Raw genomic sequence first — 70,880 nt, forward strand, 5'->3', positions numbered from 1 at the left:
AAATTAATCAGATCAGTTTTTCCTTCAGCTAATAATTCAGTACATTCAACCTTATTGCAGTTCTAGCAATGTCCTCACTTGAAAGTTAGGACCTTTATGTTCTCCCCCTGCTTCCATGCAGCACTGTTTTTAGCATTCATTAACAATCTTTTAATTCCCAAAGAACAGTACAACATGCAGATGGCATTGGCCAGAGTGCAGAATCAGGGAGAATCAGACCCTTTCTTTAGGGAAAGGTCCTGCAAGATCCAGCCTTTTCAGTAGAATACTAACCAATTCCTGTAACACGTCCATATCCAGGCCTGAGCTGTGCTTTGGATGCCTGCAAGCTTCCAGGAACACAAACACCTCCTAAAGACTGGCAACAGGGGCTGGGGCAGCTGCTGTTTGTGGCCAGTTGTGCTGTGCTCGGGTCAGTCCTGCAAGTGCCATGTCAGCAATGAGCTCTCCAGTCACTCTGTGCCTCACCCTGGGCAAGCATTCATCTGGGACTGAGTGACAACAAGGAGCTGGACTTTCTCCCTCAGGTAGTCTGATTTCTGTTTTAATCAGTGTTTCTTTCATCTCAGACATGCCTGTTTTATGGCAATGAAAACATTAGTGTTTAGCACAACGTTGGATATTTTATATTAGTCCAGATACGTCCTTCATGGTGATGTTGTAAGGCCCCAGAATAAGTGATCTCTTAACTTGTGTAGTCTCTGCTCCAGGAAAATATTTTCTTCAAAGGAAAGCATTGGGATGACTGGAGAAAGGATCCCAGGTGCAGCAATAGTGACCAAGGCAGAGTATTAATTATTTAACCTCTCTAAACCAGCTGAGCTCATAATTTCCCCCAGGCCTTGCTTTAATGTCATTTCTATAACCCACAAAACAAAGGTTATAAATAAAACAGCCTCGGAGCACAAGCTAATATTCCACATTTGGACCAGGTAAATTACATTCAGCAATGTACTGGCCTGCACATTTTGTGTTAGTGCCTCTCAGCAATGGCACTGATACAAACATGCAAAGCAGCATGGCAGGTACAAACATCTGTGGAACCATTTTCCTAGGAAAGGGGTGAGAGAGGGAGTGGAAGATGACTACTTAGATATACTTTATACCACTTTTCTACCTGAGCCAGCAGGCAATATCACAATCCACACAGAAAAATCTTTACTGTATTTGAAACTGAAATTCAAATTATTTCAGCTAATAGTGTATGCTTTTAGCTGCATCTGTGCCCATCTGGCTGTAGTCACAGCACCCTTCTGCCATACAGGGGCAGCTTGTTTTAGTCACAGTGGTGGATATGAGCTCAGAAACTGCTGCTGTGGGCAGGCTCCAAGGCAGGATGAATTACTCTTTCCCTCGGTAGCAGCAACAGAAGCTCTCACAGTGGCTCCCCTCTGTATGCAGAGGGAAGAGAAGGTCCTATTAAGCACAGCAAGTTTTATGCCTGTGGATTTCAGTGTTGTAATTCTTGACTTTATCACTCCAAGCAACTCCCTCGCTCAATGCACAGGGCTGGAGCCAATGGTGCCCCTGGAGCATCGCCATGGCCCATTCCTGCCCCCTCAGCCAGAGGGACCCACAGGTGACATGGAAGGAGGGAGGGAAGGAGGGAGGGAGGGAGGGAGGGAGGGGCAGGAAGTGGCACGTCTGTCACTGCTTCTCCAGATGACAGCATGCATCCCTTTCCTCTTCAGACACTGCCAGAGCCTGGCTTGGAGTCACGGTGCTGAACAAATGGCACGCGCTGGTTTTGCCAGCTCCCAGCAGGACTCCTTCCCCCTCATGCACAGATATCTGTAAGGAAAAGCAACCTCATTTGTCACTACTGCAGGCCTCTTTTTCAAGGAATCCCAGATTTCCTTATCTTTGCTCTCCTGTGTTTAGAGGACGCATAGCAGGCACCCTGGGCCTCTCTCACTTCTTCCCATGGTGAGTTCCATCTCAGCCTGGGCTGTGGTGACACAGGATGGACGCGTGGCTCCATGAGGGACTTGGCTGGCACAGCACATGGGACTTGTCCTACTGCACCCACCAGAGGCAGTGGGGCACAGCCAGAGGTGGTGAGCAGCCCTATCCATTGGTGACGAGGCAGGAATCCCACTGGCCTGCCAGGACCCAGCAAAGGCATGGCCTCAGGGCACTCATGGCTGTGTGGGGCTGAGGGCAGGACCTCAGGGCACTCATGGCTGTGTGGGTCTGAGGGCAGGGCCTCAGGGCACTCATGGCTGTGTGGGGCTGAGGGCAGGGCCTCAGACAGCTCATGGCTGTGTGGGGCTGAGGGCAGGACCTCAGGGCACTCATGGCTGTGCAGGGCTGAGGGCAGGACCTCAGGGCACTCATGGCTGTGCAGGGCTGAGGGCATGGCCTCAGAGCACTCATGGCTGTGTGGGGCTGAGGGCAGGACCTCAGGGCACTCATGGCTGTGCAGGGCTGAGGGCAGGGCCTCAGGGCACTCATGGCTGTGCAGGGCTGAGGGCAGGGCCTCAGGGCACTCATGGCTGTGTGGGGCTGAGGGCAGGACCTCAGGGCACTCATGGCTGTGCAGGGCTGAGGGCAGGGCCTAGGGCAGCTGCAGGCCAGCCCTGCTACAGCAGCGCCAGCACAGGCGGCCACAATCCAGAGGGGCTGACAGAAACAGTGCCAGGAGAGGTGGCCACAATCCTGAGGGGCTGACAGGGACAGTGCCAGGAGAGGTGGCCACAATCCTGAGGGGCTGACAGGGACAGTGCCAGGACAGATACAAACAGTCCTGGGCCATGGGCATCGGTACAGGTGGCCCAAGGTGCCTGGCAGGGACAGGCAGGGCTGGTGATAACCCTGAGGCCCCATCACTGGCCCATCAAGGCCTTAAAATGGCAGAAAAATGCATCAGTGTATTCATTATGCATCTTAAGACTTTCTTACATCATGCAGGTCTAATTAAAAGTCCCACTAGTGGCATAGCAAGACACAGATAGGCGTGTATGTGACAATACCACCAAAAATAGGAGAGATGGGACTTGTCCTGGTAGACAGGAGAGAGTAAACCTGGGGTTGTGGGAAAAAGTAGCAGCAAAAGTTCTGGCAAAGTCATCCCTTCATTTACAAGCCCACATCAGGAAGAAATGCTAGTCACCTATTTTGGACCAATCTGTGATTTTCAAATGCATCTTTATTGATAAGTTGATTAAGCTCTAGTCTGAACTTTATTTTACAAGAACCTGCAGCTAACCAACACAAAAAAATTACCATCATTACCTTGTACAATACTAGCACAAAAACAGAAATGCCACAATTCAGTTGAAAGAACTGTAAAATAAGTAAATTAAATCGTAAACTCTACACTAAACAAACAGTTGTGATTAGTCCCACATGTCATTTAAACCCAGCAGCATGAGGGGAGGACTGAACACAAAACCAAGCACCCCAAATGCCAACTCTTTCTCCCCTGAGTGTGCTTAACCACGTGCTTGGCATGAACAAGTGGGACAGCAGCAGAGAGATGCACACCATCTGCCTGTGTCTTCTCTTTTATCCCACAAAGCCTCCTGGGTCTGTCCTCTGCTTCAGAATATTCAGAGCTTCCTAAAACAAGAGATTGATGCAGATTTGCACCCAAAGGATGTGAAGAAAGCCTGGTAGTTGAAGGAGAGTGAGTCTAAAAGAGAGGACTGAGCAGTGCAGGCAGTGCAGTTATCCAAGTTGGCAGTAGGTACAACTCGTCCAAACACATTTATTCCAGATGAACACAGGACGGAACAGCAAACCTGAAGTTCAGGATGTAATACTGGGGATATTATGCCAACCACTTCATCATCTGCACCCTCATTTTCTGTCTGCATCCTCTGTGGTTCCTCCCTTCTCTCCCATTCTTCTGGTACTTCCCACCACACAGGCAGTAACCCTCCCACCCCACCACACTGCCTTCCCTGACCTTCACATGGTTCTGCCAGTAACCCCCACCTGACACTCCCATCAGCTCTCCTGCCTCATGCACCTCCATGAAACAACAGTCAGAGAAGGCTGAAACCTGATTTCCTGTTCCCCACACTCAGAGGAGCATCCATCTTGATTTCTCATTCCTGGGGAACACAGGGAATGGTGATCTAACTTTACAAGTAAGTAAATTGAGCAAACACCTTCAACTTAATTTGGAATTCACCTGTATTCTCCATCCTGCTTCTCCCTTTCTCCCTCTTGGTCCCTCTTTTAAATGTAGGAATGTTTACAGTAATTCAGGCCTACCTCTCTGATTTTTAGTTAAGACCCCAGAATTTTCCTGAAAGTCAGCTCACTCTCCAAGACCTATTCCTTCATCATAGTTATGGCAGTAATGGGAAAATCTGCTGTTCCTGCCACTGAGAAGAAACTGCTTTGGCATGACAGCATAAGGCTTGCACAGCATCTGACACCCTCCTAAGAACAGCACTAGCTTAAAACAAAATAAGAAAAAAAATCTACAGATAATCTACTCCCTTTTCCCTTCAAGTCTAAAAGAACCTCTCTTGTGGCACAGAGAGGCACTGTTACCCAATCACAAAAAGCCAGCAGAACACACGTGGCAGTGACTGATTTCCTACGCTTGTGCACGTGGTGCAAGGGCTGTACAGGGAGGAGACATGGAAGGGAAGGTGAAACCCACAGGAACTCTGCCATCTTCAAATCTGCAGAAGACTGGTACAAGGACAACACTGATAGATAATTTTCTGTGTTCACCAAAAATGAGACCACTAGTAGTTAGTTGCCTTAATGCACAGCAAGGGTGACTAAAGTTAGGTATCAGGAAAAGCAATCTCACTTGTAGGCTAGCTAGGAACTGAACAGACAATCTCAGCAGCCTCCAGGATCTTCCTCAGTGAAGTTCAGTAAGAACAAGTTTGATGAGCAGCCATGGTGGGCATGTTTGGGATACTCAGTCCTGTCTCAGAGCTGGTATGGGCTCTTGAGGTCCTTTCTAGCCCTGTGCTTACGAGTTTATCAGTTGACTACACTGAAAAGAACAAAAGGGTCATTTTTCTGTCCAGCAGTTGCAATTAAAGCAACAAAGGAAAAAAAAAATTGCAGAATTTTTCCTTCCTTCCTTTCCCCAACCTTCATGTCACACAGCTGAGGAGTTCCCAGCCCTCAGAGTAAGCCCTTCTAATACTGATGGACAGAGCTACCAGCCCTTCTAATACTGATGGAAATGATGGGAAACACAATACCCTTGGAACAATTCACAGTCAGTAGCTGGAGGGAGGACTGTCAGCACAGGACAGCCTTGTGTGGGCAGAGTGAAATATTTCACAGCTCACTGAATGGGGGCCGTGGACAAGACAGGACAAGGTCAGTGACAATACATGGCATGCCTTCTTCATCCAATGAAAGGGTTACATGAAAATGGCCATCCTGCCCAGTCACTCTCCTGGAGGTTCACTACACTGGCTTGTCTAGCAGCCTCCAGCACTAACTACTTCCAGCTGTGGCAAGAGAAGAATTGTGAACAGTGGAGTTTCCCCACCCCCCAGTGTGGAACCTCTCCTTAGTCTTCAAGTTCACCCTGCCCCCCTACCCTGACTCCCCTCAATTTAAAAAATAATGGTGATAATTAATGCGTGGAAGCTGATGACATTGTGCATGTGGTTCACTTCCAGTTCTCTTTTTCTCTTCTCATGCATCCTCCTCCTGCCTCTCCAGCAACCCCCTCCCCGCCAATCCATTCCATCAGTCCATCCAGCCTGCATGCCTGGGGGGCTGCTGCTCACTTGCCATAGACGCTCTCGTCGCTGTAGGCCACATAGAGAAAATAGTCCTCCTCGTGGTTATCCTGCCAGGGGACAAAGGGACAAAGTGAGGAGCCAAAGCTGGGAACTCACTGCATGTGAGAAAGCTCAACCCAGAGATCATCATAACACGAGCAGGTAACTTCTCTTTCACTGCTCCTCTCCATTTACATCGAAGGCTTCGCTTCCCAAGACCAAAGAGAACTCTGGCCACAGCTCTGCTTCTACACACAGGCAGGACACATTTCTGTACACAGGGAATTTATTTGAAGAGCCACAGCCAGGCTGTGTTGCAAGCATGCAACAGAAACAGCTCTGACTGTTCACCAGTATCTCAGCAGTGGTGTGGTCTTAAGATTGAGAGAGAGACTTGGAAGGATTTAACAAGTCAAAAATCACCTCTAGATGGTATTTTTAGTTTTTCAGAACACTCTGACAAGTGGCTGTATTTCTAAGTCCTGTTTTACATATGAGCAATAGAGCTGATATGTTAAGTGATTACACTGACACAAAAATTCTGTGGAATGCCAGCAACAGAGATCTGACCTCAGCTCTGGACAGTCAGACACTTTCCTTCGACGTGGTCAGATTTGGAAAGCACCCTGCCTTGTGTTATCTTTTATTATCTCCATCAGTACACAGACTGATGAAGTATCCAGTTACTGTCAAAAAGTGACAGGCCAAACAAGGCTCACAGCACCATGCCAGAGCTCGTTTATTAAAACACCCAGCAGAAGGAGAAATCAATCCAGGCTGCAAGCCACCCATGATATAATGGCTATAGAGCTGAGAAATATGGGCTGTATATCCTGTATGTCTCTAAGATTGATCAAATAACACTGCTGAGTAGAAATAGCAGGCAGCAATGTTTGCAGCATCCTATGTAATCCTCACTTACACAGTACGAGCGAGGAAAATGTAATTCTAGGCAAAGAAGAAGTGTTCCCCAAGAAAGTATTTGTAGACAAATGGATGTCCAGCGATACTGCCCCTTTTACTGGCTTTTTACTTACTTTTACTGGCCAAAAGGAAATCTCTTTCGTATACACAGCAAAACCTATGTTCGCCACCCTCCCCAGCCCCAATCTGCGAAAAGGAAGTGGTTTATTTCAATACTCTGGTAAAGTAGTAGGAGCAATAGATCATTGCTGGGGCAAGTATTTGTCACAACCCTTTCAACAGCAAACAACCAGCTGAATTGATAAGGCTCCCCAGACTCCTAAGTGGGGAATGGAACTCCCCTGACCAGGTGATGGGATACAGCTCAGGGCAAGAGGGATGTTCAGGCATCTGTGACCAAGCTGAAACCACTGACACTTCTGGACACTGCTCCCGCCAAGGAAAGGCAAGAGGAGAGGGCCAGGCTTACCTCATACAGCTGGCCCATGGTAGCACTGGTGGGAGGGATGGTGTTATTGACAAAGAAGAACAAAGCATCTTCCGGCCTCAGGTGGATCCGCTTTCGGATTAAGAAGTAGAATTGACCAACTGAAGAGGAACAAAGAATGCCTTTAGATGCAGAAGGAATGTTGTAGGGGTTTTTTTGTTGTTGTTGCTGTTTATTTCTGTATTGTAACTCTAACCACGACTGTTTTCTTTTGGTGGTGGAAGTCACATACTGTATATAAAAATTAGGGGAACATGAACAATGCAGGAAAAAAGCAAGAGAAGAAAGCAGTAACTTCATGACTGTAACCACATGAGCAGCCAATCCACTCAGAGCTGGCAGTTTCTCAGGTGCACACCCCATGCCATGTCCCCTCTAAATCCACACTCCACCTACTATGGTATGAAATTCTCTACTGAGGGGAATTGGTGAGAAGACCTTTAACTAGCTTAACCTTTAAATCCTACAGATCAAAGACACCTTAGAGAATTTAGCCTTGTTGTAAATGGTTATATCATTCCTGAAAACAAAATTCCTTACAATTTACTTGAACTATGTTGCACAAGAAAGTTTTTCACAGTCCATTAAATACTGCAAGAAGAAGAAATGCTGTTCCTTTAACTCATGTTCTTGTTCTTCTTCATGTTCTTAAATAAAAAGAGATGTAATCACACTCAAGATCATCATGACCATTCAGAAAAAAGAATTCTGTAGCTATGACTACAACTATAGGGGTGGAAAAAGGATGGGACTATTGCAAGAACTTGTCTCTTCCTGCAACAAGAGTACAGCCTCTGGCAACTCTGCAGCTAGGTCATCATTGACTGGCCATGACACTGCCCATGATACACAATTTAGTCAGTCATTGTTGTCATGGCTAGAACTCAGCTGTGACACACTGGCTGAGCCAGTGAGATACCTCAAAAGATCTCAGAGAATTCTGCATGTTGTAACCCAGGCTATAAGGTATAAATATAACAAGGACAGCAGATAAATGAGATGTTGAGCCTGTCTGGATATTTTCTTTGCACTGATCAGAGAGTAAAAAACACTTCTTTTCCTTCCTTTCCCCAACCTTCATGTCTCACAGCTGAGGAGTTCCCAGCCCTCAGAGTAAGCCCTTCTAATACTGATGGAAATGATGGGAAACACAATACCCTCAGAACAAGGGTACTGTGTACCCTCTCACTGAAAATCAGGAAGAAAGCAGGTAGGCATTGTTACCTGTGAGGTCAGAAGGCACGAGATACTTTCTTTTGTCTAAGTCAGGTACTCTGGCTTTGGGTGCTTTTTCCACGATTACCTGGAAAGAGAGAGAGAGAAAACAAGAAACAGATGATGAGTATCATAAACCAAAATGGTCCAAAAAGAGTCAGTGGATAAGGATATTACCATCTCATACCAGGCCTTTAGGTATATAATCTGTAATGAATACACAACATTAAAGAACACACAGGTGAGATGACTTAAAGAAGAAGAACAGGAGACAACCTAAAATCACTCCCAATAGCTGTGCTGGGAGCCCAGGCCTGCAGCAGTAAGCATGGTGAGTGAAAAAAAGAGTCCAGAACAGACATAAAAATAAACCATAATGGCTGAGGAAAAAAAATAATTAGGACACCTTGATGTTCCCAATTCAGGTTAATTTTGTGTGAAGAAGCTGTCAGGAGGCTAATACACGAACACAAGTAAGTTAAACTGTTTCCAGGTTACAGTTCCAAACTGCCTTGCACAAAATCAGCCCTACTCCCAGTAGTCCCACATCCCAATTTCTATTTTCACCAACACCAAGTGCTCTAGAATGAAGCAAAGAATTAAAGAGAAACTACAGCTCATTGGGGAATTTTTTAAAAAATCTCCAGTTCTTCAGGAGTTATCATGTACTCTGAAATTCATATCCTTTATTATCCATATTTCACATATCTATGGAAATTTCCTAAGTCAAGTAAAGATACAATAATTAAAACCAGCCTACCATCTGGGCAACTCGACCCATTGAGATCTCTTGACAAAAATACCAGTTTCCTTATATTCTAACACAGAAAAATACAAAGCACAGCAGCTTTGAGATCAAACTGACCAAGAGGTCTTTTGCTACAAGATAACTTTTGTTAGCAGAGCTAGGCAAAATATTTACCTCAGAAACAGGAATTATTCCAGTGACCTGATCTCCTTTTCCATTGAAACCTTTGGAACTACTGTGTTTGTGCAGAAAAAAAAATGCAGGTTTTTTTTGTGAGATGTACTTTTGAATGGGTAAAAGGCCCATCACATTTCAATTTATGTGGCTTGCTGTTCTGCAGAAGCCATTCTGACCACCCAAACTAAATCTAAAGCTGGATTTTCTGAACTTTTTATCTTTTTAATTCCCTTAGGCTCTATACTAGTAAATACTCCACCTGAAACATTGTGGGACTAATTTCTAAGGGTTCCATGCTCCCATTGTTCTTTGGCAACCCAAGTTAGCAAATAGAACTGTTGTGTAAGAGAAAAGGTTGAATTGCTGTGGACTAAGCCTTCTTTGGAAGCAAAACGATGTTGCCCCACCAGTGAGACACCACACCAGAACAAAATGTTATCCTGAGCTTGGTGTATTTTAGCCTGGACATGGTGCTGTGCTAACCTGAATCCTTCTAGAACCAAGTGAGTGTCTGCAAAATACCTCACACCAGAGAGGTACCAATTAGGACACATTTTCCCTGTGCTCCATTTCCATGTGGCCAGCACAGCCAAACCCCCTGAAATTTCCAGGTTTGATTTTAAAATAGAAACATGGTTGCCTCAGCTACTTCAAGATTTTCAAGTACCTAAGTTAGCATAAGGCACTCAGGCTCCTTCAGGCAGTCTGAGGTAGGACATGCATTTCTGTACAAGATGCAGCTGGTAAATGCTGTGAGGGAAGGACAGTACCACAATCTCACTGAACAGCAACAGCACTTCTCACACCTTTTACCAGCACAGCCAAACAAAGCAATATTTAACACAGTAAACTGCAGTAGGGAGAAACCTTTAGTTCTTGCCTCCAATTAAAAAGACCTACTGACAAGCCAAACTGCTTGCTGTGACTACCCTAACTGAAGGTGGGGAGGTGGCGGGGAAGGAGGGGGCTTGTAGATTGATCATTAGATAATAAAGGAAAAGAAGTCATGCCTATGAGAACAAGGTGAGTGTTGGGGCTTATAATCCCCTAGGAAAGATTTAAATCAGATGACCACTGATTTAAGAGATGTTAGGAAACATCTCCCTCTTGCAAAGATGCACAGAAGGAATGGAGGTGCTCTGCTAATCTGACTGGCAACTGCAGTCAGTTTCCTGGATAATGCAGGTTGTCTCTTCTGAAGCACTAAACCCTTCACATACCTAAAAAACCTACAAGGAAAATCCTAAGGGCAGAATACAGAGTATCTATGTTTGAGCTGCTGCTGAGTGGTGACTGTGACAAGGCAGGGCAGTGAAATCTCATCAAAATGCTGAGATGTACCACGGCACTGCAGCGTAGGCAGCCAAAAGGATGACATCTTCAAGGATCCTACTGTCAGGAAGGGCAGACACAGAAGTGATGTGAAGAACAGAGTGCTGCCTTCATTTCTTTGTATGCAGCTCTATCCTCTAAGAGGCTATCCCTCATAATTCATGTCTGGGCCTTGCCATGCATCATTCCAATGGTCCTTAACTCCAGCACACCCTGTTATTCTGGTCCTAGTTTTCTTCACCAAGTTCTGCTGATGCCCCCCCTGTCTTGACCTCCTTTATCTCCCGCCAGACTGGGCCTCGTCCTGGGCTCCCCACAGGATTCTTCCTGACACATTTGTCATGGCCTGCTGTGCAATCTGCCACGTTAATCCTCAATTTACACCGGCCGACCTACAGAGCCCTCATCATAAATGCCCAACCCCACACACTTCAAGCTGCATGCTCAACCTATGTTATGCCAGGCCTCCCAAAACCAGAGAGAACAAAGCCACCCAAATACTGACTTCCAAACATTTTTTCAAGTCTATTTGAGGGTCCCTCCCAAGATAAAACATGCTGTTAGCCTGCAGGGAAAACATGGAGTGTAACTGTTCCCCCTCTGACATTAGTTTTACATGGTGATCCCAGTTTTTTTGAATGCAGTACACCTGTGCAGTAAATCTAGGGCAGACCTCTCCAGTGGGGATAGAAAAAAAAGAATACTTGCAAAATGTTTATTAAAAAGGAAAAAACACTCCACACTTAATTAGATTTGTCATTTCTTTTTTTTTTTTCATCCCAATAATTATTCGGAATTACGAAGCCAGAAGTTTCCCACAGGCACTCCAAAGGGGCCTAAGAATGAGGAAGCAAAATTTAGCTAGATGACCTTGCATTCCAAGTGACATTTTTTTCCACAGAATGATTAAACAGGAGAGCAAAAGGGCTGAGAAGCATCATGTTTTTGCTCATGCAAAGGAAAAGAGCGAGGCTATATCGAAAAGACATGCCAAACTGAAGTAAAAATAAAAATAACAGGGACGTATGAGATGACCCGGATGCAGACCATGTTTAGTATGAAGAGCACCCGGTTAGCCCACTCACTGATCTCCATTTTCACAGAAACAAGGGTGAGCTCCTTCCCCACTCACTCCCACGCATGCCAGAAAAAGATCAGCAGCGTTCCCACTGGAGTTACTGCGGCTCCCAGGGGAAAAGGTGTATTCCACCCCCCACCCACACCGCAGCCCTCCGCGCATCATAAATAGCCCCAGCTTCGCACTAAGGAGAAAAGCAGCCGGGGATTTGAATCAGAGCAGCGAGATCACCATCATCTGCACTAAACTCATTTCTTTCGCCTTCAAAAGAAGGCGAGCAGCAGCCGACGGCCGGCACGGAAAACAAAGGCGGCCGAGCCCGGGCTCGCAGCCATGGCCGCCCTGGCAGCGCGCACTCACGGGGACTCTGTCGGGGTATTTCTTCCGGATCTTCTCCCCTTCTTTTTTCCTGTACTCGAACGGGTGGTCTTCCTTGTACTGGAACTTCATGGCGCCGGGCTGTCCCTCCGCTCGCGGCTGCGGCTGCTGCGCTGCCTCCGCCCCGGCTGCGCTGCGCACAGAGCTCCGCCCGGCCCCGCCGCCCGCCGCGCTCCGGCCGCTCCCGCCCCGCGCGGAGCCGCCCGACACAGCGCCGCTCTGGCGTCACGGACAGGCACCGCCCCGGCCCACCGCGGGGTGACGTCACGCGGAGGGGCCCCAGCCGCCGAGCCGAACCGTGACGTCACGAGGAGGCGCCCCCCGAGCCGTGACGTCACGGGGAGGCGCCCCCCCAACCGAGCCGCGCTCTGACGTCACGAGGAGGCGCCGCGGTGCCCGGGATGGGGAGAGGTGAGGGCACAGGGAAGGGCGCGTCCCGTTCGTGCACAGATTTATTGCCCGGCAATGCGTAAACAAACAAACAAACAAACTAATAAATATTTTAAAGCTATATTTATTTTTTTTTTAGCTTAAAGGCAGCAGAGCGCCGCCCGCCCTCCGCAGCGTGACTCAGGGTTATGAACACGGCCCCAGCCGTAGCGGGGCACCGCAGCCGCCCCGGGGGGACGCGGCTCGGGGCTCCCCGGCGAGGCCCGAATGCCTCCGCTGGTCCGCGTGAATGTCACCTGCGCTCTCCGCGGCTGCCAGGTGTGACACGCACACACAAACATGATTGCTTGTTCTCGGAGCGTGCCCGTGGCTGCTGGCTCGGGGCTGTTGCCTTGCTCGTGGCATGTCGGTGGCAGAAAGCGTGGCATGTGATGTGTCGCACCAGATGCGTGCTGCAAACAGCAGACACCTTTAGTGTCAGCAGACCTTTAGGTCTGCAGACAAGCCAAAACAACGAGCCAGTTTCGGCCCAGTTACTCAGCTGGCACATACTGTTTTTATGTGTAAAATATCTGGGTTTTTTTCCCCTAGGAGTAGATCACTCACAATTATTCACTGATCAGCAGAAGAGCAGGTATTAACGAATGGCTCAGCATGCTCAAATCAGGATAAAAATCAATTGCTGCTACTCTAGGGACAATGAGTTGGATTGTGTTTAATTATTTCTTCTTTGCATACTTTACCTACAGGAAGCCAAATTTTGCCAAGGCTGATTTTCTATCTGTGCAGGTGTTTTAGCTGTAGCAGAGTATGAGTGGAACAGCCAGATGCATAAGGTGATTCTCCATGGCCCCACCAAAGGCAGAGGTAAAAGACACACATTTCCTACCCCGTGTCTTGCCTGAGGATGAACAGGGGCAGGAAAAGGTGTATTGGGGTGTGATTTTTCTCACCTGAATCATGACACCTACTTTTGGGTGGCTGAAGTGTGTCTGCAATAAACTCTGGCCGGTCCTTTACTTTCTGAGCTTTTATTTCTGGTACCTTTTTTATACCAAATACTTTTATTTAGTATGGGGCAGTGTGACCTCCTGCTAATGGTCAGTTCCAGCAGGTGCATACCCAAATCTCCTAAGGATCAAGCAGCTCTCAGTGGGAATGCCACCAGCCAGTGTGTCCCAGCCCTCACTATTTGTGTGCCTCAGGTTTGTACAGGAAGCACCATCAACACGTTTCTGTCTGTCCTAGGACATGTAAACATTCTCCCGTGGTTGCCAGGTCAGAGGAGATCAAGGGGTGAGTCAGAAGGAAGGAATTATTTTTTGCACTCCCATAGCAAATAGCTTGGATTGAAGGACCTCCAGGGTTTTGACCCAAGGAAAATTCTGGTTTCATGGCATTAAACTTTTATATAAGGCCTGTGGTTGGCTCCTTGCTTCCTAACTGCCTGCAGCACAGCAGCTGCTGTGGTGTGCTGAAGGTCTGTAGTATGCAGCTTCCTCAAGCACAAAAGAGAGGAAGGTTTCTAGCCTGTTTCACCTAAGCCACCAACATATTCTGGCAATTAAAACAGACTGATCTCAAGCTCCTCTTTTCCTGTGAATTGAATTAAAAATTATTATTTTTATCCCCAGGACTGCTCCCAAGGCAGCTAAGGTAACACCTGGTTTTAGTTTCTCATGACAAATCAGAGAGGGTTTTTATCCAGGTTTTTTTCCTGTTCTGATGCAAAGACCTGGCCCTGTGAGCAGATTGCTTCAGTGAATTCCCCTCACTGAAGTCTCTCCCTGCCCTGATGTGCAGCCCCAAGACTCGCTCCTCCTGCTTCCCCACTTTGTGCGGCACTGAATTCCCAGCTCTCTCCTTCAACCTCAATAATAACAATAACGTCACTGGCAAAGCAGGCAGGAAGATGATACATGCAGAAGCAGTGACAAACACCTAAACATCTGACTTAGGGTTGTTAAAATGTCAGCCCATGGGCATGTGACAAACCCCGCGTTCTGCTTTCGTTTGCCAGAGGGAGGAACTGGAAATGGTGTTGGCTAATTTTCCTCCCCTGGACTGCCAGCACAAAGTGCTCCTTCAATATATTGTCAAAACAATATATTTTTTTCTTAACCTAGAGTATCAGCACAGCTCTGAGCACGTACTGTGCTGCTGTCTGCAGGTCATGTGGGTACATTCTACAAGGGATTTCCCAAGCGTTGCCAATGCTGCTGCCATAGGAGCAGGAGACAAAAATATTTGCACAGAGCCTGGGGGCAGGGTTTGCAGCCTGTGCCGTACAGTCCTCCTGCTCATAACTCTGGACTCCCTTGCATATTTATTTCATTATTACCTCCCCCTGGGGAATTTATACCTCTACAGACTGATTTTTTTAAATTTTTTTTTTTTAACTTTAAGTGTGGACTCTGCATATCGAAGTCTCTTTGGTCAGAAAATTTGTGCTTTGTGGTCTGATTGGTGATTAAACCACAGATGGCATACCTGAGGGCACTCATGCTTCTGATCTGCTTGCTGCCACCCATGGCACAGTCCCTGCCTGGTGTCTCTGCTGTATCCCTCGTGACTGGTCACCAGTTTCTCTTGGCACTGGATCTGTAGCACCGTCAGAGCCAGTATGGGCACATTGGTCTTGGATGAGGGCACAGGGCTAGTCACTCCCAGTAAACAATGTCTAATTGTGCAAATGTTTTCCTTTCCTCTAGGAAAGCACTCTGTATTGTGCATGCTGGGCTGCTGTCTTGCTGCTCTATTTTCTACAATTTCTTATTTTTTTTTTTTTATAAAAAAAGCTGCTCTTTCTTACCACGATTCTTGTATGGCCCAGCTTCAGCTAAAGTTGCTTAAAGGCATACAAATGATGTTCTGAGGAGATTAAGGGACACAATCACAGTTGGTGCATGATCAAATGCAGCAGCAAAGGTCAACAGCCCAGACTCACAATGCAGAGTTTGAGATCCATTTGTTCCAGCCAGTGACGGGGAGTGGCCTCTTGGGGAGGGGCATCATTGTTCCTGTGAAAACAAAGGAGTGACAGCAACAGTGGGGCCAGTGGGATGTTTCTGAAAACCGGTTTTCTCAAGTACTCCGTGTTTTAGGGGAACCTAAGGGTGGCACTGTTACCAAACAAGTTCATATTTCTTTTAAAAGGAGCCTGTGCAGCAGTGTGGGGAGGGAATTGCTTTAAGGAGATTTAATCCATGAATTGGGTAACAGACAGAGAGAGCTATGGGTGATGCTCATGTGTTAGAAAAACAAATTACAAATTTAGGGACTGATGTGCTTCAGTGCTCTTCGACCAGAGAGAGAAATTTGTTGTTGAGACCTGGACACAAGGAACGCAGAATTTATAATCAAAGACACATACAGAAACTGGAGATGAAGGAGAAAGTAACAAAGACAATTACTGAGATTCTCTTTATCTGGGAAAAAGAAATAAATAATAAAAAGACTAAAAATGTGGATTAATTTGCATTAGAAGCAATAAATAAATAACAATAGGTGATAGAATACTATTTAATGAAGATAACTCTGTAGCTTGTAGGCCAATGAACACTGATTTCTTTGTTTGCTCAAATGTATAAATCGTTATAGGTTTGATAGCTGGCATGTTCTATGGAGCTCTCCCCATGTACCCTAACACTGAATAAAGTTATGTTGACTTTCTACCCTAACAAACAGGTTAAAGAGTTTATTTCCCAGCTTTTGGTGCCAGTTTCTGGTACCCCAGATGGGACAAAGAGGTGCCAACTCAGTGAACCAGAGGAATCATCAGCACTCCAGTGCACACCAAAATATTTTCAGGGAGATCTTCCTGTTTCCTGGTCTGGTGAGTAGATCACTCTGCCCTTTCTGGGAAAAAGAATACAACATTACTTAAGGTACTTTATTTGAAGGTATTTTTCCTGCCCATAAGTTGCACTAATAGAAAGTTCACAGTGTGAGGCTCAGAGGTTTTTGGGAAAGGTTCTAAAAAGTTGTGAAAGATTGTAAGAAGTTATAGAAAACTTGTAAAAGCTTTTAAAGGTGCTAAAAGGTTTTTCCTAAGATGGTAAGTATGGGAGTGGGGCTATCTTCACAGCTCCCACAAGAAGGGATCCCGAAGGGTTCCCCTTTGGGCTGTGTCCTAAGGAACTGGAAAAGGTTGAGGGTTTGGGAGGGATGAACCTCTGACATGAAAACAACTTGTTGAATATTGTAATCATTGGTGGCCAATACATAAACGTAATGGTTGTGAAAAGTGACCAGTTAATGGTTGTTAAAAGTGACTGCAAATTACAAACACCATTTTGCAAAGAATGGTGTTTTGTAAAAGGAAGGCAATGGACCACCTGCCCTATGCTGGTTTGGGGGTTTTTTGGTTTTTTTTTTTTTTTTTTTTTTTTTGGTGTGGTTTTTTTTTGTTGTTTTTCTTTTTAGGTTTTTTTTTTTTTTTTTTTTTTTTTTTAATTGAGTTGTGGAATAATCCTGATTACTGGAAGGAATGTATGCATGTGCCTAGAGATCTGATGGTGTGAGCATTAGAAGAGAAGGGATGGGAAGCCACTCAAAGGTGCTGCTCTGGCTGCAGTCCAGGCTGCATCCCCAGTGTCAAGCGTGTGGCTGCAGGCTCCTGTGGCACAATGAGCTCGATGAGTTTGTCCTGCAGCTGAGGCACTGGTGCAGCTCAGCACTGGGGCTGCTCAGGGAGCATCATGTGGAAAGGCTTCACCTCAGACCTGGACTTGTGCTTTAGGATATTTACTGTTTCACAAGGACAAAGGAGTTCAGTCCAGGAAGGAAAAGAGGCTGTCTGTCCAGTCCTGAGCCCCTTTTTAAGAGAGAGCTGAGCCTGACTGCAGGAAGGGCTTTCAGGAACTGAAAGATGCTTTAATGTCTGCTCCTGCACTGGGACTTCTGGGACTACTGGGCTTTCTAGGCAGAATTGCTGCCCTGTAGAGCAGAGTCACCATCACAGTTAAATGCCAGGACAGCTCTGGGTTTGCAGGCAGGACGAGCTGGATGTTCCCCCTGGAAAGCACTGTGAAGATTTCCAGGGAGTTTCTGGGCTTGACAGTACTTGACATATGTTCAGCAGACTCAAATGTCTCGGCTTGCTTCAGGCTTTTACTGTGGAGTAAACAAGAGCCTTCCAGGAAATGTTCCACAGCTTGGTGCAGCCAGGCCTGCACAGCACTTCAGAGAGCAGCTGATAAATGAGGTCACTGCAACAGGTGTTCCACAAGCAGTTATAATTATTATTATTTCAAGGCCAGGCTGGACAGGGCTCTGCGCAACCTGGTCTAGCCAAAGGTGTCCCTGCCCATGGCAGGGGGGTTGGAACTCAATGATTTTTAAGGTCCCCTCCAATCCAAACCATTCTACAATTCTAAGACTGAAGAAAGGTGTAATAGCAGAAGGGACATAAACTTGTATGTCACTTAACTTATTCCATTCCAGTTTATCACTTGCTAATGATACAGTTAATAATAACTAGACAACTTAGGAAGAAGTTTGTGACCTCAAAATCAAGACCCTCATTAAATTCCTTTAAATACAAAATTCTGGTGACTGGTCAAGGTCTGGGGCATCATCAAGGATGTTTTGGTTGTTTAATTTAGCTTCATTCTATCCCTGAAGCTAATTTATCAACCTTCTCTAAATTTTTTTGTGGTTGTAATCTCAACAGCAGTTCAGTTCCTAAACATATTTGGGACCTAGTTCTAGTAGTTGGACCTTGTCCAACATTGTCCTTGTTCTTCTTATCTACAAAATAACTGTATTTTCTGTATTTCACAGGAAAAGAGACTAGCATATTAATTAAAGTGGGAATTTGGGTACTTCAGTGGGAAGGGCCATGCAGGCATTTCAAAAAGATGTGACCTATAACTTCATATCAACATAAACATATACATGCAATTTATTCATAGCTGAATGAATCACCATGTGATATTTAATGTTGTGCTGCTTTAATGTTTTCAGGTGCTGAATCCAGGGTAGACACAACGCTGATGTGGTTCAACACTCTCACCTTCTCCTGACAGCCTAGTCCAAGGTTTTACAGATGGGCCATACCTATGTTCATCCAGTTTCATTAATATTTCTGCATGGTTCAGCATATTTGTATTGACCAGGAGAGACTCACAAATTATTCAGTCTGAGAAATGTTTTGCGTGTTTTAAATGGTCTTACTTCAATTGATCTGGTTTTGACAGCAACATTAGGAATTAATAAATGATACTATATGAAATGCATTGAAAATATGATTGAGCTTTATTTCAGAGGTAGTGTTCTTGCTCCTCCCCTTGTTTGATCTGTTGGTACATATATAATATTTTTTAATTCAAATATAAGAGCTTGTGACTACCATTTCAGAATTGCTATACATGCCATTTAGAACCAGACTCTGTTCATTCTGTGTATCCTGCAGGGCATTAAGGGCACACTGTGTACATCATACTGTCTGTATCTATGCTGTCTTTCATTTACAAGCAGATTGTTTCCTTTTTTAATGATTTTTTACATTTACTATAAATGATTGGCAATTTCCAGAAGTTTGATGTTAATATTGGGTTGCAAAAGACCTTTGCAAATGTCTTTTTTTCCTTTTTCCTTTTTTTTTTTTTTTTTTCTGTTTTGAAGATCTCTTGCCATTCTGAGGAAACTTAGGCTAAAGGCAAGAGGAATGAGACTGCATCTGCAGGCACCCTGCACATCACTAGCCTACAAAATGGCTCAGCACCCTGATCCTGCTGCCTGCTTATTCGTGCAAAGTGTGATTCTAGTGTTGTGTGCATGTAATGAATGGGCTTGGAGATTACAAATTATCTGAAGGAGGTGTCAAAGAGAGCCATTAGACTATGCTAGATCTGAAAATATTTTGAATTTTGGTTGCTTCACCCCCCCTTCTCAATTGACTAAGGAAATTAATCTGAAATTCTGAAAGCCCTGCCCACCTGAATTAGTCTCTGCATGCAGCTATCCTGTGTTTTTTGCTATCAGGTGAAAGCAGACATCCATCAGTGTCCTGGGAGGGCTGGCTGCGCGTCCTTGCCCTCGGCGGGCGCCTGTGGCTTTTCCTCCGGCACCGGCTCCAGGTCCGGCACCTTGTGGCCCGCCTTGGCCACGGTGAACCTGCTCATGTGCAGCGCTTCTTCATACACAGGAGGGGTGTCAGGGGCACAGAGGGGCGGGGTGCCCTGGGCAGCGCTGTGCGAGTGGGCCACGGCTAAAATCCTCCTGGCAGCAGGCCCGAACACTGAGTGGAGAGCTGCAAGAGAGGAGACCAAAGCTGTTTGCCTCACCCTGAAGGCATTGTGTGGTTAGAGGAGGGCAGGGATACCCACAGGGCATAGGATCTTCTCTTCCCACAGCCAGAATGTTTTCCTTTTCCCGCTCCTTCAGCTTTCCCTAAAAGAGTACGTGTGTGAAATCCCGCCAGCAGCATCCCTCAGTTCCTCTCTCCTGAACTGCCACTGAACCCTTGTTCCACCCAAACACGTCTCACAGCTGACACCAGCTTGCAGCACTCACAGAGGTCGCTTTCCCTCCATCCTGCCATGAACTTCCCTCCCTGTGCCAGCCCCGGGGCGTCACCAGCTGGGCCTTACAGGGCAGCCCTCCCTTTGCAGGGTGCTGAGGGGCCCAGCATGGGGCAAGGCCAACTCACAGGTGATGGTGCTCTGCAGGGTGCTGTCATGGTCGAAGGCAATGACGGTGACCTCATAGGGCCGGGGGCCCGCCTCGTCCCCTGCCTGCTGGCACTGGAAGCAGCACCTGACGCACACAGAGACCAGGCCACACAGCAGCAGGAGCCCCCCGAGCACCAGCACCAGCCTGCAACGGGAGGGCACACACAATGAGGACAGAAAGGTTTTGTTTACAGGACACCTCCTAATGTCTCTGATTGCTTACAGCATGGCTAACCTCAAAGCTGAACAGTCACCTGGGGCTTTGTCCAGCTGAGTTTGAACAGTATCCAGGGATGCAGATCCATCATTCCCTCCAGGCACCTGTTCAAGTGCTGCACCATTGTCAGGGGAAGCATTTTTCACTCCTGTCTAACTAGAATTTTCCTGTCTTCAGTTTGGTCAGATGCCTTATGTGCTTCTACTGAGCACCTCTGAGAAGTCTCTGTCTTTATTTTCTCTCAAGCTCCCCCCTGGGGAGTGGAAAACTGCAATTACTTTATCCCCTTAGCTTCTTCCAGGCTGAAGAAGCCTAGTTCTTTTTATTGGCTTTCCAGGGGACTGGCTTCAGTTTGCCAACATCTGTTTTGTACTAGGGGACCAAAACTAGAAATGCCAGACATCTTGTCATGAGTGACAAGCAGAGAGGAAAAATTGGACCTTGCAATCTTCTTCAGCCCTCCAGATGTTCAACAACTACCATCCTTCTTAATCTCATCCTGGTGGGAATAACTAAGAAATCAGACAGAACTTACTTTAAAAATCAGTTTTTTGAAAGGCATATGGTGCCATGAATAATTTATTAATAGTGTTCATATGACTAAATATGTGGAATAAAAAAGGAGGCGGGTGGGTCAGCTTTTGTTAAAGGCAGTGAGATATCTGAGGGGTTGCCTTGCTCTTGTGGAGCTTTAGAGAATCCCAGGGAAAAGGAGGGGGTGGCATCACTCTTGAGCAGGTCACATTTAATCCCATCCTTTGCTACTGGAATTGTCTAGAGATGCAGATATTTAGAGTAAACATGTTGTCTTACCAGATATACCACAGACGGTTCCATTCTGTACCTGAACAGCTGAAGAGAAGAGGGTACAAAAATAGTTATCTACAGAACACCAAATAAAGGCAAAGATCCCTATGGTACCCTGCTCCCTCTCCCCTCATGATCCTCACCCACTGCCCAGATTCCAGATGCCACAATGAGGAAATACTCATTGTGCTTTGTGAGGACACAGCTGTCCAACCTCATCAATATCCCTGTTGTGTGAATTTCCCTTCTCTTGGCTTTATAGCTTGATTGTTTTATTGATATTTGTCCTTACCTAATTCCCTTTGCAAACCTTAGAGATCAGCATTCATGTTTGTTTTTTTCTTTTTTGTCACTATATCATTTCCGTTATTCTTAAAAATGATATCACTGATAATAATATTCACCAAAGTGGTATATTTTAAACCATTTTTTCAAGGAAAGTTTGATTCTCAATTCATAATCCCAGTCAATTGAAATTACACCAGAAGGCTCCTAACTATTGCAGTAATGCAAATAGGCAGCAGGAGCAGTACCACACAATCAGCATGTTGATCAATAAAAATAGTAATTTGTACAGTTCATAGTGACAGTAATGGTGATTTTACATGAATTTTTAATACAACTAAATAAGATTTTCTGGAAAATGTCAACCATCAGGTCATAACGCCCATGTCCACTATTGCCTTTTCTCTAAAGAAGAGCAAGATTGACAAATACTTAACAGTTCAGTGTTAAGGCAGCCTTCCTCACCTCTCACGTGGGGGAGCTAGAAGGAGAAAAGCAGCAAAGACACAGGTACAGTGAATGAAATCTTTGTCAAATGCATCTTGTATATCTTTCATATTATGAGTCTGGATCTCCTATGGTAAGGATGCACTGTTATCTATCTTCCATTGTTTCTATTGTACATTTTGCTGTAGATTTGAAGTTACTCATGAATACTCTTGTTTCATATATTAACTTCCTGTGGTCCTTCAAATCTTACTTAGTACTGTTCTGAACTTCATTATCACCACAACCTTTCTTTCCTCCACTACAAGCCATGTCATTCTCCAGCTGTAGATCCTTCTCCATGCTCAAATATTAAGAACATTTAAATACCCTGCTTCCTATTATACCCACCCTGGTGAAAACTGCTCTGTCCCTCCAGTACTCCTACCCTTTTCATTCCTTTTCCTTGGGTACCCTGATATCTGAGTTACCATCCCTGCAATAGGAGCAAATATTATCTTCTCTGTGTGTGCCTTTTAAATGTCCAGCTCTTTCTAATACCTGGGAAATTATTATTCCTAATGGCCCTCCATCTTTCCAAGGTAACTCCATAGCTGAGCAGAGACCCCATGAAGAGGAAAGTCAAAGATGACTTACCCATAAGATACTCCCTATAGCAAAGCAGATCACGTCTGAGTTATGCATCTCTGGAAGGTGCTTCTGTGGCCTCTTGGTGTTTCAAGCTGCTTGGAGTCTTCTTGTCCTTTCTACTTTCAGTTCATCCTCACCAGTCCAGTGGCCAGGAGGAGGAGCAGCTTCTGTGCTGTGTATTGAATCCTACTCTGCTTCTTTCTGCCCTTCAGTTTTTGCTTTCCCTCTTTTCCTTTTTATCACTGGCAATTCCTGATTTTTTTTTTTGCCTGTCTGTTTTTGTTATTCTATTGGCCTGGTTCTCTTCCTCTTTTGAAGGGATTTCTAAACCCTTCCAGTCAGATCAGGAGAAGAGCAGTGGCTACAGGTTCTTACTTTAGATGTTTAACTAGTTCAGTGAAGGGCATCATGAGATCTCTGTGGGCCTGACCCTTCCCTTCTATGAGCAGAAAGGGTCTCTGAGTTTGTTCATTCCCAATTATTTCTCTCCCCGCCCCTACCCTGAGGGGAGTGGGTTGAAGGTCATGTTACTGACCTGTTTAATTGGAGTTCAGATTCCTCTCCATCCTCCAGTACCTTTCCTACTCCTGCACTCACATTGTCCTACCTCTGACCATCCAATCTACTGACTTGGAAGTGAAAGAATTTGCCATATAATAACTATATCCAGATAGATATAAATATATGCATGCAGTTACATGTATATAAACATATATATGTGTATATATATGCAACATATATGTATGCATATGGATATATATATATATGTATATATATATATATTAATATGCAGCAACTCTGGTACTTTCCATTTTAAGGCTCTGCCATCATCCCTCTTACCTGTTCATGTCTTGTTCATGTCCTGCATTCCTGCATTCCTGCAGCGGAGTCTGTTCACTCACAGGTCCCTGTTCACTCCAGGTCCCACTCCCAAACTTCCTGCAAGGCCAGATAAATCCCCCTCAATCCCTTGCAGCAGAGGGATTACACGTTGATTCTCCTGTCCTGGATACTATTAATCCTACAGCTGGTTATATTCACAGGCTTCATTCAATGACCCATTAATTTTCTCTGTCTTGTAGAATTGCTTAAAATTTCTGTTAGTGCTCATGGCTATGCACAGTGTTATCACAGTCATGTAATTGGGTTCTCCTAATCTTTCTCTTTTGAATAGCTGGGACAGAAAAAATACTCTGCAGTAATGTGTAACTATTTGTGTTTGGGAACCACCTAGGACTGGTGCATAAATGTTTGTTGAAGGCAGAACAGCAGCTAGTGAGACATGTTGCCCCTTGTTGCAATCACAGCCCTTTCACATTAAACTGGTGAATCATTAGCCCTGGTGGTGCATTTTAGAGTTGCAGAGCAGAACCAATGGATTCATGAACTCAATGTTTTCTCCCAAGGCAGGCTAAAACCCATTTGCCATTCTCTAATTATAAAAGCAGTAGTGCAGTATAAACATGCCTTAGCAGTAGTTTATCCATCCATCCATCCATCCATCCATCCATCCATCCATCCATCCATCCATCCATCCATCCATCCATCCATCCATCCATCCATCCATCCATCCATCCATGTCTACTGGAAGGAGGTTTCTAATGTACAACTAACAAAGAAAGAAAGAAACATGACCTGCTGACATTGTATTTCTATAGGAATTGACCAAGTCTTTAGGTGTCCTTCTCCTAAATTCTTTGTGTACTATCGAAGTCTTAGAAGGAAAGTCCCAGCAGAACTGTAAAATAGCCTTTCTTGTATGCATGGCTTTTGAAACTGGTGGAATTCAATGTGGAAAAGAAGTGCAAACCACTAATGTTCCCAGGGCTTTTTATTATCAGTGTGATAATTCAACAGATCATGATTTTAGCTGAAATGATTTTAGCTGAAATATGATAATCTCAAATTCTGGGATGATCCAAATGCAGAAACAGCTGGAAAAGTGACAAAAAATTCCCTAAAGAAAAAGCTGTATGTGACATGAAACAGTGACCCCCTCCAAAAGGATATCATAATTAATTCTTGCTGAAACTTATTGATTACTCTTCTTCAATTTATATGGCATTGCTATTAATACTCTGCTTCCAGTGTTACAAAAAATAGGTAAAAATACAAACTCTTTAACACCACTGTAGCATTAAGAAGCAGGCATTTTTATTTGGCTGGATGCATGTGGGGATATCCTCTGAATATTGTGCGTGCTGAACACAGGAAAAGCTCCTATTTAGAGGCTTTATTTTGCACACATATTCATTGATTTTCCTGGAATAAACATACATTTGATAATCATTTCTCCAAAATCATTAAAATATTTTCCCTCCTCTCTGCAGATGTGTTTTTCTGTCCTGGGGGTCTTTTTGGTGGTCCCTGGTGGCTGGTGATCCCAAAGTCAAACCTGACTGCCTGGTGAACTGATAAAAGTTGGCACAACTGGTCTGGCTCCTCTCCAGTTCTTCTTCCTACAGAATGGGCATTGTGCAGCTCCATAGGCCAGTGGTTTTTCAGGAATGATCGTTGTCTTGGCCCACCAGGTGCAAACAATTCTTTATCTGACAACATTCTCCCCTTAAGCCTTGTGAAGCTTGTCTTTAAGTGTTCCAGGAGGTGGCCTTTTCTTGCTTATGGGATTGTTTTTTAAACAAATTGGACACTGCACTGTAACAGATTTTTCTATTTCAGTCATTCCCAAATTAAGTACAGAGTTTTGGAGACTAGATGTCAGGGACTCAGTTCCCCTAAGGGATTTGTTGTGTTCTTTTTCCATTACTTTCCTCCTTACAGGAAGTGGAACTATAACCTGCTGGCTGTTTGTTACCCACCATCCCTCTTGGATCTTAGTGGCTTTTGTATATTTTCTAAATATGGATCTTCATTGTCAGAATTAGCCTTCAATTAAGTCAATTTATTTTTGTGGCACTAACACAAAAAGAAGGTTGGGATGCCTTTTTCAGCTGCTCCTCAAGCTGCTGTGTCTGCAAGTCAGTTTCCCACTCTAACATTAGTTTGTCCAGGTTGAAGTGCTTTACAATGCATCACTGCCACCTCCTTTGGTTTTTTAACTTCTTTCAGAAGTTGTAAAATTTCTTCTCTGTATTGAATAGATGATCCTTGAGCCAATAGCAGTCCTCTTCCTTTGCTTATGGCTCCATGGGCATGAATGCATATCTAGAACCAATCCAGATATTCACTCTTTTGCCCACTGCCAAGTTCAATGCTTGTTTTAGTGCTATTATCCCTGCTTTTTGGTCTGATGTATTAACTGGTAAAGACTGAGCTTCTAATAGCTCACTGGCAGTCACCACTGCCTATCCTGCCATCCATTTCCCATCTTTTATGAAACTCCTGCCATCTGTAAATAATTCTAAATCAGGACTCCCTATTGGTTCATTCTGCAAGCGGGTTCTGCTGGAATATACCTGTTCCATGGTTTGGAGACAATCCTGTGTCAGGGCTCCCTCACCTACTGGCTTTGGATCAAGGAAAACTGCTGGATTCATGGCTGCTGTCATCTTTAACTCCACGTCATCCTGTTCCACGAGCACAACTTGGTATCTGAGCATCCTGCTGGGACAGCCAATGCCCCTCTTTTTGCTCCAATATGGATGTCACCATGTGAGGGACAAAAGCAGGGATGTGCTGTCCAGCCCTGAGCTTCCTGGCCCCTTGGATCAGGAGAACAGTTGCAGCAATCTCTTGCAAGCATCCCAGCCATTCTCTGCTCACCTTGTCCAGCTGTTTGGAGAAATAGCCAACAGGTCTCCTTCAGGTTCCCAGCTTCTGCATCAGGACCCCCAGGTCCCCTCAGGTTATCTGAACATCCCATTTTCCCCAGAACTTTCTCCCCAACAAGGGGACTGGGCATTAATGCATGTATAGAAATTGATGAGTAGTGCAGTTCTTTCCTAATTTAAATTTCATGGGCTGTAAAAATGGCCAAGTTTCACTTTTCTCTGTAGCACCAGTTATATTTACATTTACCACGTGTACCAATTTACATTTAACTACCAGCAATTTGCAATTTACAATTTACCAGTTTATATTTACCACATCTTTACTAAGTTTTCCTTTACCTGTATTCAATACAGAATAAGTTGCCCCTCTGCTTATCAAAAAATTCCACTTCTTTCCCAGCCTCAGGGGTTCAGCTGGGGTAGAAACCCCCGTTTCCCTTCAATCTCCATCTTCTCTATTAACAGCCGGTAAGGCAGGGTCCAGCTCCCCAGCCTGCGGCCATTGCCACTTCCAAGGCCCCTTTTCCATTTTCCTTACCAGTGCGCTCTGGTTTTCCTCTAATCCTTGGCCGGGAGGCGATGGATTCTACAGCCTCTCCTTCCTCTTTCTCCTGCCCTTTTGGGCGGTCCCTTAGCACCCTCTAGAGTTCCAAGTAGGTTTTTGTGGCTCTACCTTTCCTTTCCAGCCCGTCACATTTCCTTTTCTCGACCTATCTCTGTTTTAATATGCTTTCCAAGCTTCATCTAACAACTTTCTTGAATCGCACCACTCCGGTCCTTCCATTTTCTGGAGTTTGTTTCTAATATCTAGAGTCGAATGTGCTATAAAGAAGTTATATTTCTATATTTAGAAACTACTTCTATCTTTACAGAAACTATAAAGATAGTTTTGAACTGCACAGCCTCCTCTAGATTCTCAGGATCCAGATTAGTGTATTTTCTGGCAGTCACCTTCCATCATTTGATGAAAGTCACAGTCCTGTCCTGCTTTACCTCAAACAGTTTTGACCAGTTCATGGCTTTCAGTCCTGCATGCTTCACACCAAATAATGCCCATCAGTGGTACCTTGCTAAGTGCTCTCCAGCCCAGGTAAATCAGGGCCCCACCTTGGGTCTGCTGAAGGAAAATTTTGATCTACAGTTGCATCTAAGTCTCCATGAGCATGTGCCTCCTCCACCTGCTTTCTACACCATCTTTTTTTTCTGTACTAACCAATGTTAACTAATAAATCATCACTTGTATATCATTTCAGTCAGGATTTGAGTCCTACTTATGGGTCCTGGTGTAATTCCAGCTGTTTGGGTCAGCCCTGGTTTAGCAGTTACAGGATCACAGGATCATTTGGTTGGAAAGAGCCTCTGAGACCAGCCAGTCCAACCTGCGACTGGTCACCACCCTATCAACCAGACCATGGCAGTAAGTGCCATGTCCAGTCTTTCTTTAAACACCTCCTGAGACAGTGACTCCATCACCTCCCTGGACAGTTCCTTCCACTCCAACCTCACCAAATTACTTTTAGATTTTTGCACATGTCAAGATAAGGACAGTCCCTTGCTTTCTGCCTTCTTTCCTTTTCTCCACTGCTTTAGCTTGAACTTTTTAATAAAATTGCCCCCAGCCAACCTTGCAGACAAATGGTGTACGAAATTATCCTGTGAAGTGAGACCAGAAAGGCTTTGGCAAACCCTGTTTTTAGATGCTGCTCCTAAAAGATGCAGAGAACACAGGCTGTTGAAGAAACCAAGCTTTTCCCTTCAGTGACTGATAGTGAAGCAGTGCCACATGTTGTGCTAATTCCACATGTTGTGCTAATCATCAACCCTTGTTCTTGTGGGTGATTTTAACCTACCAGACATCTGCTGGGAACTTAATACAGCAGTAAAGAGGCAGTCTAGGAAATTCTTAGAATGTATGGAGGACAACTTTTTGTTCCAGCTGGTGGATGAACCCACCAGGGGAGGGACTATGTTAGATCTGCTATTTACAAATAGAGATGGGCTGGTGGGAGATGTGGTGGTTGGAGGTCGTTTGGGGCAGAGTGATCATGAAATAATAGAGTTCTCAATACTTGGTGAAGTCAGGAAGAGCACCAGTAAAACTCTTGCATTGGACTTCTGGAGGGCAGACTTTGGCCTGTTTAAGAGATTAATTCAGAGCGTCCCTTGGGAAGCAGCCCTTAAAAACAAAGGAGTTCAGGAAGGGTGGGCATACCTCAAAACAGAGATCTTGAGGGCGCAGGAACAGACCATCCCTGTGTCCCGAAAGATCAGTCAACAGGGTAAACGTCCAGCCTGGCTGGGCAAGGAGGCCTTGGAGGAACTTAGGAATAAAAAGAGGATGTATCAGTGTTGGAAGAAGGGTCAGGTCTCTAAGGAAGTATTCAAGAGGGCTGCTAGAGTATGCAGAAAAAAAATTAGGGAGGCCAAAGCTCAGTTTGAACTCAGAATGGCGACTACTGTCAAGGATAATAAAAAATGTTTTTATAAATATATTAATGGTAGGAAGAAAGGTAAGACCAGCCTTTGTTCTTTATTGGACAAAGGTGGGAAGTTAGTATTTGCAGATGAGGAGAAGGCAGAAGTGTTTAATGCCTATTTTGCCTCAGTTTTTAATGGGAAGATGACTTGCCCTCAAGACACTCGCCTGTCTGGGCTGGTTGATGATGTCAGGGAGCAGAATGGTCCCCACATTATCCAAGAGGAGGCAGTCATAGAACTACTGAAATGCTTGGATATTCATAAATCTATGGGACCAGACGGGATCCACCCCAGGGTAATGAGAGAGCTGGCAAATGAGCTTGCAAAGCCACTCTCCATCATTTATCAACAGTCATGGCTTACTGGTGAGGTTCTGGATGACTGGAAGCAGGCCAATGCGATACCCATTCACAAAAAGGGTGCAAACGAAGATCCTGGCAATTATAGACCAGTCAGCCTGACCTCTATACCTGGCAAAATAATGGAACAGTTTATATTATGCGCCATCATGCAAAATTTGCAGGATGGCCAGGGTATCAGACGCAGCCAGCATGGATTTAGGAGGGGTAGGTCATGTTTGACCAACCTGGTCACCTTTTATGACCAGGTAACCCGGCTAGTGGACGCAGGGAAGGCTGTAGATGTTGTTTACTTGGATTTCAGCAAGGCCTTTGACACTGTCTCCCATAGCTTACTCCTAGACAAACTCGCAGGCCGTGGTCTGGACAGGAATACCCTTTGCTGGGTTCAGAACTGGCTGGATGGCCGGGCCCAGAGAGTGGTGGTGAATGGTGCTGCATCCAGCTGGTGACCAGTCACCAGTGGTGTCCCTCAGGGGTCTGTGCTGGGGCCAGTTCTGTTCAATATTTTTATTGACGACATGGATGAGGGCTTAGAGTCTTTTATTAGTAAATTTGCTGATGACACTAAATTGGGAACGTGTGTAGATCTGCTAGAGGGGTGTAGGGCTCTGCAGAGAGATTTGGAACGGTTGGACGCATGGGCAGAATCAAATGGGATGAACTTCAATAAGTCCAAGTGCCGAGTCCAGCACTTTGGCCACAATAACCCCCTGCACCGATATAAGCTGGGGACGGTGTGGCTGGACAGTGCTCAGGTGGAAAGGGACCTGGGGGTGCTGGTTGACAGTCGATTGAATATGAGCCAGCAGTGTGCCCAGGTAGCCAAGAGGGCCAATGCCATCCTGGCCAGTATCAGGGATAATGTGGCCAGCAGGAGCAGGGAGGTCATTCTTCCCCTGTACTCGGCACTGGTGAGGCCTCACTTGGAGTATTGTATCCAGTTCTGGGCTCCTCACTTTAGGAGGGACGTTGAGTTACTTGAGCGTGTCCAGAGGAGAGCAACGAGGCTGGTGAGGGGCTTGGAGTACAAGCCATACGAAGAGCGACTGAGGGAGCTGGGGTTGTTCAGCCTGGAGAAAAGGAGACTCAGGGGTGACCTTATCACTCTCTACAACTTCCTGAAGGGTGGCTGTGGTGAGCTGGGGGTCGGTCTCTTTCTCCGGGCGACAACAGATAAAACAAGAGGACACAGTCTCAAACTGCGTCAAGCAAGATGTAAGTTAGAATTAAGAAGGAAATATTTCACAGAAAGAGTGATCAGATACTGGAATCATTTACCCAGTGAGGTGGTGGAGTCATCATCCCTTGAAGAGTTCAAAAAAAGACTGGATGTGGCACTTGCTGCCATGATCTAGTTGAATAGTTAGAACATGGGCTGGACTTGATGATCTTACAGGTCTCTTCCAGCCTTGAACTTCTGTGATTCTGTGATTCTGTAATTTCACATGTTGGGCTACTTCCACATGTTGCGCTAATTCCCTTGACTCAGCCACATAACACAAAGGAAAGCAAGAACTAGAGTTGCCTGGCATAGTCCCCAAAAAGCAAGACAGCAGCTAGTGCAAAATAATGAAAAAAGTGCAGTTTTATATAGCTAGAGACAAATGAAGTGAGCTTTAAGCCCACCAACCAATTTGAAATGTCTGCATATGCCAGTGTCCATGAATCCTGAAAAGTCAGAGCTCAGGATCGAACAAATTCACTGTGAGTTCATCCATGAGGGCCATCACAAGGGGAAAAATATACTGTACATATCCAGGCTCATGTTACAGCTTCAGTGTTGTCACTCCTGTGCTTTCTGCTGCAATTCAGACCACAAGGAGGGTTCACACACCGAGTAAAATGAAGAAATAAAGATGCAGGGGAACAACTATGGGGTGCAGTCGATTAACTTTTCCCATGAGTCTGGGAAATGATGCTGATGTTGCTTTTCTTGGGGGCACAGGAGGAAACTCCGACCTGAAACCAGCAGTTCAATGGGTGCAGTTAGTTATTTATGGTTGAGCTATATGTGTCAGATGGCAACAGGTAAAAGCACAGTTCATTTCTCTGGTGCTGCAAGGACAATGCTTTCATAAGTATAAGAGCATCCACAGGTCAGCACAGCCCCCCTTGATTTGTGATCCTCCTTTTGAGTTTCAGTAAATGTGATGCCTCTGAAGTCCAGCCCTATTTAGGACACAGGGTTTTACTTCATTCTGATTGTACAAGGTGTACAACACAAAATGTAAAGGGCCTCCTGAAGGAAAGGAATTGACTGAAAATGCACTGTCTTGCCTATCTGGGTTGTGATGTGGTTGTTTCATGCAGAGTGGTCAAGGTCCCCTCTGCTGATAGCAGGAAGCTGATCTTGCTTCTTCAGGGAAACTGCTTCCAGAGATTTCTAAGCACAGAGGAAAATCAGCAACTTTCTAGACTGAGGCGACTACCCTGTCTGGGACTTTTGTAACATCTAAAACCAGACTCCAGTCTGGTTTTCCATGCCCTCATATGGGTGCAGATTTGAATTTACACCTCCCTCCTCTGCAGGGGAAGAGCAGGAGGCAAAGAACTGGCATCCTATGTGATTTCATAGGGAGAAAGCTTGGAGTTTCTGGACAAATAATATCTGAGACTCTTGGACAGCACAAACTGCAGACTTTCCCTCTGTATTTACACCTATAGATTAAAATAATCTATCTATCTCCTCAGCTACACAGGTAGTCCCAAACCTTCTGGGAACAAGGATGTGCAACAAGTCTGATGTCCCGAAAATCTGTGAATACAAATATGCCGCAGACATCTTTTCATTAAAATCCTTTCATTAGGATTTTTCCTGTTGAAGCGGAGAAGTTTCAGCAACAAGATGTAAACAATGGTTTGCTGCTGCTGTGGAATGCAACAGGTCCACCTGTGATTGGCCCATCCTGGATGTTTACAATTAATGGCCAATCAAGGACTGAGCTCTCTCTGGGACAGAGTCGGAGAAAACTCCTTTGTTATCATTCTTTTCTATTCTATTCTTAGGTTAGCCAGCTTCTGAAGAAGCCTTTTCTTTTCTATTCCTTTTAGTATAGTAATAATGTAGTATATATATCATAAAATAATAAATCAAGCCTTCTGATCATGGAGTCAACATGAAAACCCCTGTGACTACGGTCACACAACTATGTTGCCAGATGGGCAATCAGGTACTATGGAGCACAGGTCTCACCTGCCTTTAGGATAGATATGCCCTGTTTTACTAAAGATGTGGAGCAGATGGAGTGGGGAATGCTCAGAGCCCCATCCAGCCTGGCCTTGGACACTTCCAGGGATAAGGCAGCCACACCTGCTCTGGGCAACCTGTGCCAAGGCCTCCGCACTCTTTAAACTGAATAATTTCTTGCAAGTATCTGATCTAAACCCAGTCCTTATCTGAACTATTCCCCAAGTTGTGGTCAGCAAAAAGAAATTAGCATTTCTAGAGCACAATATATCTCAGTCTTTTGTCGATTTCTAAATTAAGTGAGTTGTGTCCTTTGTCATTACTGGTCAAAGTCTGCTGAGAGTGACCATGCTGGATCTCCTCTGTACACACCTTGCAGGCTGTTCCCAGTTATCACAGAGGGAGCTTCAGTGTCCCCTTGGACACTAAAGTTGGGCAAGATGAACTCAGTGTGTCTGGCTATTTGTTCCTGTGTTTTAAGGAGTGTTCGCAAACTGCCTTGTTTGCTTTTCAGAAATGCTTTGGCTTCTTCTCACCTTGGCCTGGCTTTAGCTAAAAATGATATTTAGATAATTGATTTATGCCAAATACATGCATCCTTTCCTGCACATTGAAAAAAAAAAGCAGGAGAAAAAGAAAAAGACAAGATTGTCCTTTGGGTTACTAAAAAGCATTAGAAATATAACAAGCACTTCTAAGCAATTTCAGGCCACTTCTTTTTTTCCCTTTTTCTTCTCTCCACTTGATTGTTTTGCTAGGGTTTTATTCTGTGTCTTACCAGATCACTACCACATCTAGTTAAAATACACACAGCCTTCTAAAAGTAGGAGTAGGGAAAGGGGAAGAGAGCTAGGACTTCAAAGCTCTCCAACTAGTGTTATGGAAAAAAACACCCACCTGCCAAATTAACTCCCCAAATTCAGCTTTGTCTGTGAAAGGCCATAACAAGGTGCCATGAACCACTCCTTTGAAGTGAATAACACCTGATCCTTCTGACTTGAGATCTTCCGACTGAGAAGTTCTGTGCTGATATCCCTGTGTCACCTCTACTGTGCAAACAGGGGAAAGGCCACAGAGATCCAGCTTCTCCTGAGTCAAGGACTGAACCTGAGAGTCCTGAACACAAGTCCAGTAAAACCCACAGCCTGAAAAATGCTTCAGGCTCACACAGGAGAGAATCTGAATTAATATTTTAAATGCTGAGTGGTTTTCCTGCTAAAACTTTTCTTTCTGCAGGAGATGGGTAGATGGGAAATAAAATTTTCCCAGCTTCTCTGGCACTTTCTGGATGCCTCAAAGCACAATCTGCTGTGTGGGCAGCCAAGGAATATTTTGAAGGGGTAGAGCAGATAATCTATAAGCTTTAGTGTAGGGAGTAACGATGGCAAACAAAGTGTTTGCAAAGGCCCAGGCCCCATGATCTCTCCCAATGGGCTCAAGTGGAAGAAAATTGATTGTCTTTCTCACCTATCCCCTCAGCTGAGCTCCTGCTTTCTGAGAAGCACTTCTCAGAGACAGGTACCTCGGGAAATGATGATGCCAGGCAGAGCACTGGACAGCCAGCAGCTTGTTTTATCCATGTGTATGCCTTTGGATGCCAGGCTGAATAATTCAACTGGCCTGGTGCTCCTTTGGCTCATGTGCTAATGCCATCAGTCAATGCCATCAGCTCAATGCAAGTTAGCTCAGAAAGAAGCTTTGCACAAGACACGCCTGAAGTTAGACATTCAGGTAGAAATAATTCAAGATAACTGATGACTAAAATATATGTTATGTCAATAATATGTCAGATAGCTGGCTCAGTTACCCTGGTGGCTGGCTGGACATCTCTTGGTGCCTGAACTGATGTCAGTGAAAAAGAGATTTACTTTCTTTCTGGAGGCAGAGACAGGCCTGCCATGGATGGATGAAGGGAGACCACTATTCAGGATATGTGGGAAGAGAATTAAGGTTATTTGGACTGAGCACTTAAAGGACTGGTCAGCCTGAGTCAGTGAATTATAGGGAATGGTCTCCAAATAAAAGAGGAACAGATCTATATTTCCGTTGAATCAAATGAATATGAGGGCTTTTTTTTTCATTTCAGGCTTTGGAAGATGCCTCTGCTTTGGAGATCTGCCTAGTGCAGGTCACCAGTCAGCTTTTCAAAAAGCTTTTATTGCATTTTGGACAAGAAAACAAATGGAGCCCCCTGAAAACAAACAAAAATTAATAGCAAAACAACCCTCCAGAGCAAGGAATATGGATTGCTGAATCTGATCTCACCGTGGTTCCTTTTGGTCTAATATGAAATAAGTAGTAACTCAGATATTGGTATTTCTACTCTTCAATATTTAACTGTGACCGTGTTCACAGGGGTCTTAGGATGAGGGAAGAGACGAAGATCTGACTCCATGTTTCAGAAGGCTGATTTATTATTTTATCATATATATTACATTAAAACTATACTAAAAGAATAGAAGAGGGGATTTCATCAGAAGGCTAGCTAAGAATAGAATAAGAAAGAATGATAATAAAGGTTTGTGGCTCGGGCTCTCTGTCCAAGCCAGCTGGGCTGTGATCGGCCATTAATTACAAACATCCAACACCGGCCAATCACAGATCCACCTGTTGCATTCCACAGCAGCAGATGATCAATATTTACATTTTGTTCCTGAGGCCTCTCAGCTTCTTAGGAGGAAAAATCCTATGGAAAGAATTTCCCATAAAAGATGTCTGCGACATTTAACTTTAGGTTTTTTTCTCATTTTTTTCAAATAAACCCGCTTACCCAGTATGAAACATTTTTCTCTTAGTTCCCTGTAAATTCTGATTCATGCAATTATCCTAAGCTTACACTGATGTGTGATGTTTCACTTTCAAGGATACCATTCGAAGCCCACCAGACTGCTTCTAAAAGCATTCATAGCTGTCAAATCAAATACAAGTCAAGTGATTGATCTTCTAGCTAGCAGCTGCAGCATCCTCCAGAAGATCATACAGGACTTAGGTCCCAAAAGCTTCTTGCTCTTTTCAAGCACAAAATCATCCTGCCCATGATCCTGTACTACAGGGCACCATCATTTATATTTTCAGTGTATGACAAAAATACAATTTAAATATTGATTCCAAGTGTTTTAAATCCTTCATTCTCTTGAAGTTTGTTTGCATAATAGTGGATTATAGAGTAAAGCTAAAAATAGTGTCATTTAAATTAGGGTTTTTCTGGGTTGAAAAATGAAACAAAGCATTTGTCAATGTTTCTCATTTTCTAGAGTTTTAATAATGATCCCCAAATCTAAGACAGTCACAATTTTCTCATTTGCTGCATAGTTAACCCTTCACATTCAGGGCAGTACCAACACAGCGACACTGAAAAAGACTGAAGCCGGTCTGGACACTGTCCTGGATATCCAAGCAAATTGTATTCCATTTGCCGTCTGTATGGCAGTTGTCTTCTGTTAAGTGGGCAGTTTTCCTTATCTCTTCCACAACCACTCCTCCCTCAGGAGAGGACATCTGCTGATAACAGGCTTTTGAATGTCCCTGCATGGCTGATAAGAACTACAGCATCCCATTGTGAGATGCTCCACCCAGAGGGAAGAGCCAAGCATTCCTAGCTGGATATAATCTTGAGATTCTGGAACACCAGCATGGCTTTCTCCACTGGATTTTCCCAGAGGAACAGCTGCCCCTTCCACTGAATCTTCAATGGAAGACTACAGCCTTCTACAGGATCCCTGCTCCAACGGAACCACACCTGACATTCCAGGAGGACTGCAACCACAATTCCAATTGGACTGCTACCAACACCCTGACCAACAAGGTGCCAGGTTGTGTTCTGACTCTGTCAGTATTGTTTTGGATTACTGCATTGTTTATTTTATCTTTTTATTTTCTTCCCTATTAAAGAACTGTTATTTTCTGCTCCCATATTTTTTGCCTGAGAGCCCCTTAATTTAAAATTTACAGCAATTTGGAGGGAGGAGGTTTAAATTTTCCATTTTGAGGGAGGCTTCTGCCTTCCTTAGCAGATACCAGTCTGTCAAACCCAAGACAGACACATTCTGTTCAAAATGCCCCACACTGAATGTGTGCAGGAAGACATTTGAAGGTGCTTTTGGTAAGGCTTTTTTTCCTATGATTTGAATAGTCCAAAGGGCTATGTCGTGTTATCAAATATAAATTACACATGAGTAACACTGAGGTGATAGGTAGGAACCAGATAAAGGAAGCCACAGGCTGCCTCTGTCAGTATTGTTTGAGAGGGTCATAAATGCTGTCAGGTCCAGATTCCTTCAATTATGCAAAACTTGAAGTAGCTTTTAAATAATAAAATTCATACCAGTGTACATTTATTGGCAAAGGGTTCAGGAAAAAGAAGAGCTGGGGATTATGAGGACTGCAGCTAACCAGAAAGAGAGGGAAGAAGAGCAGAGGCGTGGCTGAGGTTGGTGTGGACAGGAGAGTGGCAGGGGAAAGCTACTGATGGGTCTGAAACTGGAATCCTGCATGCGCTGGTGGGGAAAGTCTCAGGTGTAAGGAAGGGAATGGAAGCATCTCTCCGAAGCACGATTATGGCTGAACCATCCTTCTCTCTCTCTCTGCTGATTTGAAATCTGGAGTTCTCCTGGCTAACAAGGGAATGGGCTGATCCACTGTCACTGCCCACTGCACACGAGCTGCTCTCTGGAGAAACTCACAGCCTGCTTGTGCTGTGGATGTCCACGGAGACCTCACTGACTCTGCACCTGCTCGTCTATAAATAGACAAAGGGCCTTAGCCTTGGGGCCTTGGACACTTCTCCAAGACCTCCAGACAAGTTATAATAGTCTTGTACATCCCTGGGGCTTGCAGCTCTCATTCCTTTCCTCACATGAAAGAGCACAAGGACTTTCAGAGGTGCTGAGTCAGAGGAGAGATGTAGCAGCTGAAGTGCCTGATTTTACATCCTCTAACAACCCTCTGGCTCTCATCTGCCTCTACAGCAGCAAGAAGTGTCAGAGACAGAATTTCACTTCCTCAGCTTCAGAAGACAAACATGTTCAGGAATTTAAATTTACTTTCTTATTCATATTACTTGGTATTTCTATTGTTATCTAAACCCAGGATCATCACATTCCAGAGCTCGAAATGGAGAGATTAGGAATTGCATTCAACCCTAATGTTTGCCACACCACATTTTATACATTTATTAAAGAAGGAATGTCTGTTATACTATTCGTTGCTGGTCAGCAGAAATATGCCTTTATTATAGAACTGGCCTCTGTTCACTAATCAATTAAGTACCATACATATACCTTAGGGGCTATTTAGAAATTAATTCAAGTCAATCAAAGTGTAATCTATTTACTTAAAGCCAAACAGTGGCAAAATGTCCAGCACAAAAGGCCCACCTCTAGATTTATGTCTCAAAAATTAATAAGCATTTATTTTGCATTAAGGTGCATGATACTGGCTGGCTGCACCATTTTTCCCCTGCACTTCTCTTTCACATTTAATCAAAAAGAATTGAAAAATATCTTGGAGATTTGAATCCATCTTCATCAGTTGAATGATATAGCCACTACTTGTGCTGCCAGATAACGAGGGCAGACCTGTTCTGCCAGATCCTTCACTGCCATCAGGATAAATTACTTTACAAGCTTAAATAAAGGAAATAGACCTACTAACTCTGTAAGATGTTTGCACAAATCATAAATATTTATTTGACCATCTCTCTGATTTTCAGAATAAAAGAAAATCCAGACTGCATTTACATCAATTCATTTAATATATTCATATGTTCATTTCCCCATTCTAAAGTCATGTCTTTCATAGATGTGTGTGACTTCTGCATACACATTTAAAGAAGTCTTGCACATAATTATTTCATGTTATATTCAGCCATCAACAATTGTTGCAAAGTGACATTACTGCAATTGGTAACATTTAATATTTTTATTCTTATCCTAAACCCCACCTATTTTTCCATCAGTCAGACATAGTAAAGAAAAATCCAGACCCTGCCATTCACGCTAAACACACTGCTCCCAATAAATTCAGTGTTATTTCCAAGTTTCTAAGGACAAAACACAGGACTGAGCCTAGAGTTACATTCATGCAAGAATGGAAGAAATCTTTTTTTAATTAGGTGTAAGGATTTGAGGGAAAATGCTGGACACACTTGAAACTGTGAAGAAGTATGAGGCTGTATTTTGATATTTATATTTGCTGTCTGTATTTTATTTCATTGTAAGGATAATTTTAGGAATCTGACTACAATCCAATATGTAGAAATTAACTAAATGTTCTTTCTCTTCCATTAACTTTTCTTTTTATCTCTCAGCCAGCTCCATTTTCTTTCTCTTTGTATAATAATGATAACAGAATGGTACGAGTATAAGAAGTAAGGATCTGAAAATGCAGAAAATTGAGGACAATTTTCTGAAAAGCAGCCAGAATTCCAGATTTCTAATGCTGGCACTAACTAGCTCAATTTTGCATTTAACCTGTTGATCTTCAGAAGCATTTTCATTTCTTCAGGAAAAAAAACCCTTAACAACAAACTCATGAAGTTGTTACCGAGCTGACAGCAAGAGAGAATTTTGCAGAAGTCTGCTGGTTGAAGTGCATCTGAAGAAATTATGCATTCAGGCAGGTAAATGAGGTGTTTCTGTTGTGAATGGAAGTTTCTGGAACTGGCTGCATGAAAGCCAGTGAGTCAACAAGTTGAAAAAAAAAAAAAAGAAAACACAGATAATCCCATATTACACCTTAATCACATCATTTATTACAGAAAGATAACTCTGGAAAAAGAGAGACAGCCAAGGTGAAATATTAATCTTGGGGACCTGGATGACATCTAGAAGGTCCTAATGTAGATCCATGAATTTAAAGGTTGATGTGGATGTTGGCCCAGCAGTCTTTAAAGGTTTTTAGCCTTGTTAATCTGGACTGGATCCTCCTTTCTCAATAATGTAAAACAAGGATCATTGTTTCAGCTAAGTTACATCATGACATTTGTAATGTGGTTCCATACAAGACATTGCTCCTTAATTATATTCTAAAAGTTACAAAGGTGTTGGAGGCCTTATCCAAGACTTTCGGGGCTGAAAATAATCATTCATTAGTGGTAACAGGGAAGACACTCCACTGTGTATCAGTGAACTTTTGGCATTTTCTTGTATACTCTGCAGAAGAAAAATGGAATTGTTAATGAAAAAAAAAATTACCTAGGTGGAGCAGTAGTTGGTTTTGGAGTGATTGTTCTCTTATTTCTTATTTAGGTGGAAATTTTGCACTTAACATCCACTCAGAAAGATCTTGCAATGGCTTGATCTTGCAATATTTTGACTCCATTTATTTTACTGAAGTTGTCACTGATTTCTCCTCTCTGTGTGACGAGGGACAGGACCTGAGGGAATGGCTGGAGCTGTGTCAGGGGAGGGTCAGGGTGGATATCAGGGAAAGGTTCTTCCCCCAGAGGGTGCTGGGGCACTGAACAGGCTCCCCAGGGATGGTCACAGCCCCAGGGCTGCCAGAGCGGCAGGAGATGCACAGGGTGGGTGGGATTGTTGGGGTGTCTCTTCTGAGGGAAAAACTCAAACCCACAGAATAGCTACTGGACTTGGTGTTTAAATGAATTTATATATTCTATAAATATAGATTCATAAATGGAAACAGTATCTAATAACCAGACAGAAGGGGTTAATTAGTTAGATTCAACTTAATGTTCCTTCCCAATTTCAGACACCTGTTAGAGAAAAAGGGCTGTTAAACCTGCAGATTACAACCATGAACATGTCAACCCAGAGAGGAGCTGAGCTGGCCTAAAATCAGCCTGGTTCCTGGACTCATGGAAAGGACCTCTAGCATCATCAAGTCCAACCATCAATCCAGCACCACCACCACGTTTGTCAGTGACCATGTCCTCAAGTGCCACATCCACGTTTTTTGAGCATTCCAGGATGCTGACTCCATCACCTCCTTTGGCAATCTGTTCCTCTTCTACTACTTGATAAGCTGTTCCATTAAAAAAAATTGCCTATTATCTAATCTAAATCACCCCTGCTGCAAATTGAGGCCACTTCCTCTTGTCTTGCCACTTCTTACCTGGGAGAAGAGACTGATCCCCACCTGGCTACAACCTCCTTTCAGGGGTGTTTGGAGAGCACCAAGGTCACCCTGAGCTTCCTTTTCTCCAGACTAAAAGAGAAAAGGCTACTCCCTCCTTCTCATGGGACTTGTGCTCTTCACCAGCTTCACTGTCCTTCTTTGGACATGTTCCAGCCTCTTTGGACACATTCCAGGCAGCAATTCCCAGGGCAATTCTGTCATGGACAGTGCACAGGCAGACTGTGCCAGTCCTGCTTTGTGTGCTGTGTTAGCCCAGCAGGATCCTGATCACACCTGGGGTCTCTGAGAGCAGCAGGTATTTAGCCCCTGAAGCTGGACAGTCAGCAGCCCACTCCTCATGGCATTCTGCTGCCCAAACCCACAGTCATCCTCCCCCTTTGTCCCTGCTTGTTGCAAGAGTTATGGTGGAAACAAATTCCAAAGAGACTGGGACCCACTGAGTCTTCTGCACTGTACGTTGTAAATCTTGTCATACTTTCTCTTAGGAAGAGCGTGCACAGAAAATCCAGGTAAGACAAATGATGGCTTTTAAGCCATTTACATTTCAGCACCTCCCAGAAAGGCACAGAAAAAACAAGGTAGGTTGATTCATGACTGTTCCCATTTGGAAAAATCTCTTTTGTAAATCAGCAGTGAGACACAGAGTGTAACTGACAATAATTAGCTGCCAGGAAAGGAATGGCCCAAGTGACTTCCTTGTCCTTTTGAATGAAGACTTCAAACATGACTAGATGGAAAATACAGCTCTGTGCAACAGGCTGTCGATATCTGATCAGGTGCAACTGCGTGAAATTACACTGTGTGTTACACTTGTGGTTCCACTCCAGGGGCTATGGAGCCATTTGTACCTTTTAATCTAAACCAAAATGTTATCTCCAAAGATGGGAGGAGTTATGAGCTGTGCTCCATCTCGGGAAAAGGGCTGGACAGCTGTACAACATCTGTTTGAAAGTTTCCTTTAGAACCATAAAAAGCTGAGGTTTTTTTTCACTCTGTCCAATATTAAGACTAAAATACTGTGTGGCAGAGAATCCTGATTTGTTCTTGCCTTGTTCTGAGCTACATCCCAGCTCTGCCAGAAAGGACAAGTGTGCAGTGTTCCTGTTTAAGATATCTATGCCTAAAGAGTTCATGCAACACAGGCATGTATAAAAGAAACCCCAACTCATAACAAGAGAGAAGAAATACAAACTTTGCAGAATATTACCCAGCCACTGAATGACACAAAAGCAGAGAATTGACAGGAAATTTATGTTTCACTTATCCAGTCTGGATCTGGCCTGAGTTTTGATTGCTGTTCCCATCACAGATCGCAGAAAGCTGCTATAAATACTGGCCAAATAACTTCCCTTTGGACTTTGGAATTAATTTGTCAGCCCAGGAGTGACTAACAGTTTTGGGCAAGATTGAGCTGTACTGGTACTGGCTGGGAAAAAAAATCAACTTTCTTCCCAGTGCTTCCCAGCTCCTCTCTATCATCACCTCCTGACTTTCCTGTAGCATTTTACAGCTCATGCCTAATAACTTGGGACTGAGAGACCTCAAAGAACCTTGAAATCAGGGATAATATAAAGATGTAGCTGTGTCCAGCTAGATGCTGAATTTAAAGGCAGTGTGTGGACCATCAGGATAGCATTTGCTATCAGACCTTTTTATTGTGTACAGTGATGATCCACATGGTGTTGATCTCTGAAAAACAAACACATCAAAAGGCTTTTCTTTCTGGAATTTTTCTGGCTCCCCACAGAATACTTTAGCCTATTACTGCATATGTGCTTCAAAATATTTCTACCCAGTTACACTAACAAATCAGAAGAAGTTGAAACCATTTCAAGTCACCAGTGAAGTTCCTAGAGCCATTTTAAGTGCTTGTGCACCAGCAATTACAGGGTGACTCATTAGTTTTTGTAATTCATTCCTGTGCCAATTAGCCGATAAAGATAAGCAGAAAATTATTGAGGCCTCCATGGCCTGTCCTCTCTCTCTGGCTTCCCAGGAATGCCACTAGGCAACCCCACACTGACAGGCAAGGGAGAGGGTAAGCCTTCTGGTTTAGGCCCCCTGCATGCACACAGCATCATTATTTTTTGGACCAGTGTAGGTTAAAATCCTCATGTGATTTCCTTTTCTGCCCTCTTGTCCCCCTCCTCCCCTTCATGTCCTCATTCTGTGTGTGTTCACGCCCCAGAGGTGAGCTCATGTGCATCTGCAGGGCAGGAGCTGGGGAGATGGCAGTGAGCTCAGAGGTGGCTCTGACCTGCCACCCTCTGCCAGGGCAGGGCTCTGCTGGCAGCAGTGGCACTGTTGTCATTAGCTCTAATTAGCTGTATCAGCTGTGCACAAGGCACGGAATGTCCATGGACAACCCTTTGTGCTAAGAGGGATGGAGGGAGGTCAGGGAACTTTATCATCTGCCACGCCATAAACACTGCCTGGCACACAGGGCTGACTTCCTCCAGAGCCTCAGACAGCAGAGATTTCTGAAATCAGAGCTGTCAACTCATAGCTGTTCATTAGGGCTGAGATACAGCTTAATGAGGGGAGGCTTTGCTGAGAGCACTCAGCTGCTGCAGGGAAGCTCTACCAGGAAGAGAACTGCTGTTGGAAATTGGAAGTTGTACAGGGACCCAGTACAACCCATTCCAGTAAAGCAGCCTTGGCTAAGTCACACACCCTGATAGCTGGGACCAGCTCAGAGTACACTGAGGCAGAGTCTTGATGTGTTGTGGGCAGCCCTGTACCCATCCTGCAACTGAGTTTCGTTAGAACTACACAGAAGCCCAGGATGAGGTTCCGAAATTCTCAGCATCCAGACACCGAGGGGCCCTAACTTCCCAAACGCTCTGAGCACTCGTGCTGCATCCAACATTGTGCAGGCTATCTTTATTAAATAGCCATAAACTTAGGCAAGACACTTCATTTGTAACATTAAAATAAATAGGGATTTCACAGAAACCCTTCAAGGGAAATTCTACTCCCAGGTGCATCAGGTGAAGTGAAATCTTTTGTCATTTAGGGACATGTGGGCTCATCAGACCTGGACCAATGATGAACTGGAGGCATTTCAGTTCTTGGCTACATCGGTTTTACCACTCATTCATTACCACAACACTGAAATATTTCACAGCTTTAGGACATTTCAAAAAAAGGAGGAGCCTGATGCTTGAGAATGCTAGCTAAAACCACTCACAACCCTGTGGATGTAAACCCAAATTTTCATCTGTGCAAACAACATGTGGCTTTGCCTGCATACTTCCACAATATCATGATATCTTTTAGTACATGGTGCCTGAGAGGGGTTTGGAGGGGAACAGGCTGGCCTCAGCTGAGAAATCTTCAGCTGAAGGAGATGTACATGGTACTGCCTTTCATCAAGCAGAGAAGAGGATGGGGAGTCTGAATTGGAACTTGCAGGGCAGAGGCAGGAACAGAACAGTCAAAATTTTAAAGTAATTTAAAAAGAAATTTCTCACCCGACAAGGATCTAGATGGGAGAAGGTAAGTCAGACATGCAGACAGGAAGAGCTGGACTGAAGCAGTGTCCAGCTGCCCAGCTACATTTGTCTCAAATCATGAAGAATCCCCAAAATCCAAATTTGGCACTGCTCTCCAGAAAGAAAATACCTGTGAAACCTGCTGGTGACATGTGCACTCCATCAGTATGGACAGCAGAGACCAGAACAAGGAGAACTTGGCATGGGGAAAAGCTCCTCAGAGCCTGGTGCAGAGATCAGGCAATAGGTACTGTAGTCCTGGTGTGTCTATATATACATGTTTACATATATATATAGATATGTAAACATGTATATATAGACACACCATATGTGTGTACATATATGTACCATATGTACCATTTGTATATATATAACATGTATATATAAACGCACATACATTGATAAAGAAGAAAATCAAACTTGGATGGAGAGCTTGGCATAGTCTCCTTTAAACCTGTGCTCTCTTTGCATAATGCAGCTATAATAATGTATTTTATGGCAATGTAGTTAGCATGGTTTTAATAATAGCTTTTTTCTGCAAGGTGCCAAATATTCTCTTGTCCCTTAACTTGTTGCAATTCAGGATACTGTTTATTTGCAGGGATAGGCCTTATTTTACAAGTATAGGCAGCATTTGGGGAGGAAAAATTTCAGTTTCATTTCCCCTGGATTGCCATTACACACATTTAAAAGATAAGCTACTAAAAAAAGCAACTGAAATGAGCTAAAAGAACTGGAATTTTCCTGGCTACTGTATTGCTTCTGTTTTACACCTTAGCAGTTTCTGTTGTGAATGATTAATTCAGGTCCAATTCATTAGATGAGGCAAATGTGCTGATTCAAAACTAGCAGGAATACAGGAGGAAATGAAAGAGAATAAGCATGGTAAATATGCAAAACATTTTACTATGAGATTACTTCTGCCAGGTCAAGGCAGTAAAGTTTTACTAGCTTGTGCTATGTGCCTGTAACTGGAATGATGACTTGCAAAATCAACCTTGGAAATACCTCTCTCTGTAAATTCAGATTAATATGCAAATTCAGAATGACACAGGAACAGGGGTTTTATGCCTTTGGACATAGTTTGTATACCTGTAGTAACCAAAGTGAAATCTGCTGACAGAAATAGATTTTTGAGTATTCACATCTTAAGGTATGAAGCAGTGGCTTAGGTGTTTAGCCTGGGGGCAGGAGGAAAATGTTGAGCTCCTCTGGGACATTCCGTAATTCCTACCTGAGCACCTATATCCAATGTTTCTTGTATCCCCACTGATTCTCTGGAAAGATTCCCCACCACCTCTCATCCTTAGCAATAGGGAACATCTTTCCAGAGTGTATTTTCCATGATTTTCAACCCAACCTGGCCCTGCAGGAGAGAAATTCAGAGTTGACTGATTGCACGGGTCATGTTTTGTAGGTGATAAATGTTTAAGGGCAACTTTACAGGTGAGAAGATCACTTCTCTTTGAGGTTGAGAAAGGAAAGGGTGGTGGGGGAAATCAACTTTACATTGCTGGCTTTTGTGGAAATTGGATTAGAAATAAGCAAGCACAGAAGCTGGTAAGTGTTCTTACTTCTTGTGAGCAATCCTGGCTGCTCAGGTGTTTATTGGAAGGATATGTCTTTTTATTAACTTCTCACCAGGGCTCAGGGGAGTACATCTGGGAATCAGAACTCCTCTGACCAAACCCAAGTTGTTATTGATGATAAAAAAAGAACATTGGTAAAGCTGGAAAATTCCTGGAGCATTGCTTAATTTTAAACCAAGGTTTCCAAGGAGTTTTTTGAGTTGAAGATATTGAAGGGCCTTGGCTGAATATATCGGAGGAATCTTTCAATAGGAATAGTGAAGCCACTGGATTTTTGAAGAAAAGAATGTAAAAAAAGAGTAAATTAATTTGTGACCATTGAAGTGAAAATTGAAAATACTAAACATTCTAAAATATTTTAGTTCATAACTGAGCTATTTATTTTACTGTGATACATTCACATTGCTTAAGGTCACATTAAAAAAAGGTGAAGTTTTCTGTTTGAAAAATATTAATGATAATTTCCACATATTCAAATGGAAAAAACCAAACCCAAACATTTGAAAACAGATAATTAATGGAGAATTAGCTCTTTCCTGACTTTTGTATTGATAAATCTGCATATTCTGTGGAAAGATTTAAACATCTTCACCCACTTCCAGTCACAAAACACACGGGATTAAAAGCAGCATTAAATATCTATATAATATATCTATTTAAATATCTACTTTCATTTTGGGATTTTTGTTGCTTATACTCTCCTTATGGAGACATATAACATCTTAAATAATGATTGTGCCTCACAAGATTCAAGTACTTTGAATCAATTTGCACTTTTGAAATTTCAAGCTGTTGTATAGTTGATAAAATGAAACAAACAAAAAAATTTCATTCACATAAAAAAGACATTGTTTCTCTAAAAATCAACATTATTTTAAGATGCAGCTTTTTCCTTGGAAGGTAAGATTATTTTCCAGCAAAATATAACTTACAGAATAATAATATTCAGCATATTTTAATGTAATGTTAATTGCCATTATTTTTCACAATTAAATTTTTACCATTACTTCATTTCTTTATCTGGAGAGCCAATAAATGACAAATGGGATGCATTTTTCATGACTCAGCATTTTGGTTATTTATTAAGTTAGCTCTAATATTTCAGTTGCCTTTATCAACTACCTGAAAAAACAAATCAATATCTGATAGGGCATTACAGCAAGGTATATAAGCATGAGGTTTGTGCTGCTCAGTCTCGGTTTGTCACTTCCAGCCACCTGACTAAGAAGTGACATTTAAATCTTCCTCCTATCCCTGTTATCTGATTTGCAGGAACCCAAGACTTAAGCAACCATGTCCAGCTCAGGCGAGGCAGAGCTCCTGCACACATTTAAGGGCATTCCCTTTACCACCAGGTCTTCTCCAGAGCTTTTAAAATCCTTAGATACTTTTGATGCTAGAGAAGATGATGTCCTTTTGGTTTCCTATCCCAAATCTGGTAAGTTCTCATTTTCAATGTTAATTGCAAGAAGTCTTGATTTTGTGTTTCATGTTCTCTGCTTAAACTACTTCGAAATGTCTGTGTGAAAGAAACAGGAAAGGATGTTTAAGTATGTGAATGTATTATTCTGTCAGTATATTTCATACTGTCAATATTCTGTCAATATTTCATATTACAAGAAATATGGGTCATTTCCAAAAATTTGGATTCTGTAATTGAAAACAATCTCAGGTGTTTTCATGTTGGAAAACAAATATATATTCCTGACCTCTAAGCAAAATCTGTACTTGAAAGATTTTCTTGAGGACTTTCTACATTGAATTATGAGCAAGTCAAGAATTGCATGAAGTTATTTGTGTGCCTCTTGGCTGTAGATTTATTAATTTCTTATCCTCTCTCCACCCACCTCTCTTGGACAGAGAAGCACACATGCAGGGGGAGCTCAATCAATACTTTCAGAAATATACAGACTCAAGTTATTGTAAGGAAAAAAAAAAAACCCAAACAAACAGGTTATTCTAAAATAAATTATAAAAACAATTTAGCCACCTCTCAGCTGACAGCAGTTTGTATAATGGAATGGTTTTGGTACCAATCTCAGAGTTACTTTGTAATTCAGATATAGCCCTAATTTTTTCAGTGTTTATATATTTGGAGCCAATGGGATTATTTAGTCATGTAAAGTTTCTTGAATCTGTAGATTAGAAATAGAACTTGTTCACTGGCAAGGTGTTTCTGTATGAAAAATGCATGTTTCACAGTAATAAATACTCATCCTTTTTTTATTGTTTGTTTTATTTACTTTATATTCCTCTTCTGTAGGCACTCACTGGCTTGCAGGAGTTATAACAAAGCTTTACGATACTCAAGTCACAGTAACATCTCCCATTGAACTTGGAGACATTTCCCGACTGGAGGAGCTGAATAAACTCTCATCAAAGAGAATCATCCCAACACACTTAGACTATAACATGTTGCCTCCAAATTTTAAGAATAAGAAATGCAAGGTAAGGCAAAAATGATATCAAAGCAGTAAAATATGTAGAAAGTCTACTCGGAATCTATTTTGTCCTGTTGATCCTTAGTAATTTTTGAATGATTCACAGTTTTAGAAGTGTTTTGCTGTGAATTTTGGAGACACAGCTGACCACCAGTTGAAAGCAGCAGGAGCAGAGACTTGGACTGGTGACTGAGTTCTGCTCCTGCCCCACTGCTCCCATGGGGTGATTTTTACACCAGGCACCACACAAAATAGGACATCAACATCTTTCGATCAAAAGTCTCTCATTACTAATTGGGGTGTTCTCATGACCTCATTTCCTACTCTCTTAGAAAATCTTGGCTACTTACAGGCTCCTCTGGGAGTAAAAGAACTCTGACCCTCCTGCTGGAGCTTTCTGAAGAGCCCATAAAGGCGTTGGGCAAACAGAGCAGAAATGAGATGAGGGAGGCAGATTCAGAGCACAGTTTTGAGTTCATAGAATCACAGAATCACCTGGATTGGAAAAGACCTTAAAGATCATCTTGTTCCAATCCCCATGCAATGGGCAGGGACACCTACTAAACCAGTTCCTCCTATGCTAATGTGGGAGATTTAAAAAATGAGCTCTGGGTCTCAGATTTTATATTCAAAGTCAAAAATTTCAGGATCACTCAGATCCAGATTTTTGGGACAAAGCTGATTTGAGTAAAAGGCCAAAATTTACATTTTGCAGCTGTCCTTTGGATGTTAATTAGTAAATACTTTCATGTGTGAGATATATGAGATAATATGCTGACTCAAGGTTAAAGTTAACACAGGCTCTTTCATAAAACATAAGACATTATCCAGCCAGGGCAAACACACCTCTGTCCACATGGAATTGTTTGCTAATCACTATGGACTCCTTACTAAGCAGAGATTTCTAATTTAATGGCATGGTCACCGAAGGAGGAATTCTAAAAGAAAGGGTTTTGACACTGCAAACTGCCTATGACAATGCTCTATTTACACACAGAGCTTGTCTTAAATAAAGAGAGGATATTATCATTAATAACTACATTTTCTTCATTTGTAGATGATCTACATCAGCAGAAATCCAAAAGACACTGCAGTTTCCATGTTTCATTACTACAGAGATAACCCAAACCTTCCCACTGTAGACAGCTGGACTGCTTTCTTTGACCTGTTCTTAAAAGGCAATGGTAAGGTTAAATGCTTTCTCTTTGCAGTTCACGTTAGTTTGTTATGCACAGAATGACTGAAGAAATTTGAACAGTGTGAAAACTCCTTATTGAACTCCTTATTCATATGGTGTTGGTGGGGATAAATCCTAATGCCAAGCTAAACAAGAGCAAATAATAGGATGCTCTCTTCAGCCCTGCAAGGAGTAATTCTGAGAAGCAGCTGCATCATTCCAGCACAGCTCTTTGCAGGTTTTTGCTGCTCTTTGCTGCCCTGGGCGAGCAGGGCTGTGGCTGGTGACAGAGCATGTGAGGGGACTGTCACCAGGCTGCAGGGACAGCTGTGACTGCAGGTCTGGTGTCTTCTCCAGGCTGGGAGACAGCCCTGGGCAGCCCAACAAAGAAGCCTGGACATGTTCCTATAGCCCTTCTGCACACCTCTCCCTGATGTGCTGTCTCAGAAATGGAGTCCAAAGACCAAGGACAAGAGGGAGATTTTTCAGGAGTGGTGGGATGGCAGCTGGCAACAGGACCTTGTTCACATTTTCCACTCCCATATTTAGTGTTTTATTACTCCTTTGAGGACATGTGTCACCACAGTGATGATAACAGCAATAATGATTGATTACCTTGAAAACCCCAAAAGAAAAGTGCTCCTGCAGTCATCACAGACTCACATCAGAGCTCCAGGAGTCAATCTGTTTACTGCCTCCTCCAGGCTTTGGCTCAGATCTGGTGTTCTGAGTCCAGAGCAGCCCTAAGGCACATGCTTCAGTGATTTGCAGGATCTTGGCTTGTTTGGTATCAACTCTGAATATACAATAGTGATAAAAAAAAGAAAGAGGATTCTATTCAAGGCCAGGCTGGATGGGGCTCTGAGCAACCTGCTCTGGTAGAAGGTGTCCCTGCCCATGGCAGGGGAGCTGGAACTAAATGGTCTTTAAGGTCCCTTCCAATCTGAAGCATTCTGTGCTTCTATGATTTTAAAGCATGTCCTATTTCCCCATAAATTATTGGCCACCTTCTATTTTCTGAGTGCTTATGTGTGGCTTAAATAGATAACTATGTTGGTTAAAGAGAAATTTAGGTAAGAGGTGATGTGGAGGGAAAGGTGGTCATTTTTGCTCCTAGTAGAAACATTTCAAGGTTGTGCTGCTTGATCCAAATCCTGCAGTAGTCTTGCAGAGTTAATATCAGTTCAAAACAAGGGTTAGGACACACAGGGGCAACTGTAATGAACTCCCTGGAGTCTCCAAGTCTCTCCTGAAGCCACCAGGATTGTGCTATCATTGGCCACATCCCCAGAGCAGCTGGCCAGGGGAGCAGGGTCTAATTGCACACTGTGGAGCACACATGCCTTGCACTTAGAAACTGCCTTATGTGCTGGAGATGGCTCCAGACTGGAGCATTCAGTTTAATTATAGCTATTAATTATTAATTACAACTCATAGTTTGTGACCAAAATGATGACCATTACAAGATTAGAATTTTCTGCTGGTGGTGGTTATAAAGCAAAGTCACAGTTCTGGAGAATCCTTGCTGGGCTTTCTCTGTTCAAGCCTCTTCTCAGCCCTGCAAGAGGTTTTCATCTTGCCTTTGAAATGGAGAGGTCAGAATTTTGGTTTTTAAAGGAGCTGAAATTTAGCTGTTTTCCCATGGCTCAGCAAATGGAGCATTCAGACAAAACAAATCAGCTACAAACCCTTCTATCTGTGTCACTGGCTGAATGAGGCATTTGCATGAGTTCTTTAAGTAATTCTTCTTCAGCATTTAAAAATTATACAGATTCCCTTCTGCTGGGATGAAAGAGAGGTAACAACTGTGTGCTCCATTTGCCGGCCGGCTCATTTCATCTCCTGCTGAGGTGATCAGATCTCTGTGACCACAGACATGCAGCAGTCATCTGTGAGATGCTCACATCTTGTTAGGCCAGTACATTTTACTTCATTATTGGCCTTTCCTTAGATCTGGAGCCTGCTTCCACTACAGAATCATATCTCAGAATAGTATCTGGCATAAAAACAAATTCCAACAAGAGTGGAAACCTCTTTGGAAGTTACTTTTGTAAATTTGCATCGCTTGAACTGCAGTCACAAAGAACTACAAGTGTTTTAGAGGATTATAGATACAAATTATACCCCTAAATGTGTGAGCTAGCATCACAGTTATTTATGAATAAAGTTTTTCTGGATCTCTTTACATGGGTTTTCCTTTCAGTTGTCTGTGGATCCTGGTTTGATCATTTCCTAAGCTGGGAAGAACATGAAGATGAGAAAAATATCCTCTTTTTGTTCTATGAAGACATGAAGAAGGTAAATATGCTCTCTGCTCTTGGTGCAAAAGGCATTACTTGTAAATTAGCATCATTAAAACGTCAAAGAAGAAGTTATAAGGAAAAAGGAGAAAGAAGGAAAATGTGAATATCTATCTTTGGGCATATTTTTTATTTGCATGGAATTTAGTATTAACTAAATAATTCTGACTACACAAGTTATATAAACATGAAATCTTGTGAGAGTTGCATTTCTTAGATGCAGGAATAGGACTCATATTAGACAATTTTCCTCAGGCTCAGGCAGAACTTTAAGTTGCCCTTTTTTTGTCCTATGGAAAGACCAAGCAAGGACATCTATTGAGGATCACACATTAATTTGCTATGTTTGACATTTCAGGTGAAATTTTCAGAAAGTGATGTAAGGCAACAGAACTACTCACATTTGGAACTTGTGTTCCCAATAAAAAAGAAAATTAGAGGCTGGAGGGGTAGGGAAAAATTTCACTTTTTAAAAAAAGAATAAGTAAAATGTCAGCATACCTTAGCTTTCAGAGAATAAATTTTTAGGTGAATAGAAAACATTTTCTAGTGTCTCCATGAAAATAGGTTTGTTCATTTTTTGGGAGAAAAAAATTTCAACTCCTAGGAATATAAACAAACCATTTTGGATGCTGAGTCACTTGTTAGATCTCTAGATACAGCATGTCCAATGAAACAAGCTACTTGGAGCTGGGCTCTGAGTATTCTATTTCCAGGGAAATAATTCTGAGACAGGAGAGCATTTTATCTGAAGTGGGAGATAAAATTGACAAAGTGACTGTGTGTGATATGCCATACTTATTTATTAATTTCTGTGAGTATGGCTAAGAGGGGAATCAGGTTTATTGCACCTGTCATGTGCACAATCCAATGACATATTTAGCCTTGCTTGAAAGCAAATAAATGTGTGACAAACTCATTTTATAATAAAAGGGATAATTTTCAAATCAGCTAAAAGTCTGATAATCAGCCCAGAAACATAAAAGCTGTATTTTTCTCATACCTCAGGATCTCCCTAAGGTTGTAAAGGAAATTACTCTGTTCCTGAATTTAAATGTCAGTGATGATGATATCCAAGACATCTGCAAGAAGTCCTCATTCTCAGAGATGAAGAATGACACAGAGAAGGAGAACAGCGACCCCAGTCACACCGTGTGTGCTCTGACATCCAACAGGAAGCTGATTTTCCGAAAAGGTAAATTCCTTTGTGCCTAGCACGGGAGAAGCAGTGGGAATCCAGACAAAGACTGCAGTGCAGCTCTTTCCTGGAGTCTTTGGGTCAGCCCTGGGAAGTGATGACAGGATTCTTTGACCTGAATCCCTATTAAAAATGACTTCCTAACTTCTCTAGCTGCAAATTCACATTTGTACTCGAGAAGCACAGAGGAATCTGAACTATAGCCTGACTAATATTGCTCTGTGGGAGCTGTGGAGCCAAAGGAAAGCCTCACCCAGAAATACTCTTTATCTGTCTTTTTTTTAATCTAAAAGTTGACCACCTCGGTGTTTTACAACGTCTCTGATATCACCTGCCAAGGTCACTTAGTTAACTAGAGTAAAAGAGAGCCAGACACATTCCTTCTGAATGAGTCTGCTCCTATCGCCCCTTATCTTACTGAAATATTCCTGAAGAAGGAATATGCTGACAACAACAACAACAGAATTGTCATAGGTAACTTCCAGACCTTGGAAAATTTTCCACAGTTCTTAGTTCAGATGTCATTTTAAAATACTCTCAGGAGCTGTTTTCTTGCTCCTGGCATTTCAGAACCTTCCACAGGTTTGGATAACAAGACAATCAAACCCACTGGTTTTTAAAATTATTTTGATTTAGTTAATTTTTGAACAACAACTGACAGTTTAAAACTAGGAGTTGTTTCAGTTAATAAACAGAGAAATACTACCTTCCATTAATTCACAATGGTTTTACCAGTCAGCAAAAACAAATGACAACATACTCAATAAAAAAGAAACAAAACAAAAAAAAGAGATGCATTTTTCTCAGTCAGTGAACTTGATAGCTATGATGAAAATGTTGAAAAATCCCAACATTTCCACATCCAAGTAGTTCCTTTGCTAATCCCAGACGTTTAGCTAGTTTCAGCCAGTTTACAGAGGAGTTATATGTATATATTTTGCTTTGGGCTCTCTTTTCCTGTCCTTTAGGACAGCATACTGAATGCTATTTTAGTCAGAAAATGAGATGATTATTTTAGTCAGGTTTGGGATCCAGAGTCTTTAGAAAATGCACATGGAGGGAAACTGTAAGCATTGTCTCATAAAAACGTATCAGTTTATAAAACTATTTCCTTTTTGCTTCAACTGGATAACAGTTGAAACACTTTTCTGATCACCAGTGTCCATGGCCACCCAGAAGTATTCAACTGCCCATTTAAGTAGCTGGACATCTCATCCATAAAAATTCCTAGAGATTAGGAGCAGGTATAAGGGTGGGATTAATTTGTCAGGCCATTCTGGGCTCCTTTTCTAGGAATCTTTTTTGTCAGTGGCTTTTGAGCTACCACTCATTTAATAAGTTTAGATGGTGACTACAATTTCCTGTAAAGGTCCCTTCCTACCTAAACTGTTTTATGAATTTATGAATTTTTTGACTATTTACAAGACCATCTAGTAGAGAGACTCTTTACAAGGGCCTGGTGTGACAGGGCAAGGGGGAATGGCTTCACACTGACAGAGAGTGGGTTTAGATTGGATATGAGGGAGAAATTCTTCACCTGTGAGGGTGCTGAGGCCCTGGCACAGGGTGCCCAGAGCAGCTGTGGCTGCCCCATCCCTGGCAGTGTCCAAGGCCAGGTTGGATGAGGCTCAGAGCAACCTGGGTTAGTGGAAGGTGTCCCTGCCCATGGCAGGGGGATGGAACTGGATGATCTCTAAGGTCCTTTTCAACCCAAACCATTTGTGATTCTACAATTTCTTCTACTGACTGTGAAAAAAAACCCAGGCAGAGACCTTTAACTACACTCAACTAAGGCATGGCATCTGCCCAGATCACCAGGAGCTCTAATTCCCCCTTGGAAAGCTGCTCTTCTTCCTCCACCACTTGTGTTGCTGGCACTAATCAGCTCTGAAGATGAGGGTTCATCAGCCTTCATGGATGATGATCCAGATCTTTCCACCAGAGTATCACTGGAACAATTACGATCCTGACCTACCACAGTGACTGTGGTTAAGAATATATTAATATCTGTGCCAACTGCAACATCAACAAAACCAGGCTATTTTAAAATAATTTTCTGCTCCACATATTGCTCACTTCACTGTTCTTTCTGTTCCTGCTTTCCTAGGTGCTGTTGGTGATTGGAAGAACTACTTCACTCCAAAGCAGAATATTAGGTTTCAGGAGATATTTAACGAGAAAATGAAACTCAGCAAGATGGCAAACAGTTTCATCTATGAGTACTGAGTCCCTGTGAAGAACAATATCCAGTTATCAACAAACATGCACAAACCAGTTGGTGGGAAGTTCTGAATGGGTGTTCCCATGAGTTTATAATTCTGCCAGTAGGAAGGATGGGTAAACATGGGTTCTTGAGAACAGATAAGTCCTGACACAGTGCCAGAGCTGAACTCAGTTCTCAGAGGGCAGGTGTACGTGGTTTCAGAGTCAGGTGTCAGACCTTGGTTTGACAACCAAATCTACTTTGTCATTTATTTATTTTCTTTGCTCCAAGGGGATATAAACAGACTTCGTAAACCTGAATAAAGAATTTTACCCAAGATAATATGAAGAGAAAAACAAATGACAAACTTGCAAGAAACTGAATGTATAAGAAATCTAAAAACACATCATAAGAAAATTACCAAAAATTTGACCCCAGACTTGCTCCTTCTGTAATAGACCATGATTTGGAAGTGCCTATCTTATTGGACATTGCTATTGATAATTAAGTTGAAAACTGCAGCATTTGAAGATCTGAAGTTTGTTTACAGAAGTGTTTCTTTTTTTCCTTTTCTTTTCTAACACTATATAGTTCTTTGATGTAACTTATTTCTGGATTAGGTACCAGAGAGTCATTGTGTTTTAAATACAACTGATACAAATCCAAATAAATTTCAGTGCCACATGTTGAGCAACCGTAAATGTGTTTATTTTCCATGTGATTTTCTTCCTGCAAAATTCCTGTTTCCAGTGTTTTGATGAGAAGTATTTTACGTCCCACTCCTTGAGCAACAAAACCAAACCACAGCTCAGAGACGGCTTAATCCAAACAGCACTTATTTATTTACTCTGCCCTGATAAACAGATTTTCCAAGAATCAGCTGTCTGTGTCCACATCTCAGGGAGTGTTCTACCAAGCCACACGGCTTCAAGGCAGAACACAGTTCCTGTGTGTGAGAGAAGCTCCTCTCCTGGGTGTGTTGTTTCTGAGGTACAGAAACAACCTTGATTCATCAACACTCATCTCCCTCCAGCCACAAACTTCACACTTGCCAGGCAGCCACTTCATTTCATACCTGCTTTGTGCAAGCTGGCATCAACACCTACTGATTTTGCAACTGCATAAAGACACAGAAGTTATGGTGCTGAGGAGAGCGGGAGAAAAGCCTGTGTGCAGTCCTTTGCCATTTACCAACTCAACACAACCTGAGGGAGATGATGCCCTGCTCTATACAAATAACCATTTGATGTATTACTTTACTCTTCTGACATTAAAATCACTCACTCTTCCCCTAGAATGCAACTGTTGCCCTCCTTTCAGGTGTTTTTCTTCCCCTATTAATAAGTGGCAAGAGATCAGCTGATGAAAATAATTGGACATTTTACTTAGAGACTTATTTTTTTCTGGCCATTTGAGTATGGGAAAAAAAGCCAGAGGGTCCTTGGGGAAATGAGGTTTGCAAGTGAGTTTAGCTGCACTAAGACTGCTGTAAGCAGTGTTTGTACCACACATTGTATGCACACAGAAAAAGGATTGTTTATATCAACATCATACTCACAATGTGGAACTGTGTGTGAAGGGACAGGATGAGGACTTGCCTTGTGGACCAAGGTAAGCTTGCTCAACTACTTAAACCTACCCATCAGCCAGGGAGGTAACGGTGTGCTGCTCAAAGTGCAGTTAGCTCTCTAGCTGCTTTGGGGGGATGAGGAATGAATCAGTTTACAGCATGGCCTACTGGCCAAATAAATGATTTACGTAGGTTAAAATTAACAAAAAAAAAAAAAAAAAAAGTTTCAGCAGGGCTTAATCAGAGCTAGGCCATGTGTCTCTGTGCTACCCAAGCAGCCTGGCTGGAGTAGCCCGAGCTCCCTTGCTGCTAGCAGGGGCAGCAGTTCAGAGGCACCGCAGGGCACTGGTCCAGTTTGCTCTCTACATTGCCATGCACTGCCTGCAAGTTTACCCCCAAATCCCCTTAAAACCTCTTGACTTCCATAATAAATCAAATGTCTGCTTTGTTTGAGCAAAGTGCTTCAAGTGTTGATACACTGATGTGGCAAGCCAAGACCAGGGCCTGTTTGTGAGTTATCAGAACTACTGCCCATAAATCAGTTCAGACTCCAGGTGGAGATAAGTGTAGCTCCTTAAGGTCCTTTAAGAGGCAGCATTCAGAGAATGGAATTGATCCAAAGGTAGATCATAATAAATATATTCAGGAAAACTTAAAAGTTCATTAAGTGACATGAATGGGAGTGTTTTATATTTGTCTAAATCGGGTAAAGGGCCGTGAGGGGAATGAGGAGAAGCTGAGGCCACTTGGTTCTGTTCAGACTGAGGGGAGGCCTCGCTGCAGCCTCGTGAGGGAAGGGGAGGGGCAGGCCCTGATCTCTGCTCTGTGTGACCAGGGACTGGACACAGGGAATGGCTGGAGCTGGGTCAGGGAGGGTCAGGGTGGATATCAGGGAAAGGTTCTTCCCCAGAGGGTGCTGGGGCACTGAACAGGCTCCCCAGGAATGGTCACAGCCCCAAGGCTGCCAGAGCTCCAGGAGTGTTTGCACAGCGCTCTCAGGGATGCACAGGGTGGGATTGCCGGGGGGGTCTGTGCAGGGCCAGGAGCTGCACTCCTAATCCTGAGGAGTCCCTTCTAACTCAGCTTATTCTGTGATTCTGAAGTACTTCACCCCATTTGGAAGCTTTTTAGAGCAAGCGTTATCTGATGAATAGAAACACTTCTGCTGGGCCTCACTGCTCAGGAGGATCAGTGAGTGGTGACTGATCCCCTCCCAACCTGAGTCTGAACTGCTGTGCACAGAGTGTAACCAGGAAAAAAAAGGTGGAACAGTAAAAACAAAATCCTACATGGATTACTACTACTGTAGTAGCAATAAACAGGCTACTGTACCCACTGTACTAGCCATAAATAGGTGTGCAGCTATACCTTCAGATAAAAGTTACAGCCCTGGAGAGACTATTTCCATGTTTAATACAAGAGTAGTCATAACTAGTCCAGATATATTTCAATTTAGGCCAGAAACTTGTCTGCAAAGCATGTGAACAATCAGGAAAACATGGTATTTTCCAGAATGTTCTCCAAACCCCTGAGGACGTTTTGGCAGGGAACTTCCACAGCAATTTACTGTATCTCTAACTACAGATAATAATGATCACTGATTCATCCAAGGTACCTGTACTCTTACATAATTCTGCATGTACTTTTGCCCTATTTTCCTTAATTTTTAAAGATTAGATTAGTCCTATTGATGATAGTAATGCCATGTTCTTCTGCTCACTGTATCAGAGCTACACACTGACATAGAATGAACCACTAACATACATTGTGAAAAAGAAATAAAATGCAGTTGGGTATTTCTTGCACAAGAAATAGGAAGAAGACTCCAAAGTTCAGAACCAGAACTCTATCTATTGTCAGATTCATGAAATACATGGCCTAAACCTGTTGTAAGTATTCTGAGGTTCATTAAATGTCTGTAATCCATGTCCAGCTCTGGAAATCCATGAGCTGCAAATGTGCTGAGGCCACAGAAAAACTGGAAAGCACCACTAAATACAACATGGTAAATTTGTATTCCTCAGGCCTTTCCATGGCTTCCCATCTTTAATTTTACAGATATTTTAACACAACTCCCTTCAGTCCAAAGTGAAGAAATCTGGTTTGGCTACTGCTGTGACTGAACCTGATTCTTGTCTTACATCATCCATTTTATCCTCCCACATTTACTCCCTTTGGAGTGCTACAGCCTTTTCAATACAAAATAAACAAAACATGCAGTATTCAAGATACAGACAAACCACTGAATTATACAGTGGATTATTTTTATCCTATTTGCTAGATATTCTTTTTCTAATAATTTATGTTTTTTTCAACTGCTAGCACACACTTCAAACCACTAGATACTTTTCTGAATTATAACTGCTCTGTGAAAATGGATATTTTAACACTTATGTTAGGATTGTTTTTCAGTTAAGCTCAGCATATTTTATATACACCTCAGTTTCACCAGGCCCTCTCTTTGCTAACCTGAATAATTTGGTATCATTACCTTCACATTGCTCACTGCTCATTCTCTTTCATGCCTCTCCCACAGAATGGGGAATGCTCTATTAAACCAGAGCCACATCCATAAACGTACCTAGAATCACAAAAGGGGACAGACCAACCTGTCCCAGAACGGGGAGAGAGAAAAACAAACCCACCATCCAAAGATTTTTCAGACAAGTGTATTACTGGTAAGTTTTTCTAACCCATTTATGCATCAGGTTCACACATAATGGTATTTTTCTTCTGTACAGCATTACTGCTCTTGTAATGGTAACAATTAGAATGATTGGTCTCACTGGGTGGAATTAGACTAATTTAAACTTATTTCTGCAAAAGGTAAATAGTGTTATAAGACCAAAAATTAAAACCAAAAACCTTCCCCCACACAGGGTCTGGAAAAACTGGTTACCTAAAATGTGTGATCAAGGTTTAAAAGTCTTAAAAACTTGAAATCAGCAAGTATTAAAACATATCTCTGACTTCAAAAGATATATGTGATTCATATTGATTTGAATTGACTTAAGGTCAGAACTTGTTACATCACCGAACAGGAACTGGAGAGGAAGATAAACTGAATAGGAAAAAAAACAGATAAAAATAAATAATGAGAGTCAGAAGTGGGTGAAGGTGTGAAGGGTTAATTTGGGCACTAAATCTGTCCACCTTTGCCATCATAAATCATTTGTGTGGCACATGAACTTGGGAGTGTATGATTTGCAGTACAGAAACTCACCACAAGCCAGCCCATAACCATTCTCTACTTAGAAGACTAAAGAAAGCTGTTTATTTAAAATCTGATGTAATCAGCTACTTTTTCATAATAGCTTACTACAAATATTTACATAGTTTCCTGTTTTTCCATTTCACATAATCATGACAGAACAGCCCACATTACCTAAGATCTTCTTTGAAATAACCTAGATGAATTGAAGCAAAAAACCAAGAGCTCACAGGGCCAAAAGATGATCTCAGAATTATCCCAGAATAACAAAACTGACCATTGAAATCTACTCTGAATGAGTAATATCCCTCTAATCAAAGGCAGTTGTGGTGTCACATGTACTGGAACAGGACTTGGGAAAATATTCTACACATTTGGACCTTTCCTGGAACTTGGTATTTCACCTCTAAGGTGACAGAGTTACCCTCACTGTCTCTGCCTCTCTGACCCCTAAATCCTTCATATGATTGAGGCTTCTTCTATAAAATCAAGAGGAGTAATTAAGGCATCCCTGCTCCTACCCTATAATTAGATTTTCCACTACAGTGTGGGCAATACAAATCTGAACCTTTTAGGAAGCACATCCTGCATATCCCATATCTTTTTTTGGTAAACAGTCTCTAGAGCTCTTTTATCCTTCATATTCTTTCCAATGTAAGATTATACCATGAATTATTAAAATGAAAACATTGATGTCCAAAATGTGGCTCCCCTCTTGTCAAAGTCCATGGGATTTATCCAGCGCAGAATCTTAAAACGTGACTGAGACACTTAAATTTAGGTAACTTAGAGCTGATTAGTACAATAAAAATTTTATCTGTTAACTGTAGATAGGCAGTAAACCATTTTAGTTCAACATTTTGCTTTCTGAAAGGAAGTAAACACAAAGTTTATCAGAGGCCAGCATATCAGGTGATATACTGGGAGTATAACTATTTATACAATGCAAAATTTAGCAGAGAAACAAAATAAAATGACAAGCCATTATCATTCACCTCCCTTGTAATTGCCAGTGTACCATGGGTATTTTCATTTTTTAGCATAACCCAAATCAGAACTTAACTCTGATATATACTATTGTATTTGTAATGTACAATACAATTCCTATTTTCAATAAATACAAGCATGTAAACCAGTTTTAACATGCTAAAAGTAGTCTGTATATATATTTTATGTAAACCCACATCAACTACAGTTTGGTTTTGTTTTTTCTTTAACAGCAGCTACTTTTCCATACAATAAACCTAAAGACTTTTATTTGGCTTTAATTCTTTTGAGGTTCCAATATAGTCTTCATAGAAAGAAACTGAGTTTCTGCAAAGATCTCAAAGACAATGGGAAATTTAACTCCAAATTTGGCAAAATATTCATTTAGGCACTTCAATAAAACCCAAAATAAATTCCAAGAGGTACAATTCCAAATGTGATTTAATTATTTATGAGCTTCAAACTGAACACATGTTAAAGTGCTTTTTTAAACGAATATTAACTTGTTTTACAGTAACTGTGCTATATTTTAAAAATAGAGGAGGAAGTTTTATTGATAAGTATTTTACATCTGACCTCTCCAGCACATGTTAAAACTCTTCCTTGCTAAGGACAAAGCTTGTAAAATGCAATCACACAACCACAACACCATGCATTTGATAAAAGAAATGCAAACCACATGAGCAAAACTGACAGAAGTTTTGGGGTTTTTAAGCCTGAATTACAAATCTTCAAGTCATGCAAAATCATTGATCCCTGAAAACATTCAGATTATGAAATAAAGAGGTGTCATTCCTGTAGGACAGGTGTGATGATTAAGAGCAGATTTACAGGGCACTCCCTCTTGTAGCATTCCTCCCATTGCACTTAAATGGCTTTTAAAATCATCATGGATGTGATCATATTTTCAGCATATAATCATGAATGTGGGACCTGCAATTAGGGGGAGACACCTTTTTAACTCTACTGTGCTGTAAAATTTGAAAGGTAAGCATTCCTTTGGGATATAGATGTACTGAGGAAGAAAGGCAGGACTGACCAACGGCGTTACTCTTTTTCCATCAGTTCCTTATTTCCTTTCCTGCTGTTCTCATTTCTCCCCATTTCCTTCCCTGCTGAGCTGATTTCTTCCAGCTGCTTCCTTGCAGAGTTCACTTTCTCTAAGAGCAGGAAAATGTGTTCTGCGAACTCGCGCACAGCTCCGCAGCCACCTCTGCTCTTACAGATGTAACCAGCAGCCTTCTGGGCAGCAGCACAGGCATCAGCAGGCACAGCACTCATGCCTGCCTGCTTCAGGCACTCCACGTCAGACTCCTCATTTCCTGGGGAGGAGAATGACAGGCAAGGCCAAATATCACACAAGGGAAAGAATCAGTATTTTTCTCAGTGTTTCTCCAGGTACGCAGTGATCTGATTTTTGAATTTTTTTTTTTTTTTGGTCACAATGTTCAGCAGCTCAACAGCACTTTGCATATGCAAGTCAGGTGCTGGAAAATCATGGTGATCCATGTAAATGATGATCACACTTCACAATATTCAGGCAAGAGAATGCTACTTTTAAGAGTAGTAAAATTATGTGAGCAGCTGAATAAGCATTGGCAGGACTCCTCACTTAGCCTGTCTCTGAAATACAGTTTAGCACAGAAGCACATGGCTTTCAGTTCTAATTCTGTCCATTTCTGACTACCATTTCAGAACATAATCTATACCAAATCCCCCTGAAATCAACTACAATGAGTTCAAAACTGTCAGCTCAAAGTGTATACTTATCAACATTTTGATATCAAAATGTTTCCTAAAAACAAAAGCTTTCCTATAGCCCACTGGAAAAACAGTGAAGACTTCCCTTACCAAATTACACAGATTCATTACTGTCTATAACATTTAGATTGTACCCTAACAGGCCTTGAAATACCTACTTTTGGTGATTGTGTGCTGCAATGTGCACAGCAATCCCATTAAATTCAGTATATTTACAAAGAGAAAAGTGGTTTGAAGCTCAGCAGCAGTACAATGATTCCATTTGTCTATGCTATTTAAATTAAATAAACCAAAAAAAAGGAACTGACCTAAGTAAGCCACCTCTTTCCAGCTCAAACCCATGTCCTCCTGCCAGTCCTTCAGAACCTGTAGTTTATTTGTTACACTGACTTTTGCTACACATCCCAGCTGCATGGCTGACAGTGTTTTTGAACAATCCCTGTCAGAGATGAGTCGGACCTATAGAAATAAAATTAGAGTAAGTTCTACACCAAAGAAATAAGACATATAAGTTGATTTACTATTACAAAAAAAAGCAAGTTTTGCTTGTAGAAGCTCTCTCTGGAAAAGCAGTGAATGATTGATTTTCAAAACTCAGAGCAGAAGTGATTAGCATCCAAAACCAGAGTCTTGAGGTTCCTTTAGGAAGGTGAAAGACCTTTCTGCAGCCCTCCCTGATGTTCAAAAATAATTTACATTTGTCTTTTTAAATGCAACATGTACTAAATAAAATTCTAAATATCACAGTATGGTTGCATGGTGACTATCTAGTGTAGTATGATCTAATTAAGTCACAATGTGGAATTAGAGAATTTCCAAGAAAGATTTCTGAAATGTTTGCCAAAGTAGAACATGAAGTTTTTTCCTTGGCCCCTCTACTTAATAACTTAACTTTATTTATAGCACCATTTCAGAGCATCAAACCAACACCACACAGACTGAAGCAGCACAGCACATTATCTCTGGAAGTTCATTCCAAACTCGAAATTTCAGGAATGGTGCACAAGGTAAGCTAAAACCAGAAGATAATTGCAGCAGGATTTTTAGAAATCTCAGACGCAAATCCTTCAAGTTTTCTGTCAAAGATGGAGACAAGCTTATCTTCCCTAATTGCTTTTAAATACAAACGAATGCTTGACACTCATTTTAAGTACAGGATGAAGAGAAGAGGAACAAAAGGCAGGACTGTATCAGTAACATATACTACAAATAAATAAAGTGCAGCACAAAGGCCTAGAGATTTTCCATGAAACATTCCAAGTCAAAGAAGGTATGGAAATAGGCTCCAACAGGCACAAAACAATGATTACAAGCTTCCTACCCCTCTGGCTTTCTAGAAAATGAAGCTGAGGGACTGTTGAAAAAACATCTACTCCATTTCACAGGAGTGGGCTCTGGGGTGACCTCACTGTGGCCTCCCAGTGCCTGCAGGGTGCCCACAGGAAAGATGGAGAGAGACTCTTGACAAGAGCCGGGAGTGACAGGACAAGGGGGAATGGCTCCAAAGTGTAAGAGGGGAGGATTAGACTGGATATGAGGAAGAAATTGTGCCCTGTGAGGGTTTTGAGGCCCTGGCACAGAGTGCCCAGAGCAGCTGTGGCTGCCCCTGGATCCCTGGCAGTGTCCAAGGCCAGGCTGGATGGGGCTCTGAGCAACCTGGGATAGTGGAAGGTGTCCCTGCCCGTGGCAGGGGGATGGAACAAGATGGTTCAACCCAGGCCATTCTCTGATTCTGTGAAATGGAGAGAGATGCTCTAATTACTGTGCTTGAGAACTTTTTCAAAACTCTTGTTTTCCTCTGAGGCTTCTGAGGATAACATTTGTCCCAACCAATATATTATGCTGCTTGACCACAAGCACTGTGAAGAAACTTCAACTTCTATGCTGCAAGAATATATTTTTTTAGAATCTTTTAATGTGCAGGTTACATGAGACGTGAAGGCTCACTCTTCAGAACAGCACTCACCTGGATTCCTCTTTTCTTCAACAGATCAATGCCAACAATATCTCTGTAATCGTAGGAGACCATTTCCTTGTGATCTTCTGTCACATAAATGCGACCATTGGTCAGACATCCATCAATGCTGCAAACCAAGAGCTTCACCTCTTTTAGTGGCTCTTTGCCAAAATATCCAAAGCTAGACAAAGAAATTATCATTTTAGGATAGAAGTTTTTGCACACTTCAAAACCCCAAGTATTTCCCATACAACTGTAACTTTCAGACAAAAGAATCAGCTTTGAAATTGTTCTTTTCTAATGTTTTTTCTCGTGATCATCACTCTCCAACTATATTGTCCCTCTTCAAAGAAACAAACAGAACTATCCAAAAGACAGCTTATTTATGTCATCCATTTAAAAATTAGGATGAAAAAGGCACAGAAAACATACTCCATTCCCACCCATTATTTCCTTAGAGCAGCTGCAAAGACAAGGCAGCTAGTGAGGTGGAATCAGCTCATGCCCTCTACACAAACATTCCCATTCCCAGGCATTAGTTATAGTGGTCTGGAGCACGGAAATCTGGGGCACCTCACCTGGGCAAGCCAGAGATGATGGTAACACATTGCTGAGGTACAGTAGGGCTTACACTCTTCCCCAAGCTGAACTTTAAGGAAAAAATCAAACTACCAAAATCCCACCATGTAACAAAGGTAATTCAGTTGATTTCAATGGAGAAAGGAAAAAATCCTGGGCAGAAATAAAGCTGCCCAATTATCTTTGATCTCCATTGCTTACATTCCATGCATTATGAATTCTCATGACCACACTTTGAAGCAAGCAGCACCAAAGAAATAAGGGAATAAAAAGTGCTTTTACCTCAACACTCTCTGCTCTGCAATAGGCCAGTCAATGTCTATGTCAATATCCACACTGTGCTCTGCACGCATTTCATAGTAGGCCATTTTACCACCCTGAAGGAAATAAAATCCACTCAAATTTTATGCTTGGGTCAACACAAACACGAAACTCTACAATTTAGCACCATGCAATAAAAGCCAAGTGCCTTTGGTTATAGAGTGGCCACCATAGCTTATATAAAAGTGAACCATCAATTATGTTTTTGCCAGTGACACAGAACCATTTGAAGGAACAGTTAGTAACTATTGAAGAAATAGTTAATAACTATTTCCATTTTACAACTAGAGAAAGTGTGCAAGATGTTGTGCATTATAGCAATTACATCACACTAATTTTACTAGCTCTTTTAATCAGCAAAATAGTAATACCTGCAGCATTTGCTTAGGAAGACTATTTTATTATTTGCTTACTGTTACTTAATTTCCAAGGGAAATATATCCACCACACCACAGTGTTGTTCTGCACCACTACATTGGGATGTAAACATCAGGAAAGGGAAAAAGACTGTTAAAGTTACAGTACAAAAATTGGCATAAGATGAAACTGGCTGAATATAGAAATTTGCTGATTATGACAAGGCTCTGACACTGCATGAAGCTCAGTTTCACACCTTTAGTGGCACTAAAATGAATTCTAAGATACACTGGTGAACTCCTGCAAAGCTCAACTCAGTATTGTATTGGTTTAAGGTTAAAGCTATATAAGACATTTATTTGCATAAATTTATTTGCTGTGGAGGATGCTGTTTACTGGAACTGCCCTAGCTATAACTAGCTCTGCTAAGATACAAATAATTAGCAAACTGTTTTGAGGTCAGAGTGCTATTTCACACTGACTAAATCAGAAATCAAAACAGATTATTGAATTCAGAACCCTCTACAGCAAGAGTAGATGTATTATTCTGAAGAGCATGAAAAACCAGAAGCACTAACCTGCAAGTAGCCTTTCTCAATCAGATGCCTCTTGGCAAAATAAAACGAGCCATTTTCATAGAGCTCCCCAGGCCAGTCTTGCCTCCGGTACCGCTTTGCTGGATTCAGGTTTTGGGGTTCTGTCATCTTGTTTTCTGTTAACAGAGGAAAACAATTAAAGCAAAAGCCTTAAATAATTCCTGTTCAGAGTCACTTAACAACCTAAATAACTTTCTGTTGAAAAATTAAGGGTATAATTCAGTCACCAACTTCTCTCATTTATTGCCTCCTTCTGCTTAACTTTATAAAAAATCACAGTCTGGTTTGAGTTGGAAGGGATGTTAAAGATGATCCAGTTCCTACCCCTTGCCATGGGCAGGGGACACCTTTCACTATCCCAGGTTGCTCAGAGCCCCATCCAACCCAGCCTGGAACACTTCTAGGGATACAGAATCCACAACTTCTCAGAGGAATCACTGAATTGCTTCTCTTTTTGGAACTGTGGATAAATTGGAGGACTACTCTGTATGTCTAGCAGTGAAAAAGGAAACTTTTCATTACCACTTTAGAAAAAAAACCCAAACCAACCAAACAGAAACAACAACAAAACCCCAAGAGGTTATTTGCTTCAAAACTCATTCCCACAAGGAGTAGGAGGGACATTCTACCAGACTGTCCTTGCCAATATGAAAGAAATACTATTCCTGTACTCCAACTCTTATTGCACATGGGAATGCCTGAATGCACTCTGATACCTGAAAGGACCAGCCTGAAATCTGGAAGGTGAAAAAAGAGCATATGTGAATAATTTTTGCCTGTGAAAACATCTTGGGACTTCCCCAAAATACATCATATTTAAGGATATGCATTAACTCTTCATAAGTGTCCACAAATAAACAAACAGCTGTCTGCACAAACACCATCTCAAAAGATCCCACATTATTACCAATGACAATTGTATATGCACCAGAAACCAAATCAAGGACCAGTGACTTTTGTCCTTAAGTCCCTTCAATCCAGATGTACAAAGAAGCTAAAATTCACCAGGTTTCATGATCCAGTAACCACAAGAAAGTTAGAGGGCATTCTCAAACACCCAAAACATCCTAAGGCTTTAGTAGATACACACACCCCTTGTGTTTCATCACCAGCTAAAGCTTTGTGCTCACTGAAGTAAACATTTCCAGTCACAGAGAGACACCTTTCTCTTTGAGGGTCTATCAATATTAAACCTTAATGCAGAAGGAACAACAGAGCTACACAAAAAAAAAAACCCCATGAAATTCTTTTTGCATAATCAGTACTCTAAAGCTGCATGGAAAAATAAAAAGAAGAAAAACCATTGTATAATGCTGCTGTGAATAACTGTCACCTGAAACACCACACACCCTAAAGGCCATTTGCATTTATCCTTAAGCTGCTCATGTTGGCACAATCTGTTTCCAGCTCTCCTCAGTCCTTGCAGCTGAATAATTCCTTAGCTCTCACCACATTAAAAACGTTTGGATGTCATTTTGTGCAGAAGAATTACTTCTTTTTTTAGGTAGGCCTCGAGGCTTTCTTATTTAACAATCTGCTTCTGGGACACAAGCACTTCAGGAACCCACATGGCAGATCCACATGAGATTCACTCTCACATTTGTCCCTTCCAGCATCTCAAGATGTGTATGTGGCTTGCTAAACTGCAATCCACAGAATCCTGAAATTGCCACCCATGCTTTTGATATTCCTCTTATACTGCACAAACAAAAAGCATCACTTATTTCTCCTCTTATGGGGAACAATGACAATGTTCAAGTGTTTACTCTAAACAAAGGCTTAACTTTTATTTCATCTTATCTCTAAGATCAAGCCTCATTTATTACACATACTCTTTTACAGCATGATGCTTTCTAAACTCTCAGAAAAATTTCATATGAAGCAATTTATATCTCAACAAAATAACTGTAATGCCTGAGTAACTTTAATTTAAAAAAAAGAAACCAAGTAGAAAAAACACCAAAACTCCAGTGTGAGAGTACCTGAAATAGCCATTTTTAAAAAATGAAAACATTTCTGCTTTAACCACAGAAACAAAGCCAACATACAAAATGTGTGGAATAGCTCTTTGTACCAGGACAAAAAGTGCTTTATAGCTAAGGCAAGGTGCAATTTTATTTGTAAAATGTCAGTCTTTGGTTACCTTGGCCACTGTAGCTAAGGGCCATATTTTCTCTGGGAAAAACCAGTCACATTTTTCTGGATGAGCTAACCAACATGAGTTCAGTAAGTACTCATGACTCAAAGGCATTTTGCAACGTGACATAAGTCAGCAGCCAAATTATCAGGATGAAACAAAACCTAAGTCTGCAGGCCAAGAGATTGTCATCCCATTCTCACCAAGATTTTTATCTCACATTTTTGTCATTTGTCAGCTACTGCATAGCAAGAACAAACAGTTTTGTAGTTAGGACCTCAGAGTAGTGTCTGAATACCCATAAATATCCACTAGGAAGAAGTTAACATGCAAGGTTTTTTCTGGAACTGTATCTTCAGCTTAGACAAGCTAATATAATGTTAATATAACTTTAATTTCTACAAAACAGTTACAGAAAGGCTGAGCAATTCTCAGTAATATCAAGACACCAGTGCTTGGAAGGAATTTTTAAGCCATCTCAAATCTCTTGGAGAGAATTCAGTCTATGCTTCAGACATCACTTCCTGAAATAGGACAGGTATGAAAAGCAAGAATTTGGAAAAAAAAAGTGAAGTATAACTGTAACCAGAAACATCTAAATATTACCTCCTTTCTTTACCTCACTCCATCTGAATTGATGCCTCCTCACAACAGAGAAGACAGAATCAAAGCCCTCCTTCTGGATCATGTCTGCCACTTTTATAAGGTCACTGGGATGTAAACAGGGAGATGTTGCTTGAATATTTCCTACAATATCAACCTCTAAAGAAAAACAAAGAGACATTTATGAAACAATTCACACCCTTACTAACACACAACTGCAAAGTATGGTAAGTACCACACACCAAAAAAAAAAAAAAAAAAAAGGAGAATCTGAATCTTTCTGGCTTTTATTTACTCAGTGTTTTACTTTACTTATTTTTCTAAATACTAAGTGCATCATCCCTCTGGGGCTACGATATAAAAGCTCAGCATATTTCATTCCTGATTTACCACGATGATGATTGAGAAACTCTGTGATGGCTTCTAGGGAAGTGGAGGAGTCTTGAGAGACTTCAGGGCTCCTGCGATGGACCTGAGCACCAAACTGCTTCGCAACCTTCTCGATCTCGTCGTGGTCTGTGGAAACCCATATGCTGTTGGCAGACAGTGACAAAAATTAATATAAGGAATAAATCATTATTGACTTGCCTGTTGCAATTTAACCTGAAAAAAGCCCCAACTTGTTTATGTCTGTACTAAAACTTGCAATAGAAGGAACTAATTCTTGTGTTTGTATTAATAAAACTATCCCAGTCAGTCCAACCAGCAGCTTTTAACAATGGGGATAAAAAACACCAGAGTGTAAAATCTGAATCTTGAGTTGCATTTCATGCAGGAAGCTTAAGCAGTATAAAATTTAGAAGTGTTACCAGAAAAATCCAGTGTCAGCACAAAGAATTTGTTAGGCATGTTAACAAATCTGTGAATTGTGAATGCGTTAGATGTGGCATTCAGAATCATGTAAGAGTTTAGTTTACAAGTAAAACTGCCACAAAGTTAAAATATTAGCTTATGCTACAAGTGTGTTAAAATGTGTTAATTGGCCTCCATACACTCCCAGAGAAGGAGCCGTTCAAGTTCCATATGTTTTGGCACAGAAAACTTCCAGTACTGGTAAAGCAAGACTGCAATCGTTCAGGGAAAATAAACATTTACAAAAGGAAGGGCTAATTCTGAGTATCATGTGATGACAAACACTGAGCAAGTGTGAAGCCACTGCTGTCATCGTGATGACAAAAAAGCATGAGAGGTATAAAAACAAAAGCTATGAAAAGTCACCCTTCCTCTCCCAGCAATGTGGCATTCTCAATGCACTGTCCAAAGCAAATGGTGCTGCAGTTACATTTCTTCCCCCAAAGACATTGTGGGATCATCAGCAGAAAAATATGTGTGACAGCAACAGCAATGTCAAGTCACACCCTGAGAACAAACACACAAGAGGTGTTTTCCAGAAACTGCTTTGGGATGGTGAACTTAAATACACATTCCCCATTCAACCACGAGAGTTCTGCTGTGTAACAGGTACCTTGCACAGCTGTTCCATAGGTGACAAGGCAAACCTGGTGCATGTCCACCTACTGCACCTGCCATGCCTCAAAGCCAGGCTGCACAACCCTGACTGGCTTCCTGTTGGGAAAATTCAGATGCCAAAGAGAAGCCACAGCAGGTCATTCAGCAGTACAGATTCACAATCATTAAAAAATTATCAGTAACCTCAGTAACCAGAAATGTTCTTGTCTGTTTCTTTATTAAAAATAAAACAGAGTACTGCATCCTCTACTTTTCAGATACAGCAAGAAAGGTTTTCCAGGCCAGATAATGACAGAGCAGCTATGAGATACAGTGCTCTGGATCCAGCTGGGCTACATTTCTCCTCGACTTGTTCTGAGTACTATGCAGCAGGTTTGCACTGGGAACTTGCCCCTAAGAGTGCTACACACTGAGCACATCCTAACCATGGCTTTAATTACCAGAAAATGTGTAGAAAATCCTCAGTCTCACTCCTGCAGAGAATGTAATGCCTCTATTCTCAACAGCAACAACACACGTTTCTATCTAGCTCTAATTATTGCTTCCGAAGTTTCAGGCACTTGGCCACA

General features: G+C 42.3%; 4 protein-coding genes across 5 annotated transcripts in view; 1 reads left to right on the plus strand and 3 right to left on the minus strand.

Annotated features, from left to right (window-relative positions):
• Window positions 1-3,130: 3,130 nt before the first annotated feature.
• On the minus strand, window positions 3,131-12,282 carry GABARAPL1 (GABA type A receptor associated protein like 1). Its single transcript, XM_059471575.1, has 5 exons — window positions 12,036-12,282; window positions 8,350-8,428; window positions 7,108-7,226; window positions 5,721-5,782; window positions 3,131-3,561 (listed from the first exon to the last, which is right to left on the minus strand). Exons 1-5 carry the CDS (start codon window positions 12,123-12,125, stop codon window positions 3,552-3,554), a joined length of 360 nt encoding a protein of 119 aa, XP_059327558.1. The 5' UTR covers window positions 12,126-12,282; the 3' UTR covers window positions 3,131-3,551.
• Window positions 12,283-18,678: 6,396 nt separating this feature from the next.
• On the minus strand, window positions 18,679-22,937 carry TMEM52B (transmembrane protein 52B). 2 transcript variants are annotated; one of them, XM_059473406.1, is made up of 5 exons: window positions 22,512-22,937; window positions 21,894-21,909; window positions 21,150-21,188; window positions 20,098-20,264; window positions 18,679-19,698 (listed from the first exon to the last, which is right to left on the minus strand). In XM_059473406.1, exons 1-5 carry the CDS (start codon window positions 22,513-22,515, stop codon window positions 19,448-19,450), a joined length of 477 nt encoding a protein of 158 aa, XP_059329389.1. In that variant the 5' UTR covers window positions 22,516-22,937; the 3' UTR covers window positions 18,679-19,447. The 2 variants fall into 2 exon arrangements, with proteins under 2 accessions (XP_059329389.1, XP_059329387.1); XM_059473404.1 differs by having other exon boundaries at window positions 21,866-21,909.
• A 23,799-nt stretch (window positions 22,938-46,736) lies between these two features.
• On the plus strand, window positions 46,737-54,785 carry LOC132073554 (sulfotransferase 6B1-like). The gene is made up of 6 exons (XM_059472651.1): window positions 46,737-46,881; window positions 47,707-47,891; window positions 48,942-49,068; window positions 51,265-51,359; window positions 52,370-52,556; window positions 54,667-54,785. The coding sequence occupies exons 1-6, from the start codon at window positions 46,737-46,739 to the stop codon at window positions 54,783-54,785; spliced, it is 858 nt and encodes a 285-aa protein (XP_059328634.1).
• Window positions 54,786-58,987: 4,202 nt separating this feature from the next.
• The window catches only part of CMAS (cytidine monophosphate N-acetylneuraminic acid synthetase), a 13,219-nt gene continuing 1,326 nt past the window's right edge, over window positions 58,988-70,880 (minus strand). The window contains exons 2-8 of the mRNA XM_059472650.1: window positions 69,232-69,374; window positions 68,845-69,000; window positions 66,084-66,217; window positions 65,110-65,204; window positions 64,258-64,429; window positions 62,600-62,750; window positions 58,988-61,852 (exon numbers count right to left, since the gene is read on the minus strand). Of these exons, the coding sequence (XP_059328633.1) occupies window positions 61,578-61,852; window positions 62,600-62,750; window positions 64,258-64,429; window positions 65,110-65,204; window positions 66,084-66,217; window positions 68,845-69,000; window positions 69,232-69,374 (1,126 nt within the window). The 3' untranslated portion in view covers window positions 58,988-61,577. The remainder of the gene's footprint in view (window positions 61,853-62,599; window positions 62,751-64,257; window positions 64,430-65,109; window positions 65,205-66,083; window positions 66,218-68,844; window positions 69,001-69,231; window positions 69,375-70,880) is intronic.

This window comes from Ammospiza nelsoni, chromosome 5, assembly GCF_027579445.1.
Source record: "Ammospiza nelsoni isolate bAmmNel1 chromosome 5, bAmmNel1.pri, whole genome shotgun sequence".
Taxonomy (NCBI): domain Eukaryota; kingdom Metazoa; phylum Chordata; class Aves; order Passeriformes; family Passerellidae; genus Ammospiza; species Ammospiza nelsoni.

Excerpts from the sequence above, each read along its gene's own strand:
- GABARAPL1 (XM_059471575.1), bottom strand. The coding sequence starts at position 12,125 with ATGAAGTTCCAGTACAAGGAAGACCACCCGTTCGAGTACAGGAAAAAA. Across the intron at positions 7,227-8,349 it reads CGTGCCTTCTGACCTCACAG|TTGGTCAATTCTACTTCTTA; the intron begins GTAACAATGCCT and ends GTTCCTCTTCAG. Across the intron at positions 5,783-7,107 it reads CCATGGGCCAGCTGTATGAG|GATAACCACGAGGAGGACTA; the intron begins GTAAGCCTGGCC and ends GTCCCCTGGCAG.
- TMEM52B (XM_059473404.1), bottom strand. The coding sequence starts at position 22,559 with ATGCATAACTCAGACGTGATCTGCTTTGCTATAGGGAGTATCTTATGG. Across the intron at positions 21,189-21,865 it reads GGCTGCCTTAACACTGAACT|CTGTTCAGGTACAGAATGGA; the intron begins GTTAAGTATTTG and ends TCTTCTCTTCAG. Across the intron at positions 20,265-21,149 it reads AACCGTCTGTGGTATATCTG|GCTGGTGCTGGTGCTCGGGG; the intron begins GTAAGACAACAT and ends CTCCCGTTGCAG.
- LOC132073554 (XM_059472651.1), top strand. The coding sequence starts at position 46,737 with ATGTCCAGCTCAGGCGAGGCAGAGCTCCTGCACACATTTAAGGGCATT. Across the intron at positions 49,069-51,264 it reads CCTGTTCTTAAAAGGCAATG|TTGTCTGTGGATCCTGGTTT; the intron begins GTAAGGTTAAAT and ends TTTTCCTTTCAG. Across the intron at positions 51,360-52,369 it reads TCTATGAAGACATGAAGAAG|GATCTCCCTAAGGTTGTAAA; the intron begins GTAAATATGCTC and ends CTCATACCTCAG.